Source organism: Mauremys reevesii, linkage group 1 (genome assembly GCF_016161935.1).
Source record: "Mauremys reevesii isolate NIE-2019 linkage group 1, ASM1616193v1, whole genome shotgun sequence".
NCBI classification, from domain to species: domain Eukaryota; kingdom Metazoa; phylum Chordata; order Testudines; family Geoemydidae; genus Mauremys; species Mauremys reevesii.
This window is the reverse complement of record NC_052623.1, coordinates 357278436-357349554: the sequence shown is the minus strand read 5'-3', so window position 1 is coordinate 357349554 and position 71119 is coordinate 357278436. Positions and strand designations below refer to the sequence as shown.

At 46.3% G+C, this 71119-nt stretch overlaps 4 protein-coding genes across 7 annotated transcripts; 3 read left to right on the top strand and 1 right to left on the bottom strand.

Annotated features, from left to right (window-relative positions):
- Positions 1–13351: 13351 nt before the first annotated feature.
- On the top strand, positions 13352–51864 carry LOC120390934 (claw keratin-like). Its single transcript, XM_039514453.1, has 2 exons — positions 13352–13777; positions 50953–51864. The coding sequence occupies exon 2, from the start codon at positions 50974–50976 to the stop codon at positions 51466–51468; it is 495 nt and encodes a 164-aa protein (XP_039370387.1). The 5' UTR covers positions 13352–13777; positions 50953–50973; the 3' UTR covers positions 51469–51864.
- Positions 28966–42707, bottom strand: LOC120388758 (claw keratin-like). Of its 4 annotated transcripts, XM_039511939.1 has the most exons (6): positions 42521–42707; positions 42265–42402; positions 42073–42151; positions 41304–41861; positions 40229–40273; positions 28966–29522 (listed from the first exon to the last, which is right to left on the bottom strand). In XM_039511939.1, the coding sequence occupies exon 6, from the start codon at positions 29512–29514 to the stop codon at positions 28966–28968; it is 549 nt and encodes a 182-aa protein (XP_039367873.1). In that variant the 5' UTR covers positions 29515–29522; positions 40229–40273; positions 41304–41861; positions 42073–42151; positions 42265–42402; positions 42521–42707. The 4 variants fall into 4 exon arrangements, with proteins under 4 accessions (XP_039367873.1, XP_039367098.1, XP_039368340.1 ...); XM_039511164.1 differs by having other exon boundaries at positions 41304–42151; XM_039512406.1 differs by lacking the exon at positions 42265–42402.
- A 12897-nt stretch (positions 51865–64761) lies between the features above and the next one.
- Positions 64762–65310, top strand: LOC120387468 (claw keratin-like). The gene has a single exon (XM_039508291.1). It carries the CDS (start codon positions 64762–64764, stop codon positions 65308–65310), a length of 549 nt encoding a protein of 182 aa, XP_039364225.1.
- A 4235-nt stretch (positions 65311–69545) lies between these two features.
- LOC120380578 (claw keratin-like) lies at positions 69546–70611 on the top strand. The gene has a single exon (XM_039498401.1). It carries the CDS (start codon positions 69555–69557, stop codon positions 70047–70049), a length of 495 nt encoding a protein of 164 aa, XP_039354335.1. The 5' UTR covers positions 69546–69554; the 3' UTR covers positions 70050–70611.
- Positions 70612–71119: the final 508 nt, after the last annotated feature.

The following is a 71119-nucleotide window of genomic DNA, read 5'->3' as shown; positions in this document are numbered from 1 at the left end:
AGGAAGACTGTCTGGGCTTCCGGCTTCCCTGGCCTTTTATAGGGGCCAGTTGAGGCCTGATTGGGGTGTGGCCCAGCTGCAGCCACTTCCTCAATCAGCCCAGCTTTTAGAGCCACCGCTCTGGAGCCCTGCCAGGCCGCTTTTAAACCCCTCACAGCAGGAGCAGGGTTTCACCCTGCTACAAGGGGCCATAAGGTGGATGTTGCTTACATCTACCCTGACTTGAGTGCCTCTTTCCCATGCCAGAGCACTGTCAAAAGGATTTAGTGTCAATGAGAATTCAGCCAGGAGATCTCCTATCCATGGATATGGACCATTTCTTTCTGCCTTTTAACTTTCTAACAGCAGCTGCATAAAGTTAATGCAAAGGAGGTATCAAGCAGACACACTGACTTTTGTTTTTGCCACTGGGTTCTTTTGAAGAGTTGCGTGTGTTTGGGGGAACAGGGGATGGGAAAGGGAAGGGGGGGCCAGGAACCACTATGGGTCAGGTCCACTTTTTATGTGGGCCCGACTCCCTGCCCCTCCTCTTACCCATGAGACTCTACCCTCATCTGGGCCAGAAGCAGGAGCAGGGTCAGAGTAAGAACCACACAGGCAGCTGCGGGGAGCCTTGGGCCCACCATCTGCCATGGATGGGGTGCAGGATCCGGGGCTACAGGCTGGGGTCTGCTCTCGAGCCCCCCAACTCTGGCAGATGGCAGGGATGGGCTCCCTGTTCTGGCTCCAGCTTCGGTTTGGCCAGGGGGGCGGGGCTTTGGGGAATAGGAGGGGTAGGATTGGGACCACAGAGGGGGTGGCTCCTCATGGCCCTCCCACTATTAGGAAGAATCTGTCACCGTTGGCCTACAGTTAAGTATGTGATCTTGTGGCCACTTTTCTTTTCCTTATGAAAACCTGCAAAGATTCTCATAGACTCTTAACACAAACCATATGATTGGTCTTCTTGAAACTAAAGGGAAAAACTACATGAAGAGAAAATCTGTCACTAAGTCTTTGCAGGAAAAGATTCTATCTACCCAGGGCTTTGAAAATTACAACTGGAGAAGTGCCAGCTACCCAAGGAGGAATTTCGTCGGAACCCAATTTTAAAGCAAGGAGGGAGGAACAAGGAGAACCAGAAGTCCGATATTATGATGCAGTAGAGTTTTTAATGCAAATGAAATTGGCAGTACACAGTTACAGGAAGAAATACTACAGAGCAGAAAGAATGTATTTCCAGTGTTTCAAGAAGAGTTGCGACCGATCACACGCCTCAGTGGGGCTCATTTCAGACATAATGTTCTGTTTGCTTTGTTGCAGCTGCAGAGGTTGACAAACAAGTCCCCTTTGTAACCACTGTAAGTTCTTTGTTTTATTCCAGTTGGTGGGAAATGAGACGAAGCAAAATAGAAGCAGAGACTAGGAAGCTTCTCCATTAGACATCTGCCCATAGCAAAGATCAAAGTGAGGCACTAAAAGTACAGACTGATGGAAAGGATAGAAAATGTGGTGCCTAAAAGGGACTTAAAGATTTAATAAACATAAATGCTGCCTATTTTAAGGCTGCTGTTCCCCACACACTGCAGGGTCAGTGTAAACAGCCTGCGTATAATTCAGAATGAGCCCACATGTGAATAAGAGAATCAGCACACGGGTGGGAAAGCATTGGCAGAAAGAGTCACAAAGCGTAACATTAGAAAGGCAGCATGGCTGTCAGCCCAAGGTGCTGAGCACACACAGCTCCACTGAGTTCAGCTGCAGCCCTGTTTGCCCAGCACTTTTGAAAGCCATGCCCAAAAGATCAGGGGTGAATCTGTATCTTATTATTCATTTCCTGGTTCTTCCTTCTTCTATGGGTGTTCCTGCTGGGTTTAACATGGCCCACAATATCCACCAAGATACCTACGGCCATATCCCCCGTATCCCCATAATCCCCCATAACCATAAAGGCCCGGGTAACCGCAGTGTCCCCCATAGCCCAATAATCCCCCATAACCGTAATGGCCTCCGTATCCACCTAATCTCCCTAAACCATACAATCCTCCGTAATGGCCTCCATAACCGTACAATCCCCCCAAACCGAATGAGCCTCCAAAACCGGCTCCAACCACAGGTGCTCCTACGGCTGCTACTTCGCTCTGCTGAGGGAAATTGCTGAGAATTGGTCCTGGAATGGTCACAACAACCGGTGAGGGTCTGATCACCACTTCGGAGTCAGGGCACTGCCTAACGCACGGCTCGTTGGCACTGCCAGTAACTGGACTAGGCCGGGCCACCCCGCATTCCGGATAGCACAGGCTGGAGAAAGTCATCTTTCTGGGATGGAGGTAAACCTGCAACACACAACAGGGACTAGATTAAAGAGAAGGTACAAGTGCTGGTGGAAGAAAGGCTTCAGAGCTCGGTTACAATTGTAGTGAGGTCAGCATAGGGCCCAAGAGAGAGAGGAGGAGTGGAGTTAGTCTCTTTGTATTTGTTCCTATTTGGTCTTTCTACGTCTCTTGTCCACTTGTCCAATTGCAGTAAGCTTCTCTCCCAACCGGTCCCTTTGAGCCCCTCTCAATGACTTTGTCTGTAAAACACAGACTGGAATAAGAGCGACATAAAATTACACCATCTGAGGAGAAGCACCTTCAATGGGTATTTCTGTTCAGGAGAACATAGGAATTACTCGACTGGAGCACACCAATTGTCAACTTCATCTATTCTCTTGTCTCCAGTACTGAGGAGTAACAGCTGCTACAGAATGAAGTAGAAGACCACCGAATTGGCCGTTTCTGGACTAACCTGGGAAAGTTTCTTCTTAATCCACCTAAGTGAAAAATGGCTAAGGGATTTTCTAAAGTTACTGAAAAGATTTCAATGCCCTAAATTTATTTCCAATTAATAGGAAATATGTTTCCCAATTGCATATGTTGCTCTTAAAGTCCCTCCTTTAGCTTTAGATCATGAATCCACCAGCGCCTGCAACTTAATAATGACACAAGATAGTTATGGAAGAATACCATGATCCCTGATAAAAATCACAGCGAGAACATGCAAGATTCTATCTTAAATGAAAAGAGGCCCTACTGTGATATTTCTGGGGTTAGAAAGAGATTGAGTGGAATTGGACTTACCCAGTTCACCGAGGAGATGAAGTCTGGAGAAGTGTTTAGAAGAGTACTGAGTCGTGAGCACTTTTATATGGTTCCTAGGACTGCCTGTAGGATCTGAGATGCTGTTTCTGGAGGAGGTCCTAATTAGTTCCCAAACAAATTTGATTGCCTTCATAAGTCCTCCTTTTGATGGAGCTGTTTTCCTCAGCGTTGGTGATTAGTGGGTTAATCTCAGCCTCAGAGGGTGTGACATGCACATTGCACTCTTCAGCTGTCTTTCATCTTAAAATTGTTTAGGCCAACTGCATTTCTTGTTTCATTCCACTGACTTTATTGGTGCTGCAATGAGAATGAATGTCAAGGTGATTCTGAGCAGCATCTATAGCACAAGTGGGTGTCATGAAGGAATCCAGTTTGGTCCTTTCAATTCATGCTACTAGTGATTCGGGGCATGAGGCAGTTCATTCTAAACTTGCTAGGAAGCAGGGAGCCATTCCTCTCCATTCTATATACCTCCGTTCCGAGCAGTTCAGATCCAGTTCCCTTTGATTCAATGAGAATCATTCCATTGCCTCCAGTATGTTTCCTGTCAGGACTTTAAGTATGAAATTTTCCCTTTGGCAGAGGGATAGTATGATGGCTATGAACAATGTTCGTCCCATTTTAAACTTTGAAACTCGGTCTTATTAGCAGGGACTTAAGCTCATACAGTTTTTTAAAAATACCAAATTCAAAACTACACATGAATAAAAATGAAATAGCCCCAAATTATGTGGCCTTAAATCATGACATGCGAGACCTTGGCCTCCATTTTGTGTAAAGTGACTTTATGCAGAGGCATCTAATCTCCACAACAAAATATTGATATTCTAAGAACACGACCCTTTGCATGTGTGAAACACCAGCGAGTGTTTGTGAGGGACTTTGAAATCTTGAATTCCGAGGACACTGAAGAACTTCCAGCCTTAACATCCTTACTCGGCCTGTTTGATAGGCCTAGAAAAAGAGGCACATTGAGGTGAAGGTCACATGGGGTCGGTTGCAGAAACAGAAACACAACCCAATACTGCTGACGCATCCTGCCACAGGCTGAGCTCTAGGTTGATCCCTGTTACACTGTGTTACAAGACAAGGTTAGTAATGTGTCTGGTTACAAAATGTTTGCATCCTTGGATCTAAGCATCAACAATAAAAAACTAGCTAATGTTTTGATCCACTTGAACTGTAGCTTCTTTACACCTGAGGCTAATACTGCTCCAAAGGAATTACAGGTCTGTCAATTTTCCAAGAGTGCAGTAGCCTTGTAAATAGAAAGTTGGAATTCAAGCTTTAAAAACTTGTTTTAAGTCATAGAGCCCACGGCAATGAAGTCACCAAGTGCACTGTGTGCGCTTTTTTTCTCTCTCCTTGGAATCACATCTCTTTATAGGGTCACAGTAACCCAATGGTAATGAATTCCTCCAGGTTTGTGAAACGAAGTACAGGGTAGGTTAGCACTGTAACATGGCCTTCTTTATACATGAGGATAATAAAGGTCCAAAGGAATTACAAGTGTGCACATTTCAAGCTTGTTCATGTGCAGTGTAGGAATAAAAATCTCAATATACAATTCAAGCTGGGACAAATTTTGGTACAAGAGAATTTAATTCTGCTCAAGTGTAAATACCCAGCACTGAGACAACAACTACAAAAAAGGGAGTTAAGGTGCATTGCAAGACTCTCAATGGTTGATCGTTGTTCACACTTAGATGAGAAGATGTTTCACCCAAAAGTTCCCCTCAAAATCATTAATACAAAATTTAAAAATGCCAGAATGAGCCTGTCTAAGAGTTACTTTCAGGTTAGTGACGTATCTGGGAGCATCCAATAGGGTTCAGGAGATACAGATTAGTGTTTGGCATGAGTGGTTCCAACTAATGGGGTTTATTGTCTGCAGGCTGGTGGTGCAGGGAGCCGATGAAGTACTTGGGGCTCCTGTACAGGAATGCCACGGAAGTTGGTCTGGGAGGGCTTGAGCTAAACCCAGCCAGCCTTATTGTCCAACAGGCCAGTGAGGCAGGAGGGACCATGGAGGAGCCCAGGCAGACAAAGAGGAGGTTGTTCTGCACGTTTACCCAGAGATCCAGATTGTGGATGAATGGAGAGACTGATGCCTTTGCAGGAACCATAACCACTGGCTGGTAAGTTACAACGGTGCCCAACCTCCCCACCAATATCCTCCTCTCTCTTTGTGTGGCTAAATTCCCAGTGTTAAGAACAAGAAGATTGCAGTAATGTGCACTTATTTTTCATTGATGGAGAATGTGCCATCCATTGCTCTCTGTCTGCTTGTGTGGTGCGCATTGCTGAACCCACACCACTGTGGTTCCTGTGCTCATACCGAACCCTTCCAATGTTCCTCCCATGTGTACAGACTCCTCTGCTGCACCCCGGAGTGGCCAGAGTTACAACTCAACGTTTTTATTGATGTCCGAGGAACCACATTGAAAGGGTCTGTGCCTGGGCTTCTAACGCAGATTTCTGAAACAGCAAAGTAAAAATCAGTCTGCTCCTATGTCTGTCCATTCCTCTGTCCCCTGCCAAGCAGCAGGGGTCCTGGGGCTGCGCAGCACAGGGGTGTGTGTGTGAGAGAGGATATCCTGGTTGGGGAAGGGGGGAACACATGTCCAGACAACTTACGTTGCTGTAAGGAAAAGGTAGTTTCAACATTGATTTTCTCCTCTGGAATCTTTGCAAAGTTAAAGTAGCTGTCTATGCCGTCTCCTCACAGAGAGCCAGGTGACAAGCCAGACTGAGTGGTGATTTTTCTAAGAGCTTTTGCATCAGACATCTTGACTTGAGATGTGAAAACTGCCATGATTACTTTATTCTAAGGCTATCTCTGCACTAATGATTGTCCGTGTACGGCTTTGTGCCTAAACCCCTGAAGCATTTGTCAATCGCTCCCTGTCTGACCTTCACCTCAATGTGCCTCCCTTTACCTCCATGGCAAACAGGTATAATTGTAACATTCAGGGTGGATTGCCTGAGGCTTCCTCCACTCTAAGCATTTCAAAGTGTTTCACAAACGCTCATCAAGTGTTATACAGCCAAAGAGATGAATTACTAAAGTAGTAATAACATTTTACTAGGATTAGATGTTCCAACACTGAAGATTAGATTCACTTTAAAAATGCATGTCAAGGTCTTAGATGTCACTCCAGTGCTCAGTTCATGATTCTTAGCCTTTGAAATTGGGGCTCTTTGATTTTCGTTCCATGTACCTTTGCATTTCCCTTTTCTATATATTTTGAAGTTTAAGGGTAGATATTGAACCAGGGTAAAAGGGAACAGTTCCATCAACTTGAAGGAATGCACTTTATCTAGCCTATCATAGAGTGTCTCTTTCTCCTTGGGGGCTCTGGGCATCACCTCTGGGGACATGTGTGACCGCTGCATTATTTGCTCTATGGGTCACTCCTACCTGGATGGGAAACCAGGAGCCTGGGACTCTGCAGGCAGCCAGTGAGTTCCCAACCCACCCTCCCCAGGACAGGCTCTCAGTGAAGAGCTCTGGGAGGTAAAGACAGAGAGAAGGGTTTGTCAAAGGCCACAAACAAATTATTGTTAGAATCCTTGAATCCTAATCCATAATTTGGAGACATCTAATCCTACAAAAAATCTGTTATTAAAATTATAGAACCCTCTGCACACACACAACTTTAATGAGCCTGCAGTGCTTTGAAGTCCTTTGATTTGAGGGAGTCTCTGATCATCGAGCATAATATCACTATGAGATCTGGTTTATGTGGAGGTGAACAAGCACATGGAGGTGAAGGTTATACCGGGAGAAAGTGGCAGAGTCAGCAATAAAATCAGTCATAGTGATTTACTCACCGCATGCTCATCACTGCTGCTGAACGGCATTGGACAGTTCCCATTCACGGCTTCCGAATATCCCACTGCAGCATCAGTAAAGTCAGGAGAATGATCCCAGGAATGTAGCTGGCCCATAACGTTTTCAGAGGAAAGAGAGCTGAAGGGTGTATTGTGCCCCTCACATCATGTGGAGTTAACGAGAAAATGATCCTCCAACAGACAGAGGGAAAAAAATCACATCAGTTTAAGGAGTTACTCAAAGTTTGATTTTTAACTAATTGGGCCTTCAGGAACAAAGGGTCTCTCAAGTCCTCCAGCAACCTACAAACACTCATGACTCGGGAGCCTTCTAACAGCTTTATCTAGTTCTCTGATGAGAACTTCAGAAGTCCTGTTGAACTCACTCTCTCCACAACCATTCAGACAATGTGCTAGGGACTGAATTTAATTTAATTTAGGACTGAATCTTGCACAAACACTCTGTGATTCATAACAACGGGAAGGGTTTGGGGTTTTTTCAATTATTTTTCTGTTATTGAGTTGCAGGTGTTGGTTTCTTCATAGTTTAGAAGTTAAGGCCTGGATTTTCAGACAAAGCCATGCAGTTGTGATACTAGAGCCTATTGATTTTAGTTGGATCTTGGGCATTCAAATCCCTTTAGGATTTTCGAAAAATCTCACCCCCAATTTTTGATAAACGATTTAGGAAGAAATTCCCTGTTTCCTCCATAAAGGGCTAATTCATTGTTCTTCTGTTTCTTTCTCTAGCAGCCAGTGAGTGATACTAATGAGACAAGGCACTGCATTAGATGGGCCACTTGTCACTTCCAGCATGGTAATTGGTACGTTCTCACGTTCAGAAGTGAATCTAGGTGCAGATCCTCAACTGGTCTAATTTAGTGTAGCTGCAGTGAAGCAAGTGGATCAGAGCAGATTTACACCAGGGGAGGAGGTGGGGGTTTGTGTTTTGTTTTGATTTAAAAACCCATTTTTTTATTAATCAGCAAGTGTTGGTGACTCGCTAAGGTTTACAAACCAAAGCACTCACCTTGTGATACTGGACTGAACTCGTTTGTCAGTAGATGTCAGGGTTCTGTTGGCCCCTTTCTAAAGCTCAGTGAGGGGGGTTTCATGGCCCTCTCCCAGTACCAAAAGAATGGTGAAGGGCCAATGAAAAATCAGGATCCTGCGACTGGCAGTCCCCAGGGGCAATGGCAAGAGTCCAACACTGCAGGTCAGCCTGATTGACAGGGCAGGCAGGCCAATGAGGGAGTCAGGAACCCGGAATCCCGTCCTCCACAAGTACACTCTGTGCACTACTTTTTCTGTCCTTGGAATCACATCTCTCTAATGGGTCACAGTAACACAATGATAATGAATTCTTCCAGGTTTGTGAAATGAGGTACAGAGTAGTATATCTCTTCAACATTGCCTTCTTTCTGAATGAGAATAATAAAGATCCAAAGGAATTACAAGTGTGTACATTTCAAGCTTCTTCATGTGTAATGTAGGATTAAAAATCTCATTATACAATTCAAGCTGGGGAATATTTTGATAGAAGAGAATCTAATTCTTCTCAAGTGTAAATGTTATGCTTATACAAATCACACAAGATCTTTTATAAGAGAGAAGGCATTTATTGAGAATACAGCAGTTAGTATATGCTTTTCAGTCACACACACACACCATGCACACAGTCCCGCCAGTCAATGTTATAGTTACCAGTCCAGAGCCTGGATCAATCTAGTGGCCAGCCAGATTGGTCACAGAGGGGAGCCAGGCTCTGTCGGTTGTGATCCGATTCTCCTGGAGTTGTTGGCAAGATGAACCCAAAGTTCCATGGCAAAGCACACTGTTCTTATAGTCCTTTCTTTTCATTGACGTCTATGGGTTTTGCTGTGTCATTTTCTGTCCAGTTACTCCTTAATTGGTGTTATCTTTTGATGGCTTCTTCCATTCTGAAACACCTCCGGGAGGGTCATCCTGACCTGGTTTAGATTTAATCAATTATCTTGTGTTTAAGGGTGCTAGCCTTCACCTCAGGGTCTCCAATCTGCCCTTCCTCAATCATGGATGAGCATTGATGGTTCTCTGGCATTGATAAGTCTCGTTAAGTCTCTTCACTCCCCCTCCTTTGACCATCTGGCTTCAACAATGGCCTTCACACCTTATATTTTCCTGATGCATGCATTCCTCATTCACCCAAACATTTCTTTGCAGAGACCTTCAAAAGGTAACAAATAGCAGTGTTTTATGTTGAACAAGAAAGGCATTGTAAATTAGTCATTACTAAATCTTGTAACTATTTTTTGTCACATGGGGGACTGGGCCTCCAAAATTTCTCTAATCTAATTAACATAGTCAGAGACACGATCCTGTCTGTTACTTACAAGGCACGAATAAAAAGAAAATGGCTAATATTAGTATCTACTATCCTATTCATTTATTCTAATAACTTAATTCTTACTATAAACCATACAATGTATACAACCAAAACATAATCAATTATAAAGCACAGTACCCACAGAACAACAGAAATATCCACCACTAAGCAAACAATTACAAATAGAGGGAGTAAAGTTGCATTGCAAGACTCTCGATGGTTGATCATTGTTCACACTTAGAAGAGAAGATGTTTCACCCAAAAGTTCACCCCAAAATCATCAAAACAAAATTAAAAAAATGCCAAAATGAGCCTCTCTAAGAGTTACTCTCAGGTTAGTGATGTATCTGGAAGTGTCCAGTAGGGTTCAGGTGATACAGGTTAGTGTTTGGCATGAGTGGTCCCAACTACTGGGGTTTATTTCTGACTCTGCCAATCGATCCCTGTCTGACTTTCACCTGAATGTGCCTCCCTTTACCTCCATGGCAAACAGGTATAATTATAACTTTCAGGGTGGATTGTCTGAGGCTTCCTCCTGTAGTAAGAGGAGGCCCTGAGATATAAACCTTGATATCAGAGGCCTGGTGTGAGGCCTGAGGCCTAAACTAAAGTAATGGTCAAGACTTTGCTAACATAAAGCAAAGTTAAGCTGTGAGCCAGAGGCAGGGCCTGCTCACAGAAGCTGGCAAGGAAAGGGCTGATGCTGCAAGAAGATACGTACCTAAAAGGTACTGAACACTAGATATCAGAATATTCACATACTTGCACATTCCATACAGATAATTAAGAACAGGCTGGCCCATCCCAATGACGGGGCAAAAGGGTAATATGATGGATAGAGTTGTTTTGTTCAAACCAACATGTACAAGGTGAGAGGCGGCACCTTACTACGTAGAGGGGTTGTACCTTGCTGTGTAGAGGGGTTGCACCTCAATACATCAGGTGTGATGTGTAACTTGTTTGTATCTGTGTATAAGAATGCATCCCTGGGGCGGTGTCTTTGTCCGGCCGAGGGGGCAGTGGAAAGTCCCACCACTGACTGAGCCGGGTCCATTGCCAAGAGGCACTTTCTCGTAGTATGCCCAGTAGACTAAGTAATCTACGGGGAATTGCCATTGTGTCTGAGGTCGCAATAAACCTAGTCGATGTGACTTTGCATCTTACTAGACTCTGTGGTTATTGGGGGTTCTCGTCGGGTCTGCTGTGTCAGCTATCTGCGCAGAGCTGGGGCAGCACACAGAGGGAACACATGCACGCAGCCGAGTGATATCAACATTGGAAAAAGCAGAGCACCACACAGGTAACGCTCTGACAACACCTCCGATCTAAGTATTTCAAAGTGCTTCACAAACACTCATCAAGTGTTATACAGCCAAAGAGATGAATTACTAAAGTAGTAATAACATTTTACTAAGATTAGATGTTCCAACACTGAAGATTTTGTCTGTAAAATGTCACTGCAGTGCTCAGTTTGTGATTCCCAGCCTTTGAAATTGTGGCTCTTTGATTTTTGTTTAACCAGCGTAAAAGGGAACAGTTCCATCAACTTCAAATTGAAGGACTTTATCTAGCCTGGTGGAGAGAAATTTTGTTGGGAATGTCTCTCTCTCTGCATACTCGGCACCTCTACCCACTGCTGCTCAGATCCAACATATAGTGAAACCAATGGGAAACATCAGGTACTGCATCTCCACCCATGAGCAGCCAAGAGAAGTGGGTCTTGTGAGAGACTTCAGCTAATAAAGCAAAGATAGAAGCACAACACTGGCAGTTAAGGATTCCTTCTTCAACGATCAGAGAGCTGTGGGATGATGCTGGATTAATTGGAAGTCTGACCAACCTAGTGCATCCTGCAAGAACCTCTTTCACACAAAGCTTTTCCGCCAGAATTAGAATAATTTTTTAAAGTGGAAAATACACCCCCACCAGGATTTCATCTAACCCGAGCAGCATTAAATGCCTTCCCTCAGTTGTAAGGCACAGAACGCCATTGAAGTCTGGGGAACTCTACTGATGTCCACTGGTTCTGTATCTGCGTCTTGAGCTTTTTAAAGGAATGTTTACTAAAGAAATGGAAATTCAAAGCTTTGTTGAATGAAAATCAAACAACCCCAAATTCGGAGCCTGGGAATCATCCCCTGACTATTGGCATGACATCAGAAACCTTAACATGGATTTGTAATGTTTATTTAATCCAGTGTTTCTCTAATGAGGTCACCAGAGGATTTTTTTACAGCTACGTCAGCCTCAAAAAACAGGGACCCTGGGACCCTGCAGTCAGCTGGTGAGTTCCCAACCCACCCTCCACAGGACAGGCTCTCAGTGAAGAGCTCTGGGAGAAAGGGACAGAGAGACGGGTTTCTCAAAGGCCACCAAAAAAATTGTGTGAGAACCCTTGAATCTTAATCCATAATTTGGGGGCATCTAAACCCACAAAAAAAATCTGCTATTAAAATAATAGAACCCTGTGCACACACACAACTTTAATGAGCCTGCAGTGCTTTGAAGTCCTTTGATTTGAGGAAGCCTCTGATCATTGAGCATAATATCACTCTGAGATCTGGTTTATGTGGAGGTGAACAAGCACATTGAGGTGAAGGTTACACAGGTTGCAACTCGCAGAGTCAGTAATAAAACCTAGTCATAGTGATTACTCATCCCCATGCTCATCACTGCTGCTGAACGGCATTGGACAGTTCCCATTCAAGGCTTCTGAATATCCCACTGCAGCATAAGTGAAGTCAGTAGAATGATCCCAGGAATGTAGCTGGCCTGTAATGTTTTCAGAGGAAAGGGAGCTGAAGGGTGTAATGTGCCTCTCACATCATGTGAAGTTAGTGAGAAAATGATCCTCAAAATGACAAAGGAAAAAAATCACATCCGTTTAAGGAGTTACTCAAAGTTAGATTTTTAACTAATTGGGCCTTCAGGAACAAAGGATCTCTCAAGTCCTCCAGCAACCTAAAAAACTGTCTAAAAAAACTCAGGACTCAGGGATCTTCTAATCCCTTTAATTTATTCTTCTCTGTGAACTAGAGAACCCTATTCAAGTCGCTCTCTCCATAACCATTGAGATGATGTGCTAGGGATCCTTTTAATTTAGGACTGAATCTTGCACAGACACTCTGTGATTCTTAACCATGGGAAGGGTTTGGGTTTTTTCAATTTTTTTCTCTTATTGAGTTGCAGGCGTTGGTTTCTTCATGGTTTATAAGTTAAGCCCTGGATTTTCAGAGAAAGACATGTACAGTATTTGGCACACTAGGGTCTGTTGATTTTAGTTGGAACTTGGGCATTCAAATCCCTTAGCGATCTCCAAAAAATCTCACTCCCAATTTTTGATTTACGGTTTAGGAAGAAATTCCCTAAGTTTCCTCCATAAAGGGCTAATTCATTGTTCTTCTGCTTTCTTCTGAAGCAGCCGGTGAGTGATACTCATTGAGACAACATACTTCATTAGATGAGCCATTTGTCTCTTCCAGCATGGGAATTGCAACAGTCTCACTTTCAGAAGTGAATCTAGGTGCAGATCCTCATCAGGTTTAATTTAGTGTAGCTCCAGTGAAGCTAGTGGATCAGAGCAGATTTACACCAGGGGAGGAGCTGGGGGTTTGTGTTTTGTTTTGATTTAAAAACCCATTTTTCTTTATTCATCAGCAAGTGTTGGTGACTCGCTGAGGTTTACAAACCAAAGCATTGTCTTGCGATACTGGACTGAACTCGTGTGTCTGTCAGTAGATGTCAGAGGACTGTTGGCTACTTACTAAAGCTCAGTGGAGTTTTTTTCGTGGCCCTCTCCCAATACCAAAAGGAAGGTGAAGGGCCAATGAGAAATCAGGGATCTTGAGACTGACAGTCCCCAGGGGCAATGGCAAGAGCCCAACACTGCAGGTCAGCCTGATTGACAGGGCAGGCAGGCCAATGAGGGAGTCAGGAATGCGGGGTCCCGTCCTCCGTGTGAGCTGGAGCTGACTGAGCCAGCGGGGGGCCCAGCTACGGCGAGAGCAGCGGCCAGAGCTGAGCTGAGCAGAGCCGCAGCAGCCTGACGGGCCAGAGGAGCAGCCCAGAGAGCAGAGCTGAGCTGGAGGCCGAGCCGCAGCCAGGCTGGGGCAGAGTGGAGCTGGGGCTGGAGCTGGGGCTGGGGCTGGAGCCGCCCAGAGCCGGGTGCAGTGACCAGCTGGGGAGAGTGTGGGGGACCCTGGGCAGAGGGTCCAGCACAAGGAGATGCCACCAGCCAAGACAGGGATCAGGACCCTGATGAGGGCCTGACGCTATGAAGAAGGATCCTACCACCTGGAGCCTGAGGGTGTGTGGGAACCGCCAGAGCAAGTGTCCAACCCGCAGCGTCCCTGCAGCACAGCCAGGGACTGGGCAGAAGAAACAGATTGTGAACTATCCTTACACTCGAGGGATGACTGTTTGTGATGTCCCTGAGCCCATGGAGTGAAGTAACAAGGTATTGGAAAATTTTTGAAGGAGAGGGTAGTTAAGGACATTGAGGTCAATGGTAATTGGGACAAAATACAACATGGTTTCACAAAAGGTAGATCGTGCCAAACCAACCTGATCTCCTTCTTTGAGAAAGTAACAGATTTTTTAGACAAAGGAAATGCAGTGGATCTAATTTACCTCAATTTCAGTAAGGCATTTGACACGGTTCCACATGGGGAATTAGTAGTTAAATTGGAAAAGATGGGGATAAATATGAAAATTGAAAGGTGGATAAGGAACTGGTTAAAGGGGAGACTACAATGGGTTATACTGAAAGGTGAACTGTCAGGCTGGAAGGATGTTACTAGTGGAGTTCCTCAGGGATCAGTTTTGGGACCAATTTTATTTAACCTTTTTATTACTGACCTTGGCACAAAAAGCGGGAATGTGCTAATAAAGTTTGCGGATGACACAAAGCTGGGAGGTATTGCTAACACAGAGAAGGACCAGGATATCATACAGGAAGATCTGGATATCCTTGTAAACTGGAGTAATAGTAATAGAATGAAATTTAATAGTGAAAAGTGCAAGGTCATGCATTTAGGGATTAATAACAAGAATTTTAGTTATAAATTGGGGACGCATCAGTTGGAAGTGACGGAGGAGGAGAAGGACCTCGGAGTATTGGTTGATCACAGGATGACTATGAGCTGCCAATGTGATATGGCCGTAAAAAAAGCTAATGCAGTTTTAGGATGCATCAGGCGAGGTATTTCCAGCAAAGATAAGGAGGTGTTAGTACCGTTATATAAGGCACTGGTGAGACCTCATCTGGAATACTGTGTGCAGTTCTGGTCTCCCATATTTAAGAAGGATGAATTCAAACTGGAACAGGTTCAGAGACGGGCTACTAGGATGATCTGAGGAATGGAAAATCTGTCTTATGAAAGGAGATTGAAAGAGCTTGGCTTGTTTAGCCTAACCAAAAGAAGGTTGGGGGGGGGGATATGATTGCTCTTTATAAATATATCAGAGGGATTAATATTAGGGAGGGAGAGGAATTATTTAAGCTTAGTAACAATGTGGACACAAGAACAAATGGATATAAACTGGACACTAGGAAGTTTAGACTTGAAATTAGACAAAGGTTTCTAACCGTTAGAGGAGTGAAGTTCTGGAACAGCCTTCCAAGGGGAGTAGTGGGGGCAAAAGACATATCTGGCTTTAAGACTAAGCTTGATAAATTTATGGAGGGGATGGTATGATGGGATAGCCTAATTTTGGCAATTAATTTGGCAATTGATCTTTGATTATCAGCAGGTAAGTATGCCCAGTGGTCTGTGATGGGATGCTAGATGGGTTGGCATCTGAGTTACTACAGAGAATTCTTTCCTGGGTGCTGGCTGGTGAGTCTTGCCCACATGCTCAGGGTTTAACTGATTGCCATATTTGGGGTCGGGAAGGAATTTTCCTCCAGGGCAGATTGGCAGAGGCCCTGGAGGTTTTTCGCCTTCCTCTGCAGCATGGGGCACGGGTCACTTTCTGGAGGATTCTCTGCAGCTTGAGGTCTTCAAACCGCAATTTGGGGACTTCGATAACTCAGATATAGGCTAGGGGTTTGTTATAGAAGTGGATGGGTGGGATTCTGTGGCCTGCATTGTGCATCATAATGGTCCCTTCTGACCTTAAAGTCTATGAGTCTATGAGTCTAACTTGTTCCTTTAACCTTTCCCATTTTTTCCTCATTTATTTATTAGTTGCTGTTTAATAAATTGTTTTTGCTTTGAACTGTATGCAGTGCTCACTGGGTCTGGGAAGCATCCGGTGTGAAGAGAGTGCCAGGTGTGGGGACACCCTACCCCTGTCCTAAGTGACCATGACAAGACTGGGTGTCGATAGTGGGACCATCCCCCCCACACATAGAGGTTACATCCTAACAAGGAAACTGGCATTACTAATGCTATCCCAGCCATATTCTGTGGGATATTTTTTTAATGGACTGGAAATCCCAAGTATTAACAATAGAAATTTTATATATTTATTCTTCTTAGAGACAAGATAATTTTTGAGACAAAGAGAGTCACGAGGATTCAAAAGAGCTCATTAGGTCCTTGTTTCTTTTTCTTTCTTTCTTTCTTTCTTTCTTTCTTTCTTTCTTTCTTTCTTTCTTTCTTCACAAACATGTGGAGTAACATTCCTCAAAGCATACACAACAGCTGCAACAAGCCAGACATAAGGCAGTGCCCTGACTCCACAGAGCTGATTCAACCACCACCGGCTGTCATGACCTTCCCAGGAGCAATTCTCAGATCTTTCCCTCAGGAAAGCAGAGCGGAATCCTTGGGTGCAGCTGACATTGGAGGTGGTGATGGGGGCACATGTGCTGATAGAGGTTTATAATGTTATGGAGGATTATATTGTAACTGGTGTCCCAGTGGTTATGGGAGATTATACTGTTATGGAGGCCAATACGGTTAGGACGGGCTCCATAGTCACAGAGGCCCATATGGTTGTTGGGGACAACAGGGTTAGGGGGGATTGTGATGGGGTCATCGGGACCTAAATGGAAACTGTAAACCAGGTTACACCCAGCAGGCATATCCATGGGAACAGGAAGAAGCAGGAAATGAATAGCAAGATTCACATTCACGTCTGAGCGCATAGGCCTGGCTTTGAGAAGGGTTGAGTACACAGACCTTTGTGTGAAATAATGAGAGAGCTGCATTTCATTGGCACCTCTGCAAACATTCCTCATGTTTGCCATGTTACCCTTGATCGGTTTTGTCTAATGCCTTCCTGGTTATGGGTTTCCTCTGTTATCACCCCAGTGGGTCTGATTCTCAACTACACAATGGGTATTATGCCATGCTGCAAAGTGGAAATGAAGCAGGGGCCGTAAGGTGAATGTTACTTACATCTACCCTGACTTGAGTGCCTCTTTCCCATGCCAGAGTACTGTCAAAAGGATTTAGTGTCAATGAGAATTCGGCCAGGTGATCTCCTATCCATGGATATGGCTCGTTTCTTTCTGCCTTTTAGCTTTCTAACAGCAGCTGCATAACGGAGAAGCTAATTGAAATTCTGCTTTTTTGTGTTTTGTTTTAGTTGAAACTGACCAGGGTGAAACAAGTAATTTAAAAAGGTTGCAAACAGACTTGATTGTCAAACTCTACATCTGCAATAAAGAAGTAAGAGAACTGTGTGCGAAATACAGCACTTTGGAGCTGGGGATAGGATATAGCCCTTCATGAAACCACGGAAATGTAGTCTTGCTACTCTCCTTTCTTTTCTTACTCATTTTTTTTGGGGGACAATTTTCGACTCCACTTTATTTCAACTTCAAATATATTCTACCTCATACTCTTGGTCTTTTGGTTTAATTGCTCTTCCATTCATTATCTCTTCATATCACCAAAGGCTTCCACATCTCTTGGCCAAAATTGTCCTCCAGATTTGTATACCCCCAATGTGATACACAACTCAGGAAACCTTGTGCCCATTATCAAGAAATGATGAGCATGAACAGCTCCAGTTTGCTTCAATGGGAGTTTTGAGTCCTCAGTACTTTAAAAGAATGGGCCTGTAGCCTCTCTTATCAGGCATCTAAAATCAATGGCTCCTTTGGAAAGAGGTTGGCTTAGCTACTTCCAAAAGCAAGATCATTGGAGTAGCTGCTGATTTAGCCCAGCCCCTGTTCTGTTAAGTCTTCAGTCTTCCATGAGATGCTCTCACTGGAATTCCATGGATCAGAGTTCCCAGGCCTTCCAAACAAAAGAAAAGAAAAGAAAAGAAAAAAGAACTAAGTAGATATTTTACAGAGGAACCTGGGCGATATTCAGGCATTTTTTCTCAATGAAGCTTGTGATCTAGCTGTGAAAGGCTCATTGCTTAATGGCAAGAAGTTTATTCCTCTGCAGTTTAGGTCTTTAATGCTGCAGCTTTAAATTCATTATTGATCCTGGTGTATCTGAAAGAGGAGGGAGGAGTTGACACATGTCACACACACAGAATGGTGCTTGCAGCACTCTGGAGCAAATGGACCTGAGATGGATTTACTGCATTTCTTCAAGTTTGGCAAGGGTATACACTCTTATGCTTCAGGGTATCATCCAATACTGGAGACAGATGTGATTGAGAGGGGACAGAGGAAAAGTTCCTCTATGGGCAGGTGATCCCAGAACAACTGTGTTCTGCTGGGTTTCTTGCATCTCCCTGTGAAGCATTTACACAAACCCATAGCCAGATGGCTAAATCTTCTGTCCCCACCTGTATATTGTATCATATCCTTAAAGAGGCAGGATGGTCTGGATAAATTTTTACTTTTGTGTTGTCAAATCAAAAATTACATTACAGGAAAATGTTCATCTTCTGGGAACTGAGAGCTACAAAAATGTTGAAGAAAAATGAAGTGGGAAATGTAATCTTTGTATCTGCAGTTCCTGCAATATCCAATCACGCATCCAGGGGATTTTATACAAGACTGGTAATATGGAGTGCAGTGAGTCACAGTTACCTCAAAAACCAAGAGATTCTTGTATGAAATGAATGGTCTGGGCATGAATCTCATACCACACAATCTTCATATCACACATGAGATTCCTGACTCCTGCAGATGACATTGGTGTAGTATAATTTGTCTATATGGACAGAATGGACTCAGTTAACTGTGTTGGCAACATCCTTGTGAAATCAACTTTTGGTCATTTCATTTGACCAAGGAGTGGACATTGCTGCTGACCAGCTGATAAACACATAAGGGCAAAGAATGAGAAGATTAATTTAACTGAGCTTTATTGGTGCAATGACATCCAAAATCTCAGTATAAAGCTGAACTATTTCTGCCCCATTGCCCTAGATTTAGTCAGCTCATCTCCAGCATTGCAAAGTTGATGCAAAGGTGGTGTCAAATATAGGCACTAACTTTTCTTTTTGCCAGTGGGTTCTTTTGAACGGGAGCGGGGGGCAATTTTGGGAGTAGGCTATTTTTCAGCATATTTATACATTTCTTTCATATTCTAATTATTGAATATGTGTCCATCATTGGTATCTTTACTATTTTAATAATGATTACATTGTTATGAACTACATAATTACATTATGATGAATTGCAGTATATTAAAATCATTGCAATCACCTACAAGCTTTCTTCACTAACATCTCAATTTAAAGACATTTCGTCTCACTGTAGTTTTCTGGATGAAACTGTCAGCAATCTTATTTACATCTAGTTCCCGGGTATGATCTTGATGCACGTTAAGGACAGCTACTTACTCTGAATCTGTCCCATTGATGACTGGAGATAATTTGTAAGTTCTGAAGCTGGAGAATGAGTGATCTGCACTTCAGGATAATACAGGCACGGTGAGAAGGATTCCTATAAATTTACAGTACTCTGGAAGCACTGCAAATGACTCCAAGATCTCTTTTTTGATGAGTAACAGATAATTTTAGAGCCCATCATTTTGTGGGTACAGTTGGGATTATATTTTGCCATGTGCATTACTTTGCATTTAACATTGAAAGTCATCTGCCATTTCGTTACCAAGCCACCCAGTTTTGTGACAGTTCTCTGCAGTCAGCTTTGGATTTAACTATTTTGAGTAATTGTGTATCATCGGCAAATTATGCCACCTCACTATTTACCCTTTTTTCTAGATCATTTATGAATGTATTTGTCCTTGTAAAGCCCCTCAGAGTACAGCACTTTTTACTTCTCTCCATTGCTAAAATGGACCATTTATTCCAACATTTGGTTTCCTATCTTTTTACTGGATTGCCTGGCAATGCTTTCAGAATCATATAACGATCCTTTATTTAATTTAAGGACAAACATTTTATTATCGTAAGCATCCTGCCTCTGTTTATAAACAAACTCCCTGCCCCAAGGGCAGAAGCTGAGAGCAGGACAGAACTTATCACAGTCCACACTCAATCTCTGTCTAGGGCTAGGGCCTGCGATGTGATCAGACTCATGGTACAAAATACGGTGGTGAGGGGGAACGGGAAGGGAGGCCAGGAACCACTATGGGTCAGGTCCACTTTTTATGTGGGCCCGACTCCCTGCCCCTCCTCTTACCCATGAGACTCTACCCTCCTCTTGGCCAGAAGCAGGAGCAGGGTCAGAGTAAGAACCACACAGGCAGCTGCGAGGAACCTTGGCCCCTCCATGTGCCATGGCTTGGGGGTGTGGGATCCGGGGATACAGGCTGGGGTCTGCTCGCGAGCCTACCAACTCTGGCAGATGGGATTGCCGGGCTCCCCGTCCAAGCTCCAGCTTCGGTTTGGCCATGGGGGCGGTGCCTTGGGGGAAGAGGAGAGGCAGGAGTGGGCCCATGGAGGGGGTGGGGCCTCGTGGTTCTCTCACTATTAGGAAGAATCCATCTCCCTTGGCTTAGGCCTGGTCTACACTAGGCATTTAAACCGGTTTTAGGAGCGTAAAACCGATTTAACGCCACACCCGTCCACACTGAGAGGCCCTTTATATCGGTATAAAGGGCTCTTTAAACCGGTTTCTGTACTCCTCCCTAACGAGAGGAGTAGCCCTAGTATCGGAATTACCATATCGGATTAGGGTTAGTGTGGCCGCAGATCGACGGTATTGGCCTCCGGACGGTATCCCACAGTGCACCACTGACCGCTCTGGACAGCAATCTGAACTCGGATGCAGTGGCCAGGTAGACAGGAAAAGCCCCGCGAACTTTTGAATATTTCCTGTTTGCCTAGCGTGGAGCTCAGATCAGCACGTGTGGCGATGCAGTTAAAAATCAAAATAAAGAAAGAGCTCCCGCATGGACTATGCGGATGTGATCGCTGTAAGGGCAGGCAAATCTGTTCTATCAGCGCTCCGTTACAGAAGACGAAATTCAAAATCATTTTTAAAAAATCTCCAGACAGACGCCATAGCAGGGGCTCAGCGCACTGCTGCGTGACAAGCATAACGGAAAGCCAAAGAATCAAATGGACGCTCATGGACTGGAGGACTCAAGCTATCCCACAGTTCCTGCAGTCTCCGAAAAGTATTTGCATTCTTGGCTGAGCTCCAAATGCTTCTAGGGTCAAACACAGTGTCCGCGGTGGGTCAGGGCATAGCTCGGCAATTTACGCACCCCCCCCACCCACCCCCAGAAGTGCTTTCCCAGAGGAAGGAGTGACTGACGACATTTACGACATTACTCATTTCCACCCGCGACAATGATTTTTGCCCCATCAGGCACTGGGATCTCAACCCGGAAATTCCAAGGGGCAGGGGAGGCTGCGGGAACTATGGGATAGCTACGGAATAGCTACCCACAGTGCAACGCTCCAGAAGTCGATGCTAGCCTCGGACCGTGGACGCACACCACCGATTTAATGTGTTTAGTGTGGCCGCGCGCACTCGATTTTATACAATCTGTTTTACAAAACCGGTTTATGCAAATTCGGAATAGTCCCGTAGTGTAGACGTACCCTTACAGTTAACATTGCATTAAGTATGTGATCTGGTGGTCACATTTCTTTTCCTTATGAAAACCTGGGTCGCTGTCCTGCAAACACTCCAAAGACTCAATGCAAACTTTATGACTGATCTTCTTGAAACTAATGGGAAAATGTACATTAACAGAAAATCTGTCTCTAAGGGCTTGGCTATACTTGAGAGTTACAGCGCTGGTGGTGGCTTTACAGCATTGTAACTTACTCCCCGTCCACACTGGCAAGGCACATACAGCGCTGCATCTCCCTGGCTACAGCGCTGGCTGTACTCCACCTTGGCCTGGGGAATAACGACTATAGCGCTGCTCTTGCAGCACTGGGGTGCCAGTGTAAACACTGATTAATCTTACTACGCTGTAACTGACCTCCGGAACCTTCCCATAATGCTTTTTAAGTAAAGATAACACTCTTTGTTTTGTTGTGAACTCGGGGCTCCCGGAGCTACTTATCTAAAAAACAAACACGGCTACTGTTTGCTCAAGCAGAGGGAGATGAATGTCTACAGCTAGTGTTTGCTTGAGGAGAGAAGCAGCCTGGAGTGGGGGACGGGGGGGTCCGTTTTGAAGCAGCTGCTTATCTGGTCTGAAGGCTATTTACATTTAGTGAATGAGGGAGGGGTGGGGGAAGGGGTCAAAACTTTTAAAATGATTGAAGGTTGGTGCTGTGTATCTTCAAATCCTTAGAACTTGCAAGGCAGGGAGCTGACACAGTGTCAGCTCCAAAAATCCACTCTCTCTGTCTCCCCCGCACTCTCTGTCACACTCCACCCCACCAGGGCCGTCCTTAGGATTTATGGTGCCCTAGGCGAGATTATTAAACTGGTGCCACTGAGCCTAATCTGCTCTTAGCAACACAAATATAAGCATACAGTATTGGAAAACTTGCCACGTTCACGTTATTAAAACCAGTTTAACTTAATTAAGCACACTGTAATGCTGATGCACTAGCACTAAAGAAGTAGCCCTATAGAAAAAATTCTGATTTGACAGAATGATGCAAATAATATCATTTTTTTAATTTGTCAAAATTTTATTGGAAATTTATATGAAGAGGTATTGAAACAAAGATTTGTTTTTAATTAAAAGCAATCTTTCTGGCTTTTTTGGCTGCAAAATCAGTTTAATAAGCTGGGTTTCCAAACAGTGGGAAAATATAACCCTAGTTTTACTGCTAGGTAAAGCACAAAGTGACCAAAATGAAGTCAGCACAGAATCATCTCATCTAGATAAAAGCCTGGTCTACACTACGCATTTAAACCGGTTTTAGGAGCCTAAAACCGATTTAACGCCACAACCGTCCACACTAAGAGGCCCTTTATATTGGTATAAAGGGCTCTTTAAACCGGTTTCTGTACTCCTCCCTAACGAGAGGAGTAGGGCTAATATCGGTATTAACATATCGGATTGGGGTTAGTGTGGCCGCAGATCGACGGTATTGGCCTCCGGGCGGTATCCCACAGTGCACCATTGACCGCTCTGGACAGCAATCTGAACTCGGATGCAGTGGCCAGGTAGACAGGAAAAGCCCCGCGAACTTTTGAATATTTCCTGTTTGCCCAGCGTGGAGCTCCGATCAGCACGGGTGGTGATGCAGTTAAAAATCAAAATAAAGAAAGAGCTCCAGCATGGACGATGCGGACGTGATCACTGTAAGGGCAGGCAAATCTGTTCTATCAGCGAAAATCATTTTTTAAATATCTCCAGACAGATGCCATAGCAGGGACTCAGCGCACTGCTGCGTGGCAAGCGTAACGGAAAGCCAAAGAATCAAATGGACGCTCATGGACTGGAGGACTCAAGCTATCCCACAGTTCCTGCAGTCTCTGAAAAGCATTTGCATTCTTGGCTGAGCTCCAAATGCTTCTAGGGTCAAAAACAGTGTCCGCGGTGGGTCAGGGCATAGCTAGGCAATTTACGCACCCCACCCACCCCCAGAAGTGAAAGGGAAAACAATCCTGTCTTGACTCTTTTACATGTCACCCTATCTTTACTGAATGCTGCAGATAGACGCGATGGTGCAGCACTCAACACCAACATTCTTGCTCCCCCCCCCGCCATGGGTGGCTGATGGTGCAATATGACTGATACCCATTGTCATCATCAGCCTATTGGCACATGGGGCAGTGCAAAAGGCCTGGTAACCATGCGTACTAGCATCGGTCAGGTCGATCAAGGGCGTCTGGCCCTAATTTTTCCTGGTAGATGGTACAATATGGCTGATAACCATCATCATCGTAGCAACAGGGGGCTGAGCTTCATCAGCCCCCACCCTTCATGTGTAAAGAAAAGATTCAATTGCCCCTGGACTAGCAGCAGGATGCTGGGCTCCTCTCCTCCACACTCCTTAATGTCCTATGTGGACTATCATAGCAACTGGAGGCTGCCTTCCACTCATTTCTCACTAACAAGTATTCCTGCATTCTTTATTACTTCATCACACAAGTGGGGGGACAATGCTATGGTAGCCCAGGAAGGCTGGGGAAGAACGGAATGAACAGGTGGGGTTGTTGCAGGAGCACCCCCTGTGAATAGCAAACAGCTCATAATCTATGCAGGATCTGACACAGAGCAGCTGTGCTCTCTGGTTCTCTGATACAGTGGTTCTCTAGTACACTTGCCCATATTCTAGGCAGGACTGATTCTATTTTTAGATACCAAAAGGAGGGATTGACTCAGGAGTCATTCCCAATTTTACTTTTGCGCCCTGGCTAAGAGCAGCCAGGGCACTTATGACAGCAGCAAATGGAACAGTGCAAAAGGACTGGTAGCCATGCCCATCTTATTACCAATTTATGGTATGGTAGATGGTACAATATGGCTGATAACCATCTCTGCTATCATGCAAAAGCAAAAGCATGCAGCTGTGTAGCACTGCTGAATCGCCTCTGTGAGCGGCATCTAGTACACATACGGTGACAGTCACAAAAGGCGAAACAGGCTCCATGATTGCCATGCTATGGCATCTTCCAGGGCAATCCAGGGAAAAAAAGGCATGAAATGCTTGTCTGCCGTTGCTTTCCCAGCGGAAGGAGTGACTGACGACATTTACCCAGAACCACCCGCGACAATGATTTTTGCCGCATCAGGCACTGGGATCTCAACCCGGAAATGCCAAGGGGCGGGGGAGGCTGCGGGAACTATGGGATAGCTACGGGATAGCTACCCACAGTGCAACGCTCCAGAAATCGACGCTAGCCTCGGACCATGGACGCACACCACCGATTTAATGTGTTTAGTGTGGCCGCGCGCACTCGATTTTATAAAATCTGTTTTACAAAACCGGTTTATGCAAATTCGGAATAGTCCCGTAGTGTAGACGTACCGTAAGGTAGCACAGAAATGTTACAGAAGTCCTATTGTGCCTTATTTTTGTTTGGAAAGACATTGGCACTAGCAGCACATTCACATGATAAAATACATGATAAATCACTGTCTCTAAAGTTCCATCAAAAACTGACATTTTCACAGCTCTAGCATGATCTGCTATACAGATTCTTCACAAGGAAGTGTCCCTGGCCTTTTTAACTCATATTAACTATGTATTTACTTTATGAAAGTTGGAGAAAACATTGTGAAAATGTAAAACATTGGCTGCCCAACTTCTGGGCTGGCAAAAGCTATACTGACTCACAGGAAAAAAAAAAAACAGGAGAATCTTAGTACAACATATGGTCAGTCTATAGCAGGGGTCGGCAACCTTTCAGAAGTGGTGTGCCAAGTTCACTGTAATTTAAGGTTTCTCGTGCCAGTAATACATTTTAATGTTTGTAAAAGGTCTCTCTCTATGTCTATATTATATAAATAAACTATTGTTATTATCTGAGGTCCTGCTCAGGCCACTACCAGCTGAGTAAATGAAACCCCGAACCGGCAGCGGGCTGAGCGGGACTGGTGACTGGAACCCTAGACAAGGATCCCTGGCCCTGCTCAGCCCGCTGCTGGTCTGGGGTTCTGACTACCAACTCCTGCCACCCAGGATCCCGGCCGCCAACCCCCCTCAGCCTGCTACCAGCCTGGGATTCTGCTCACCCAGGCTGGCAGGAGGCAGAGTGGGGCCGGCGGCTGGGCTCCTGATTGGCAAGGGGCTGGCAGCCAGAACCCCAGAGTAGCAGTAGGCTGAGTGCTGCCGGCACCCCAGACTGGCAGCAGACTGAGCCACTCAACCCCCCAGCCCGCTGCCGGCTGAATGAATGGAACCCCAGGCTGACAGCAGGTTGAGTGGTTCAGCTGGCCTGCTCAGCCCTCTGCCAGTCTGGGGTTCCTTGGGGGTCCCCAGGCCAGCAGCAGGTGCTGAGTGGGGCCGGCGGCTGGTATCCCAGCTGGCAATAGGGCAGCAGCCGGAACCCCAGAGCAGTGATGGGCTGAGCCGCTCAGCCTGCCGCTGCGTGCCATCAAAAATCAGCTCACCTGCCACCTTTTGCACATGTGCCGTAGGTTGCCGACCCCTGCTTTATACACTAGTAAGGAGATGAGCATATTACAGTTGTTGGAGGGCTCTTATCAGGAGTAACAGGCTATAGGAAAGTCAGTCAACATTTTTTGTTTCTCTGATGAAAACTGGCCCACTCCCTGCCTCAAACCAAACCTGTCACTAATAATTGTCAACAACTTAATTTTCTGTTTTTGGCTAAGATATTAATTTTTTAAAAAAAAAATATTGAAATTGGATTCAGGATTGTTAGCAAGAATTTTTGGCAAACAAAGTTGTTAAATGACAATCTAAATGGCAACACAGCACTGCTTTCATGCTTGGCTCACCCCCCAGCCTGCTGGTCCAACAGCTGCAGTAGACCCCAAAATCCACCTCTTGGGGTGCAGAGTGGCAACAGCAGCAGCAAACCCTCAGGTCCAATCACACGCCAATGGGCACCACCACCAGCCTTACGGACCATGGTGAAGTTAGCACAGCATCTGATCTCAGGGACGGGGCACCCATGGAGCCACAGCAGCTAATCCTGCCCAGTGCAGCTCCCCCCGGATGAGATGGATCGCTGGCAGCTGCCAGCCCAGGGGAGAGGTGCTCCCCAGATAGGGTGCCCAGATCCAGATGTCCTGATTTTATAGGGCCAGTCCCGATATTTGGTGCTTTGTCTTATATAGGCACCAATTACCCCCACCTAGAGTGACCAGACAGCAAGTGTGAAAAATCAGGACAGGGGGTGGGGGGTAAAAGGAGCCTATATAAGAAAAAGACCCCAAAATTGGGACTGGCCCTATAAAACAGGGACATCTGGTCACCCTACCCCAATCCCCTGTCCTGATTTTTCACACATCTGGCTAACCCCAGCCCAGCCCTGTGTGACATTCCAATCCTGGCCGAGGAAGTGAGTTACTTTCACTTTCATTCCTCAGCAGGCAGCCAACCAGCCTCCTCCCCCCACCTACCCCCCAGCACCTCACCCAACCCAGCCCTGACGGAGGGGAGGGAGGAGAGAGAGAGAGAGGGATGCTCCTGGGGAGGAGGGAGAAAGGAGGGGGTGCTCCATGGGGCATGGGGGAGAAGAATGGATGTTATGGGGGACAAGGATACTGGTTCCAGAGCCACAGAGCCTGCCTCACCTCATTTCAGCCAGGGGGAAAGAGTCACACTCACAGGTGAGCTCCTTCCCCAACCCCTATCCCCTCCCCTTCCCAGAGACCCCAGCAGCCAATCCCCTCCCTCAGACTGTGCTGCATTCAGCTCTCTCTAGGACCCAGCAGCCTGCTCTTACATGCTCCACTGCTTCCCGTCTGTCCCGGCTCCCGGCAGAGTGGTGCCCCCAGACCTAGTGGTGCCCTAGGCGGCTGCCTATTCTGCCTATGCTTAAGGACGGCCCTGCACCCCATCCCCCTTTTTTGAAAAGCACGTTGCAGCCACTTGAACGCTGGGATAGCTGCCCATAATGCACCACTCCCAACACCGCTGCAAATGCTGCAAATGTGGCCACACTGCAGCGCTGGTAGCTGTGAGTGTGGCCACACTGCAGCGCTTTTCCTACACAGCTGTACGAAGACAGCTGTAACTCCCAGCGCTGTACACCTGCAAGTGTAGCCAAACCCTAAGGGCTTGGCTACACTGGAGAGTTGCAGCGCTGGTGGTGGGTTTACAGCGCTGCAACTTACACACCGTCCACACTTGCAAGGCACATACAGTGCTGCATCTCCCTGGCTGCAGCGCTGGCTGTACTCCTGCTCTGCCTCGGGTATAACTATTGCAGCGCTGGTGATGCAGCGCTGCTCCGCCAGTGTGGCCACCAAAAGTGCTGTAATTGGCCTCCAGCAGAATTTTTCCATAATGTTTTTAACTAAAGAACTCTTTGTTTTGTTGTGAACTCGGGCTCCCGGAGCTGCTTATCTGAAAAACAAACACAGCTCCTGTTTGCTGTGAATGAGGCAGGCAGGGGGATGAATGTCTACAGCTAGTGTTTGCTTTAGGAGAGAAACAGCACGGTGGGGAGGGGTGGGGGAAGGGAGTCCGTCGGAGCAGCTGCTTATCTGGTCTGCAGGCTGTTTGCATTTAAGAGTGAATGAGGGTTCAGGGAAATGGTCAGAATTTGCAAGGCAGGGAGCTGACACAGTGTCGGCTCCAAAAATCCACTCTCTCTCTCTCTCTCTCTCTCTCTCTCTCTTTCTCTCTCTCTCTCTCTCCCCCAGGTTCCCTGTCACACTCCACCCCACCCCCGTCTTTTGAAAAGCACGTTGCAGCCACTTGAATGCTGGGATAGCTGCCCATAATGCACCACTCCCAACACCGTTGCAAATGCTGCAAAAGTGGCCACACTGCAGCGCTGGTAGCTGTCAGTGTGGCCATACTGCAGCGCTTTCCCTACACAGCTGTACGAAGACAGCTGTAACTCCCAGCGCTGCACATCTGCAAGTGTAGCCAAGCACTAAGTCTTTGCAGGAAAAGATTCTATTTACTAAGGTTGTATTTACAACTGCAGAAGTGCCCAGTGCTGCCAGCTCCACAGGGAGGAATTTTGTCCAACGCGATTTTAAGCAAGCAGGGAGGAACAAGGAGAACCAGAAGACCGATATTATGATGCAGCAGAGTTTTTAATGCAGATGAAATTGGCAGTACACAGTTACAGGAAGAAATACTACAGAGCAGAAAGAATGTATTTCCAGTGTTTCAAGAAGAGTTGCGACCGATCACACGCCTCAGTGGGGCTCATTTCAGACACGATGTCCTGTTTGCTTTGTTGCTGCTGCAGAGGTTGACAAACAAGTCCCCTTTTTAACCATTATAAGTTCTTTGTTTTAACCCAGTTGGTAGAAAATGAGACAAAGCAAAATCGAAGCAGGGGACTACGCAGCTTCTCCATTAGACATCTGCCCACAGCAAACATCAAAGTGAGGCATTAAAGGTACAGACTGATGGAAAGGATAGAACATATAGATCCTAACTTTAAAGGGACTTAAGTGATAATAAACATAAATGATGCCTATCTTAAGGCCCCTGTTTCCTTCACACTGAGGGGTCAGTGTAAACAGCCTGCATGAAATTCAGAATGAGTCCACATGTGAAAAAGAGAATCAGCACATAGCTGGGAAAGCATTAGCAGAAAGAGTCACAAAGTGTAACATTAGAAAGGCAGCATGGCTGTCAGCACAAGGTGCTGAGCACACACAGCTCCCACTGAGTTCAGCTGGAGCCCTGTTTGCCCAGCACTTCTGAAAGCCATGCCCAAAAGATCAGGGGTGAATCTGTATCTTGCTGTTCATTTCCTGGTTTTCCTTTCATTCACGGATGTTCCTGCTGGGTTTAACATGGTCCACAATATCCACCAAGATATCTACGGCCATATCCCCCGTATCCCCATAATCCCCTGTAACCATAAAGGCCCGGGTAACCGCAGTATCCCCCATGGCCCAATAATCCCCCATAACCATAAAGGCCTGGGTAACCGCAGTATCCCCCATGGCCTAATAATCCCCCATAACCATAAAGGCCCGGGTAACCGTAGTATCCCCCATGGCCCAATAATCCCCCATAACCGTAATGGCCCCCGTAACCACCTAATCTCCCTAAACCATACAATCCTCCGTAATGGCCTCCATAACCGTACAATCCTCCCAAACCAAATGAGCCTCCAAAACCGGCTCCGACCACAGGTGCTCCTACGGCTGCCACTTCACTTTGCTGTGGGAAATTGCTGAGAATTGGTCCGGGGAGGGTCACAACAACCGGTGAGGGTCTGATCACCACTTCGGAGTCAGGGCACTGCCTAACGCACGGCTCGTTGGCACTGCCAGTAACTGGACTGGGTCGGGCCACCCCACATTCTGGATAGCACAGGCTGGAGAAAGTCATCTTTCTGGGATGGAGGTAAACCTGCAACACAAAACAGGGACTACTGTAAGAGTGTTGGTGGAAGAAAGGTTTCAAAGCTCAGTTACAATTATACTGAGGTCTACATGGGACCCAAGAGATAGAGGAGGATTGGACTTCATCTCTACATGTGTGGCCATGTATTTGTTCCTATTTTCTCTTTCTACGCCTCTTCTCCAGTCGCAGTAAACTTTTCTCCCAACTGGCCCTTTTGAACCCCTCTCAATGACTTTGCCTGAAAAACAGCGACTGGAATAAGTGTAATTATTTCTATGCTGGACACATGGGATTCTGGGTCCATTTTAAACATTTCTCAAAGAGAATGCGGCTGGAATCATGGTAAATCGCATCCTTTCCTTTGAGGATTTAACCTTTGCATGCAAATCAGTTCAGTCTGGTATCACAGTGTGACTCTTTGGTTTTTCAAACCTTGGGAGTCACCAATACTTGCTGACACAAGAAACAGAAACTTTTCTTTTCTCCAAACAAACCACTACAGACAAACTCCTCAGATGGGGTAAAATGGGTTCGGGTCCACTAACTTCCATGGAGTGACACTAAATTACACCATCTGAGGAGAAGCACCTTCAATGGGTATTTCTGAGAAGAACATATGAATTGCTAGACTGGGTCACACCAGTTGTCAGCTTAATACAGTCTCGTGTCTCCAATAGTGAGGACTAACAGCTACTTCAGAGTAAGGTAGAAGAACACCGAATGGGCCCTTTCTGGACTAACCTGAGAAAATTTCTTCCTAATCCAGCTAAGTGAAATATGGTTATGGGACCTTCTAAAGTTACTGAACAGATTTAAATGCCCTAAGTCTTTGTCCAGTTATTAGGAAAGATGTTTCCTAATTGCGCCATTTGCTCTTAAAGTCCCAGTTTTAGCTTCAGATCATGATTCCACCATCTCCTGCAACTGAATAACGACAGAATATACTTTGGAAGAACACCCTGATCACTGATAAAAATCACAGTGAGTACATGCAAGATTCCACCTTAAATGAAAAGAGGCCCTACTGTGACATGTCGGGGGTTAGAAAGAGATTGAGTTGAATTGGACTTACCCAGTTCACCGAGGAGATGAAGTCCAGAGAAGTGTTTAGAAGAGATCTGAGTTGTGAGCACTTATATACAGTTCCTAGGACTTCCTGGAGGATCTGCGATGCCGTTTTGGGAGGAGGTCCTAATTAGTTATATTGTTTTCCTCAGCGTTGGTGATTATTCGGCTAATCTCAGCCTCAGAGGGTGTGACATGCACGTTGCACTGTTCAGTTGTCTTTCATCTTAAAATTGTTTAGGCCAACTACAGTTCTTGTGTCATTCCACTGACTTCATTGGTGCTGCAATGAGAATGAATGTCAAGGCAACTCTGAGCAGCATCAATAGCACAAGTGGGTATCATGAAAAGAATCCAGTTTGGTCCTTTCAATTCATGCTAGTAGTGATTCGGGGCATGGGGCAGTTCATTCTAAACATGCTAGGAAGCAGGGAGCCCTTTTTATCCATTCTCACCACCTCCATTCCCAACAGGTCAGATCCAATCCCCTTTGAAATCAATGGGAATAACTCCATTTCCTCCAGTATGTTTCCTGTCAGGCGTTTAAGTTTGAAATTCACCCTTTGGCAGGGGGACAGTACAATGCCTATGAACAATGTTAGTCCCATCTTAAACTTTCAAACTGAGTCTTAGCAGGGACTTAAGTGGAGCATGAGCCTTTGTGATGGTCCTCTGCCCAGGGGTGAATCTTACCCTATGGTGAGTAAAACATTGGACCGTCACTTGGGTCACCAATTCTGTCTCAAAGGGCTACCTAGAGCAGATTTGCTGATGGGTCAAGGGGAGGGATGGCGGAGAGGGAAAGGAAGCAGTGCTCTTTTACAGAAAGATTTTGAGTTAAGTCTTGGAACCTCTACACTACCAGAAACCATCTCTCCATCCTTGAACAGCCAAGGAACTGAGGTCTTGTAAGACAATGGAGCTGAGTGAGCCCAGCAAGAAACCCAGGAGAGAGGAAAATGACACATCTTGGTGAAGGAGGAGATGGCTGTGGGATGAGATTCAACATAAAGTCTGATCAGCCAAAGGGCATTGTAGTAAGATGAGGCCCTGAAACATGAACCCTTATCAGAGGCCCGATATGAGGCCTGAGGCCTGAACTAAAATAATGGTCAAGACTTGGGTAACATAAAGCAAAGTGAAGCTGTGAGCCAGAGGCAGGCCCTGCTCACAGAAGCTGGCAAGAAAAGGGCTGAGGCTGCAAAAAGAGACATACCTAAAGGTACTGGACACCAGATATCAGAACATTCACATACTTGCACATTCCATACAGATAACATGGAACAGGCTGACCCATCCTAAAGACAGGGTCAAAAGGGTAATATGGTGGCTTGAGTTGTTTTGTTTGAACCAACATGTACAAGGTGAGAGGTGGCACCTTACCATGTGGGAGGGGGTTGCACCTTAATACGTCAGGAGTGATGTGTAACTTGGTTGTACCTGTGTGTAAGAATGCATCCCTGGGGTGGTGTGTCTGTCTGGCCTAGGGGGCAGTGGAGAGTCCCACCACTGACTGAGCCGGTCCATTCTCAGGGGGCACAAATTCGTAGTATGTCCTGTAGAGTCTGCGGGAAACTATTATTGTGCTTCGTTTGACAATAAACCCGGTCAGGTGCCTTCATACCTTATCAGAGTCATTGGGGGTTCTCTCGGGGTCTGCTGTGCCAGTGATCTGTGCAGAGCCAGGGCAGCACACAGAGGGAACACACACACGCAGCCGACTGTTATCATCATTGAACTAGAGTAGAGCACCACATCGGTAGCATCTGACGACAGGCATGTTGCAGAAAACATTCCCCCAGAACCAGAATGTTGTTTAACATATGAAAAATATCCCCAAGAATGGGTTTCATATCCATGGAGGAGGGCAGAAGTGTCTTGCTTTGATTTTAAGGTCCTCCGTCTCTTTGAAGGTGAAGCAACCATACTGATTTACCTCAAGAGAGCACCTTCATTTTCCAATAAAAAATCCCTCCAAAAGTGAAAGAGCCCCCAAAACCAGCTCTGACCACAGGGGCTCCTCTGGTCCCACTTGGCTCTTCTGAGGGAAATTACAGAGAATTGGTCCTGAGAGGGTCAAAAGAACTGGTGAGAGTCTGATCACCTCTTCAGAGTCAGGGCACTGCCCTCCTACCCCTCAGAGATTTAAAAAAATACTAAATTCAAAACTACATTAGAATGAAAATAAAATAACCCCAAATTGTGTGGCTCTAAATCACGACCTGATTAAGGGAATGACACAAGAGACCTTGACCTCCATTTTCTTTAAAGTGACTGTATGACTCAGTACAGAGGCATCTAACCCCAACAACAATTGAAAGAGAAATACAACCCAATACTTCTGACTCCTCCTAGCACAAGCCGAGCTCTAGATTGATCCCTGTTACACTGTGTTACAAGACAAGGTTAGTAACATCTCTGGTTATGAAATGTTTGCATTCTTGGATCTAAACATCAACAATAAAAAACTAGCTAATGTTGTGATCCACTTTAACTGTGGCTTCCTTATAGCCGAGGTTAATACTGCTCCGAAGGAATTACAAGTCTGTCAATTTTCCAAGAGTGCGGTAGCCTTGTAAATATAAAGCTGGAATTCAAGCTTTAAAAATTTGCTTTAACTCATAGCACCCACGGCAATGAAGTCACCAAGTACATTCTGTGCACTATTTTTTCTGTCCTTGGAAATACACAATGGCAATGAATTCCTCTAGGTTCGTGAAACGACGCACAGGAGAGGTTATCTCTGTAACATTGCCTTCTTTAGACTTGAGGATTTTATAGGTCCAAAGGAATTACAAGTGTGTACATTTCAAGGTTGTTCATGTGCAGTGTAGAAATAAAAATCTCAATATACAATTCAAGCTGGGACAAATTTTGGTAAAAGAGAATTTAATTTATCTCAAGGGTAAATACCCACCACAGAGACAATAACTACAAATAAAGGGAGTTAAGGCGCATTGCAAGACTCTCAATGGTTGATCGTTGTTCACACTTAGATGAGAAGATGTTTCACCGAAAAGTTCCCCTCAAAATCATCAAAACAAAATTTTAAAATTCCACAATGAGCCTCTCTAAGAGTTACTCTCAGGTTAGTGATGTATCGTATCTGGAAGCCATGAATGGTAGTATCCAGTAGGGTTCAGGGGACGGGTTAGTGTTTGGCATGAGCAGACCCAACTACTGGGGTTTATTTCTGACTCTGCCAGTCGCTCCCTGTCTGACCTTCACCTGAATGTGCCTCCTTTTACCTCCATGGCAAACAGGTATAATTGTAACTTTCAGAGTGGATGGTCTGAGGCTTCCTCTGATCTCAGCATTTCAAAGCACTTCACAAACACTCATCAAGTGTAATACAGCCCAAGAGATGAATTACTAAAGTAGTAAAAACTTTTTCCTGGGATTAGATCTTCCAAAACTGAAGATTAGATTCACTTTAGAAATGTATGTCAAGGTCTCAGGTGTCACTCCCGTGCTCAGTTTGTGATTCCTAGTCTTTGAAATTGGGGTTCTTTGATTTTCGTTCCATGTACCTTTGCAATTTCCTTTTATATATATTTTGACGTTTAAGGGTAGATACTGAACCAGTGTAAAATTCCATCAACTTCAAATTGAAGGAACGCACTTTATCTAGCCCGGCTTAGAGAAACCTTGTTGTGAATGTCTCTCTCTCTGCATACTCGGCACCTCTACCCACTGCTGCTCAGATCCAACATATAGTGAAACCAATGGGAAACATCAGGTACTGCATCTCCACCCATGAGCAGCCAAGAGAAGTGGGTCTTGTGAGAGACTTCAGCTAATAAAGCAAAGGAAGAAGCACAACACTGACAGTTAAGGATTCCTTCTTCAACGATCAGAGAGCTGTGGGATGAGACTGGATTAATTGGAAGTCTGACCAACCTAGTGCATCCTGCAAGAACCATCTCTCACACAAAGCTTTTCCGCCAGAATTAGAATAATTTTTAAAGTGGAAAATTAAACCCCACCAGGATTTCTTCTAACCCGAGCAGCATTAAATGCCTTCCTTCAGTTGTAAGGCACAGAATGTCACTGAAGTCAAGGGAATTCTACTGACATCCAGTGTCTCAGTATCTGCCTCAAATTCGGAGCCTGGGAATCATCCACTGACTATTGGCATGACATCAGAAACCTTACATGGATTTGTAAAATTAATTTAATCCAGCATTTCCCAAATGAGGCCACCGACAGATATTTTTGCAGCTACGTCAGCCTCAAAATCATGGACAGGGATTGTGGGGGTTCAAAGCAGCAGCCCCTTCTGGCAGCGCCCCCCTGTTGCTGCTGAGTAGCTGTTACCAAAGGCTGTGAGATGCGCCGCATTGATGTTTGCAGTGGCATCGCCAGCAGGGATCGGGGCCATGCACCATGCAACCTCCTCGGGGGCTCTGGGCAGTGCCTCTGGAGACATGTGGGAGGAGGTGGGGGTTTGTGTTTTGTTTTGATTTAAAAACCAGTTTTTGTTTATTCAGCAGCAAGTGTCCTCCAGGTTTGTATACCCCCAATGTGATGCACAACTCAGGAAACCTTGTGGCCTATTAGCAAGAAATGTTGAGCATGAAGAGCTCCAATTTGCTTCAAAGGGAGAGTTGAGTCCTCAGTACTTCAGAAAAATGGGCCTGTAGGCTCTCTGTAGCGGGGAGATTACCCAGCTCCTGCCCGGAGGGGTTAAAAACAGCCCTGTGAGATGGCTGGGGTGGGAGACCAGCAAGCCTGGGCTGATTGGGGAAGCAGCCACAGCTGGGGCCATACCCCCATTAGGGCCCAGCTGGCCTTTATAAGAGGGCAGTGGGCCAGGAGCTAAACAGTCTCTCTCTAGCTTGCTGAGGGGGAAGGGCCTGGCTGCTGGGGAGCTGAACAGAGTACTGAGAATGGAGCAGGGCTGGGGAAGGGCCAGAGGAGCCGGGGAGCTCCAGCCTGGAAAGCCCCAGGCTGCAGGCCTTGCTAAAGGCCCAAAAGGTATTGGGGTTGCAAAGGGGAAGCCAAGGGTAGACAGAGACAGCAGGTCCAACCCCTCCTTGCCTGTGATGAGTGCCTTTTGCACTGCAGTGAGCCCCAGTGAGCGGGGGCTAGATGATGACTGGCAGTAGCGAGGTGGGTATAGGGGGTTGGGGGTTCCCCGAGGAGGGGAGACCCTGAGAGCTGAAGGGGTACTGCCAGAGGGCAGCACCTGGAGGAAAGGGACACTGGAGTCCAGGTCCATAGGCATGGTCTGATATTGAAGACTAGAGCTGTATTGCTTTTATACAAAACACATAGCCAGACAGCTAAATCTTCCCTCCCCGCCTGAGTATTGTATCATTACCCAAAGAGGTAGGATGGTCTGGATAAATTTTAACTTTTGTATTGTAAAATCAAAAATTTCATTAGTGGAAAATGTTCATCTTCTGGGAACTAAGAGCCACAAAAATGTTGACGAAAAATGAAGTGGGAAATGTAATGTAATTTTTTTCTCTGCAATTCTTGCAATATCAAGTCATGGTACATCCAGGGGATTTTATACAAGACTTATAATATGGAGCACAGCGAGTCACAGTTACGTAAAAAACCATGAGATTCTTGTATGGAATGAATGGTCTGGGGATGAATCTCTTCATATCACACATTAAATTCCTGACTTCTGCACATAACATTGGAGCAGTGGTGAGCTGGAGCCGGTTCCCACAGGTTCCCAAGAACCAGTAGCTAAAATTAGACCTCCGTGGAGAACCGGTTGTTAAAGGGCCAGGGAGTGGGCAAAGAACTCTGGTCCGTGGGCTGGACCATCCTGTTGCTCCCAGGATTCCCAGCTGGGGAGGCTGATGCTCCCCCGGCCCTTCCCCCACTTCCCCCCAGCTGCAGCGGGGCCAGCCGCCGGCACCAGATGGGCAGCTCAGCTGAGCTCCTGAGTTGTCCTGCAGCTTTGAGCTGCCGGCAAGGTAAGAGGGGAGGGGGCTGCAAGCTCTAGGGTTGCTGGGGGGGCAAGTGGGGCACATTGCCCCAGGCCCTGCAGGGGCCCCTGGCCCCATGGGTATGTCTCCCCCGCACCCCCCCCCCTTAAATCAGAACTTTTTATTGGGAACCGGTTGTTAAGATTTTGGGAGCTCATCACTGCATTGGAGTAGTGTAATTTGTCTGTATGGCAGAACGGACTCAGTCAAGTGTGTTGGCAACATCCTTGTGAAATCAACTTTTGGTCATGTCATTTGACCAAGGAATGAACATTGCTGCTGACCATTGATAAACACATGAGAGTATAGTATGAGAAGGGAGGGATAGCTCAGTGGTTTGAGCATTGGCCTGCTAAACCCAGGCTTGTGAGTTCAATCCTTGAGAGAACCACTTAGGGATCAGGGGCAAAAATTGGTCCTGCTAGTGAAGGTAGGGGGCTGGACTCAATGACCTGTCAAGGTCCCTTCCAGCTGCTGACTAGTTGATAAACACATGAGAGCAAAGAACAAGAAGATTAATTTAACTGAGTTTTATTGGTGCAATGAAATCCAAAATCTCAGTATAAAGCTGAACTATTTCTGCCCCATTGCCCTAGATTTTGTCAACTCATCTCCAACATTGCAAAGTTGATGCAAAAGTGGTGTCAAATATAGGCACTGACTTTTCTTTTCGCCAGTGGGTTCTTTTGTACAGGTGGTGGTAGGGAATTTTGGGGATAGGCTATTTTCAGGATATTTATAGACTTCTTTCATATTCTAATTATTGAATATGTGTCTATCATTGATATCTTTACTATTTTAATAATGATTACATTGTTATGAACTACATAATTACATTATCATGAATTGCCGTATGTTAAAATCATTGCCATCAGCTAGAATCTGTCTTCACTAACATCCCAGTTTAAGACATTACGTCTCACTGTAGCTTTCTGGATGAAACTGTCAGCAATCTTATTTACATCTAGTTCCCTGGTATGGTCTTGATGCACGTTAAGGACAGCTGCATTGCTTAGTTGCATCTGTCCCGTTAATGACGAGATAATTTGTAAGTCTTCTGAAGCTGTTCAGGATGATACAGGCATGGTGAGAAGGATTCCTATAAATGTGCAGTGCTCTGGAAGCATAGTGCTTCCAGTGTACTGCAAATGACTCCAAGATCTCTTTCTTGATGTGTAACAGCTAATTTAGACCCCATCATTTTCTGTGTATAGTTGGGATTATATTTTGCCATGTGTGTTACTTTGCATTTAACATTGAATTTCATCTGCCATTTTGTTGCCAAGTCACCCAGTTTTGTGAGCATCCTCTGTGGTCAACTTTGGATTTAACTATCTTGAGTAATAATGTGTCATCTGAAAATTATGCCACCTCAGTGTTTACCCCTTTTTCTAGATCATTTCTGAATATGTTGAACATTAGCAGGTCCCAGTACAGGCCCCTGGGAGACATCACTATTTACTTCTCTCCACTCTGAAAATGGACCATTTATCATAACCTTTGGCTTTCTTTTAACTGGGTTGCCTGGCAATGCTTTCAGGATCATCCTTAATTTAATTTACTGGCAAGCCTTTTGTTATCTTAATCACCCTGCCTCCATTTATAGACAAACTCCCTGCCCCAAAGGCAGAAGTTGGGAGCAGGACAGAACTTATCACACTCCACACTCAAGCAGTGTCTAGGGCTAGGGCCTGCAAAGTGAGAAGACCTCTGGTACAAAACTTGGGAGGGGCAGGAACCACTTTGGGTTGTGGTCCACTTTTGGCCCGACCTGGTTCCCTGACCCTCCTCTTACCCACAAGACTCCACCCTCAGTCTAGACTGGAAGTGGGAGCTGCTTCCAGTATGGGAAGCTGTGGTTAACCGTGGACCGTCCACCTTCCATATGTAGAGGGCCCAGGAGCCAGGGATATGGGCCGGGCTGCTCCGGAGATCCCTCTTCCCAGGATATGGAGGGGCCCGGGCTCCCCGGCCTGGCTCTAGCATTGGCTTGGCCAGGGAGGCGGGGCCTCGGGTGAAGAGGAGGTGCAGGAATAGGCCCCTAGAGGGGGAGGGGCATTGTGGCCCCCTACCATTGGGAAGAATCCCCTGGTGTAGCGATAACATTGCATTAACTATGTGGTCTGGTGGCCACTTTTCTTTTCCTTACGAAAACCTGGGTTGCTGTCCTGCAAAGATTCTCACTGACTTTTATTGTGAACCATATGATGATTGGCCTTCTTGAAATCAAAGGAAAAACTTATATTCTTAAATTGAAAAACTGTCTAAGTCTTTGCAAGAAAAGATTCTTTGCTAAAACAGGTTATGCAAGGAGGAACCCCACCCTGGTACTCAGGGCCTGCAGACTGCTATCAACCACTCCAAGGGCTGGATTCTCCTGTTACTGCAGGGCTTTGAAAATTACAACTGGAGAAGTGCACGGTGGTGCCAGATCCACAGTGAGGAATTTCACCCTACGCGATTTTTAAACAAGTATGAGGAGCAAGGAGACCCAGAAGACTGATATTATGATGCAGCAGAGTTTTAATGCAAATTAAATTGGCAATACACAGTTACAGAAAGAAATACTACAGAGCAGAAAGAATGAATTTCCAGTGTTTCAAAAAGGGCTCTGACAAATCGCAGACCTCAGTGGGGTGTATTTCAGATGTTCTTTTGGCTGCAGCTGCAGAGATTGACAAACAAGTCCCCATTGTAAGTATTTTAAATTCCTTGTTTTACCCCAGTTGGTGGGAAATGAGACAAAGGAAAATAGAAGCAGAGGACTACGCAGCTTCTTTATTAGACATCTGCCACGCAAAGGTCAAAGTGAGGCGTTAAAGGTACATATTGATGGAAAGGACAGAACATGTGGTGCCTAAAAGGGCTTAAAGTGATAATAAATATAAATTATGCCTATCTTAAGGCCCTTGTTTCCTTCACACTGCAGGGTTAGTGTAAACAGCCTGCGTGTAATTCAGAATGAGTCCACATGTAAATAAAAGAATCAGCATATGGATGGGAAAGCATTTGCAGAAAGAGTCATAAAGTGTAACATTAGAAATGCAGCATGGCTGTCAGCCCAAGGTGCTGAGCACACACAGCTCCCACTGAGTTCAGCTGGAGCCCTGTTTGCCCAGCACCTGTGAAAGCCCTGCGCAAAAGGTAAGGGGTGAATCTGTATCTTGCTGGTCATTTCCTGTTTTTTCCTTCTTCCATGGATGTTCCTGCTGGGTTTAACATGGCCCCCAGTTTCCACCAAGATACCTACGGCCATATCCTCCGTATCCCCATAATCCCCCATAACCATAAAGGCCTGGGTAACCGCAGTGTCCCCCATAGCCCAATAATCCCCCATAACCATAAAGACCCGGGTAACCGCAGTGTCCCCCATAGCCCAATAATCCCCCATAACCGTAATGGCCCCCGTAACCACCTAATCTCCCTAAACCATACAATCCTCCGTAATGGCCTCCATAGCCATACAATCCCCCCAAACCGAATGAGCCTCCGAAACCAGCTCCGACCACAGGTGCTCCTACGGCTGCCACTTCACTCTGCTGAGGGAAATTGCTGAGAATTGGTCCGGGGAGGGTCACGACAACCGGTGAGGGTCTGATCACCACTTCAGAGTCAGGGCACTGCCTAACGCACGGCTCGTTGGCACTGCCAGTAACTGGACTGGGTCGGGCCACCCCACATTCTGGATAGCACAGGCTGGAGAAAGTCATCTTTCTGGGGTGGAGGTAAACCTGCAACACACAAAAGGGATTAGAGTAAAGAGAAGGTAGAAGTGCTGGTGGAAGAAAGGCTTCAAAGCTCGGTTACAATTGTAGTGAGGTTTGCATGGGGCCCAAGAGAGAGAGGAGGAGTGGATTTAATCTGCATGTGTGTGGTCATGTATTTGTTCCTATATCCTTTTTCTATACCTCCTGTCCACTCACAGTAAACTTCCCAGCCAACTCGCCCCTTTGAGCCCCTCTCAATGACTTTGTCTGAAAAACACTGACTGGAATAAGTTTAACTATTTCTTTGATGGACACCTGGCATTCTGGATCTATTTTAGATATTTATCAAAGAGAACATTTCTAGTATCATGGTAATCACATCCTTTCCTTTTAGGATTTAACCTCTGCATGCAAAGCAGTTGAGTCCAGTGTCAGAGTGTGGCTCTTTGAGTTTCCAAATCTTGGGAGTCACCAAAACTTGCTGATGAAGAAACAGAGACTTTGCTTTTCTCCCAACAAATCACTAAGGACAATCTCCTCAGCTGGGGTAAAATGGGTTCAGGTCCTCTGACCTGCAGCTACACTAAATTACACCATCTGAGGAGAAGCACCTTCAATGGGTATTTCTGCTCAGGCAAACATAGGAATTGCTAGATTGGAGCACACCACTTGAGAACTTTATCCATTCTCTGTCTCCAATAGTGAGGACTAACAGCTGCTTCAGAGTAAAGTAGAAGACCACCGAATTGGCCCTTTCCGGACTAACCTGGGAAAGTTTCTTCCTAATCCAGCTAAGTGAAAAATGGCTAAGGGACTTTCTAAAGTTTCTGAAAAGATTTAAATGTCCTAATTCTTTATCCAGTTAATAGGAAATATGTTTCCCATGAATCCACCAGCACTTGAAACTGAATAATTACACAGGATAGTTAAGGAAAAATACCCTGATCCCTGATAAAAATCACAGTGAGTATATGCAAGATTCCATCTTAAATTGAAAGAAGCCCTACAGTGATATCTGTGTGGTTAGAAAGAAATTGAGTCAAGTTGGACTTACCCGAATCACCGAGGAGATGAAGTCCGGAGAAATGTTTAGAAGAGTGCTGAGTCGTGAGCACTTTTATACAGTTCCTAGGACTGCCTGGAGGATCTGAGATGCTGTTTGTGGGAGAGGTCCTAATTAGTTACCAAACAAACTTGATTGCCTTTGTAAGTCCTCCTTTGGATGAATTTCAGTCTCACAGGGTGTGATATGCGTGTTGCACTCTTCAGTTGTCTTTCATCTTAACATTGCGTGAGCCAACTGGTGATTATGGGTGGCATCAGTAGCACATGTGGCTGTCATCAAAGGATTGTCAAAGGACTGCCTAGAGCAGATTTGCTGATAGGTTAAGGAGAGGGGTGGCGGAGAGGGAAAGGAAGCAGTGCTGTTTTGTACAAAGGGTTTGAGTTAAGTCTTGGAACCTGTACGCTGTCAGAAACCACCTCTCCATCCATGAGCAGACAAGAAAGGGAGGTCTTGTAAGACAATGCAGCTGAGTGAGCCCAGCAAGAAGCCCAGCAGAGATGAAAAAGGCGAATTCTTGGTGAAGGATGAGATGGCTGTGGGATGAACCTTTGGTAACATGAAAAGATAACGAATGGAAGAACAATTAAACCAGAAGACCAATAGTATGAAGTAGTACATATTTGAATATGACATAAAGGGGAGTAGAAAATTGTCAGAATAAAGAATAAATAAAGAAAGCAGGGTAGGAAGACTAGATTTCCATCGTTTCATGGAGAGCCGTATCCTATTCCCAGCTCCAAAGTGGCATCTTTCTCACAGTTCTCTGAGTTCTTTCTTGCAGCTGTAGAGTTTGGCACTCCAGTCCGTCTGCCACCATTTTGAAGTACTTGTCTCAACTGAAAGAAAGCACAATAAAAGCAGAAGTTCGAAAAGCTTCTCCATTATCCAGCTGCTGTTAGAAAGTTAAAAGGCAGAAAGAAACAGTGCATATTCATGGATAGGAGATCACCTAGCCCAGGGGTCGGCAACCTTCGGGTCGTGGCCCATCAGGGTAATCCGCTGGTGGACCAGGAGACATTTTGTTTACGTTGACCATTGTGTAGTTGAGAATCAGGCCCATTGTGTTGATAACAGAAGAAACCTATAGCTAGGGAAGCAATAGAGGAAACCCATCAAGTTTAACATGGGAAACATGAGGAATGTTTGCAGAGGTGCTGATGAAATGCAGCTCTCTCATTATTTCACACTGAGTTCAGTGTACTCACCACTTCTCCAAGTTTGGCCTATGAGCTCAGATGTGAATCTGTATCATGCCATTCATTTCCTGGTTCTTCCTGTTCCCATGGATATACCTGCTGTGTTTAACATAGCCCACAGCTTCCATTGACATAACAATGGCCCCAATGCTAGGATGACCAGATGTCCCATTTTTAAAGTGACAGTACTGTTTTTTGGGACTTTTTCTTATATAGGCGCCTATTATCCCCCCGCACCCCCACCCCATCCCGTTTTTTCACAGTTGCTATCTGGTAATCCTACCCATCGCCATCCCCCTAAACCTGTAATCCCCCACAACCATACGGACCCCATGACCATAGAGTCCCTCCTAACTGTATGGGCCCCCATAACTGTATAATCTCCCACAATCACAGGAACCCCCGTAACCATATAATCCTCCATAATGTTATGAGCCTCTATCATCACATGTGCCCCCATCACCACGTCCGATGTCAGCTACTCCTGAGGATCCCACTCTGCTTTTCTGAGGGAAAGAGCTAAGAATCGCTCCTGGGAAGGTGGTGGTTGGATCAGAACTGTGGAAGCAGGGAACTGGCTTACATCTGGCATGTTGTAGCTTATTGTAGCTTCACACATTTGTGAAGCAAGACATCTTTCTGCCATGGTGATAAACCTGAAACACACAGCAGGCAAGACAATAAACTTAAGGTACATTGGAAAGTGGAATAAAAATTTTAATGATTAGCTCCTATTGCAACTGAGGTCATGTAGAGACCTAAAGAGAGAAAAGCAAAGAGAGAGAGAGATGCAGAGAGAGCCAAAGACAAAGAAAGAAAGAAAGAAAGAAAGAAAGAGGGACCTAACCAGCTCTTTTGAATCCTTGTTACTCTCTTTGTCCTAAAAATATCCTGTCTCTAAGAGATATAAATATATAAAATTTCTATCATTAATGCTTGGAATGTCCAGTCCTTTAAAAAAATATTGCAAAGAACATGGCTGGAATAGCATTAATAATGCTAGATTCCTTGTTAGGATGTAACCTATATGTTAGTAGGGGATGGTCCCACCCGTGTGGGGAACTTTACTAGATTATATGCTATCCCAGTTGAATTTACTAATGAATGAATCTGAGTCCTATCTCCCACTCTGTTTTCCCAGAGGCCTGCCTGACCTCAAGGACTCCTCTTCCATTGTCCTTGTAACCCTGACAAGGCTCGGCCCAGGAATCCTGGTGGGGCTCCACCCCCAATCTTGTCATGGTCACTTAGGTCAGGGGCTCGGCTGTCCCCACTCTGGGGTATTCTCTTCACACCAGATGCTTCCACCCCCCATGACTGCAGCCCCAATTCATCTGTGGCTGGATTCCATAACATCTTCAGGTTACGGACCATTTCAGAGTTACAGACAACCGCCACTCCCGAGGTGTCTGTAACGCTGCGGTTCTACTGTACATGTACTTCAGAGCAAATAGGATTTATTAAACAGCAACTAATAAATAAATAAGGAAAAATGGGAAAAGATAAAGGAACAAGTCACCCCACCCTGTGGGCTGAGGGACACCACACACAGCCGTCTCTGGAGTGTAAGGGCAGTTCACAGTCTGTTCCTCACATGCCCAGGCCCCCTGTGCTGCAGGGACGCTGCGGGTCGGACACTTGCTCTGGCAATTCCCAAACGCCCTCAGGCTCTAGGTGGCAGGACCCTTCTTCAGGGTTCTGATCCCCCTCGGTCTGGCCTGCGGGACCTCTTGGCTGGTGGCGTCACCCTGTGCTGGACCCTCTGCTCAGAGTCCCCCCCCCCACTCTCCCCAGCTGGTCACTGCACCCGGCTTCGGACGGCTCCATCCCCATCCCCAGCCCCAGCTCCACTCTGCCCCAGCATGGCTGCGGCTCTGCCTCCAGCTCAGCTCTGCTCTCTGGGCTGCTCCTCTGGCTCGTCAGGCTGCTGCGGCTCTGCTCAGCTCAGCTCTGGCTTCTGCTCTCGCCTTAGCTGGGCCCCCCGCTGGCTCAGTCAGCTCCAGCTCACACGGAGGATGGGACCCCGCATTCCTGACTCCCTCATTGGCCTGCCTGCCCTGTCAATCAGGTTGACCTGCAGCATTAGGCTCTCCCCATTGCCCCTGGGGACTGCCAGTCTCAGGATCCTGATTTCTGATTGGCCCTTCTCCTTTCTTTTGGTACTGGGAGAGGGCCATGAACCCCCCCCCCCCTACACACACTAAGTTTAAGTAAGGGGCCAACAGTCCCCTGACATCTACTGACAAATGAGTTCAGTCCAGCATGACAAGGCGGAGCTTTGGTTTGTAAACCTTAGTGAGTCAACAACATTTCCTGATGAATAAATAAAAGTAGTTTTATAAATCAAAACAAAATACAAACCCCCATCTCCTCCCGTGGTGTAAATCTGCTCTGATCCCCTGGCTTCAGTGCAGCTACACTAAATTAGACCAGACGAGGATCTGCATCTAGAATGACATCTGCACATGTGAATTTAGCAGTTGCCAGGCTGGAAGAAACGAGTGGCCCATCTAATGCAGTATCCTGTCTCAATGAGTGTCACTCACCAGCCACTACAGAAGTAAGCAGAAGAACAGTGAATTAGTTCTTTATGGAGGAAACTTAGAGAGTTTCATCATAAACCCTAAATCAAAAATTGGGGGTGAGATTTTTCGGAGATCCCTAAGGGATATGAATGCCCAAGTTCCTACTAAAATCAATAGGATGTAGTATCCCAAATACATATCTTGCTCTGAAAATCCAGGTCTTCACTTCTAGACCATGAAGAAACCAACACCTGCAACTTGATAACAGAAAAATAACTGAAAAAACCCTTCCCACTGTTCAGAATCACAGAGCGTCTGTGCAAGATTCAGTCCTAAATTAAAAGGATCCCTAGCACCTCATCTGAATGGTTATGGAGGGAGCCACTTGAATAGGACTTCTCTAGTTCACAGAGGAGAATAAATTAAATGGATTTGAAGAGCCCTGTGTCACTAGTATATTTAGACAGTTTTCTTACACCACCAGAGAATTTGAGAGGCCCTTTGTTCCTGAAGGCCTAATTAGTTAAAAATCAAACTTTGAGTAACTGCATCAACTGGTGTAATTTTTTTCCTGTGTGTTTTTGATGATTAGTTTCTTCCTAACTCCACATGGGGTGAGGGGCACATTACCCCCTGCCAGGGGTGGCTCCAGGCCCCAGCACGCCAAGTGCGTGCTTGGGGCAGCATGCCGCGGGGGACACTCTGCTGGTCGCTGGGAGGGCGGAAGGCAGGCAGCCTTCGGCAACGTGCCTGTGGAGGGTCCACTGGTCCCGCGGCTCCGGTGGACCTCCTGCAGACGTGCCTGCGGAGGGTCCACTGGTCCCGCGGCTTAGGTGGAGCCGCAGGACCAGCGGACCGTCCGCAGGCATGCCTGCGGGAGGTCTACCGGAGACGCGGGACCGGCAGAGCGCCCCCTGTGGCATGCTGCCGTCCTTGGGGCGGCGAAATGTATAGAGCCGTCCCTGCCCCCTGCAGTTCTCTTTCCTCTGAAAATGTTATGGGCCAGCTACATTCCTGGGATCATTCTACTGACTTCACTGATGCTGCAGTGGGATATTTGGAAGCCTTGAAGGGGAAATGTCCAATGCAGTTCAGGAGCAGTGGTGAGCATGGGGGTGAGTAATCACCGTGACTGGTTTTATTGCTGACTCTGACAGTTGCTCCCTGTGTAACCTTCACCTCAATGTGCTTGTTCACCTCCACATAAACCAGATCTCATAGTGATATTATGCTCGATGATCAGAGGCGTCCTCAAATCAAAGGACTTCAAAGCACTGTGGGCTCATTAAAGCTCTGTGTGTGCACAGGGTTCTATTATTTTAATAGAAGATTTTTTTGGTGGGATTAGATGCCACCAAATTATGGATTAGGATTCAAGGGTTTTCACAATAAGTTTTTGGGGGGCCTTTAACAAACACATCTTTCTGTTCCTGCCTCCCAGAGCCCTTCACCGGTAGGTTGGGAACTGACTAGCTGCCTGCGGAGTCCCAGGTTCCCCATGTCCCATCCAGGTGGGAGCAGGCGAGCGGCCTGGCAACCAAATGTCGCAGCTGCCTTCATTGACAGGAGCTGCCTAATGTGCCACGTACAGGGGCCCCTCATGTCTCCAGAGGCACTGCCCAGAGCCCCCGAGGAGGTTGCATGGTGCATGGCGCCGACCTCTTCTGGCAATGTCACTGCAAACACCAATGCGGCGAATCTCGCTGCCTTTGGTAACAGCTACTCAGCAGCAACAGTTGGGCAGTGCCAGAAGGGGTTACTGCTTTGTACCCCCACAATCCCGCCCATGCTTTGGAGGCTGACATAGCTGCAAAAAAAATGCGCTGGTAGCCTCATTTGAGAAAAACTGGATTAAATTTAGGTTACAAATCCATATTAAGTTTTCTGATGTTATGTCAATAGTCAGTGGAAGATTCATAGCTTCTGAATTTAGGGCTCTTTGATTTTCATTCAAAAAAGCTTTGCCTTTCCCTTTCTTTGGCAAAGATTCCTTTACAAAGCTCAAGAGGCAGATTCTGAGCCACTGGACAGTACAGCTCCATAGACTTCAGTGATGTTCTGAGGGAAGGCATTTAATGCTGCTCGGGTTAGAAGAAATCCTGATGGGGGTGTATTTTCCACTTCAAAAATTGTTCTAATTCTGGCTGCAAAGCTTTGTGTGGGAGACAAGTCTTGCAGAATGACCTAGGTTGGTTAGATTAGCAATTAACCCCATCTCATCCCACATCAATCTGACTGTTGAAGAAGTTCTCCTTAACACTGTCAATCTTGTGCTTCTTCCTTTTCTTTATTAGCTAAAGTCTCTCACAAGACCCAGTTCTCTTGACTGCTCATGGGTGGAGATGCAGTACCTGATGTTTCCCATTGGCTTCCCTATACGTTGGATCAGAGCACCAGGTGCCGAGAATGCACAGAGAGATATAATCCCAACAAGGTTTCTCCAACCTGGGCTAGCTAATGTGCATTCTTTCAATTTGAAGTTGATGGAACTGTTACCTTTTACACTGGTTCAGTATCTACCCTGAAACGTTAAAATATATAGAAAAGTGAAATGCAAAGGTACATGGAACGAAAATCAAAGATCCCCAATTTCAAAGTCTAGGAATCACAAACTGAGCACTGGAGTGACATCTGTGACCTTGACTTGAAGGTTTTTAAAGTGAATCTAATCTTCAGTGTTGGAACATCTAATCCCAGTAAAAAGGTATTACTACTTTAGTAATTCATCTCTTTGGCTGTATAAAACTTGTTTGTGAAGGGCTTTGAAATGTTTATATCGGAGGAAGCCTCAGACAATCCACCCTGAAAGTTACAATTATACCTCAAGTATCAGAGGGGTAAGCGTGTTAGTCTGGATCTGTAAAAAGCAACGAAGAGTTGGGTGGCACTTTAAAGACTAACAGATGTATTGGCACAGAAGCTTGTAACCAGACATGTTACTAAGCTTTTCTTGTAACACAGTGTAACAGGGATCAACCTAGAGCTCAGCTTGTGCTAGGAGGAGTCAGAAGTATTGGGTTGTATTTATGTTTCTGCAACTGACCCCCGTGTGTGACCTTCACCTCAAGTTGCTTCAAGTTGCTTCTAAGCTTGAATTCCAACTTGATAGTCTCAATGCTACCGCACTCTTGGCAAATTGACAGACCTGTAATTCCTTTGGAGAAGCATTATCCTCAGATATAAAGAAGCCACAGTTATAGTGGATCAGAACATTAGCCAGTTTTTTATGGTTGACGCTTAGATCCAAGGATGCAAACATTTTGTAACCAGATATGTTACTAACCTTGTCCTGTAACACAGCATAACAGGGATCAACCTAGAGCTCAGCCTGTGCTAGGAGGAGTCAGAAGTATTGGGTTGTATTTATGTTTCTGCAACTGACCCCTGTGTGTGACCTTCACCTGAAGTTGCTTCTTTTTCTAGGCCTATCAACCACAGAGAGTAAGGGTGTTAAGACTGGACTTTCTTCAGCGTGCTTTGAAATCAATATTTCAAAGTACCTCACAAATAATTGCTGGTGTTTCACACATGCAAAGGGCTGTATTCACTGAATATTAATAAATTGTTGTTGGGGTTAGACGCCTCTGCATTGAGTCATACAGTCACTTTAAACAAAATGGAGGACAAGACGTCTCGTGTCATACCCTTAATCTGGTCATGATTTAAGGCCACACAACTTGGGGCTGTTTCATATTCATTCAAATGTAGTTTTGAATTTGGTATTTTTTAAAAACCATGCGGAGTAGAATAGCCCAGTCCAATTGCTATAAACTTCAATGAGCCGTTCATTGGGTAGTGCCCTGACTCTGAAGTGGTGATCAGACCCTCACCCATTCTTGTGACCCTCCCAGGACCAATTCTCCACAATTTCCCTCAGCAGAGCCAAGTGGGACCATAGGAACAAAAGTGGTGAGAGCAGGTTTTGGGTTCTCATTTGCTTTTTGGAGCTGCATTGTTTTACAAGGCCTCAGTTCCGTGGCTGCTCATAGATGGAGGGATGGTTTCTGGTAGAGTAGAGGTTCCAAGACTTAACTCAAAACCTTTCTGAAAAAGAGCACTGCTTCCTTTCCCTCTCCGCCACCCCTGCCCTCTTGGCCCATGAGCAAATCTGCTCTAGGTAGCCCTTTGAAATGGCATTGGTGACCCACGTGGCATTGGTGACCCAATGTTAGGCCAGTTTTACTCACAATAGTGTAAGATTCACCTCTGGGCAGACAGCCACCACAAAGGCCGAGGCTCCACTTCAGTCCCTGCTGAGACCCAGTTTGAAAGTTTCAATCTGAACTAAAGTTTTTCATAGGCATCATACTGTCTCCCTGCCGAAATGTGAATTTCAAGATTGAAGGCCTGACAGGAAACATACTGGAGACAATGGAATGATTCCCATTGATTTGAAAGGGAATTGGATTTGTCCTGCTAGGAATGGAGGTGGTCAGAATGGAGAAAAATGTATTCCTTCATGACATCCACTTGTGCTACTGATCCTGCTCAGGATCACCTTGACATTCATTCTCATTGCAACACCTATAAAGTCAGTGAAATGAAATGAGAAATGCAGTTGACCTGTACAATTTTAAGATGAAAGACAGCTAAAAAGTGCAACATGGATGTCACACCCTCTGAGGCTGAGATTAGCCCAATAATCACCAACGCTGGGGAAAACAGCTCCATACAAAGGAGGATTTAACAAGGCAATCAAGTTTGTTCGGTAACTAATTAGGACCTCCTCCACAAACAGCATCGCAGATCCTCCAGGCAGTCCTAGGAACTGTATAAAAGCATTCACCACTCAGAGCTCTTCTAAGCATTTCTCCAGACTTCATCTCCTCGGTGAACAGGGTAAGTCCAATTTGAGTCTCTCTCTTTCTAACCCCGGTGATATTACTGTTGGGCATCTTTCATTTAAGGTGGAATCTTGCATGTACTTGCTGTGATTTTTCTCAGGGATCAGGGTGTTCTTCCATAATTATCTGGGGTGGTTATTTAGTTGCAAACACTGGTGGATTCATGATCTGAAGCTAAAGGAGGGACGTGAAGAGCAAAATGTACAATTGGGAAACATATTTCCTATTAACTGGAAAAAGAATTAGGGCACTTAAATCTTTTCAGTAACTTTAGAAAGTCCCTTAGCCATTTTTCACTTAGCTGGATTAGGAAATTTTTTTCCAGGTTAGTCCAGAAAGGGCCCATATGCTGGTTTTCTACTTTACTATGAAGTAGCTGTTACTTCTCACTATTGGAGACACAAGAATGGATGAATCTGAGAAGTTGTGTGCTCCAGTTGAGCATTTCCTATGTTCTTCTGAGCAGAAATACCCATTGAAGGTGCTTCTCCACAGATGGTATTATTTCATGTCGTTTCCTGGAAGTCAGTGGACCTGGGCTCATTTTACCCCAGCTGAGGAGTTTGTCTTTAGTGATTTGTTAGGAGAAAAGCAAAGTTTCTGTTTCTTCATCAGCAAGTATTGGTGACTCCCAAGGTTGGGAAACTGAAAGAGCCACACTCTGACACTGGACTCAACTGGTGTCCATACAGAGGTTAAATCCTCAAAGGAAAGGATGTGATTATCATGATCCAGGCCATGTTCTCTTTGAGAAATGTCTAAAATGGACCCAGAATCCCAGGTGTCTGGCATAGAAATAGTTACACTTATTGCAGTTGGTGTTTTACAGACAAAGTCATTGAGAGGGGCTCAAAGGGTCCAGTTGGGAGGGAAGTTTACTGTTAGCAGAGAAGAGGCGTAGAAAGAGAAACTAGGAACAAATACATGACCACACACATAGAGACTAAGTCCAATCCTCCTCTCTGTCTTGGGCCCAATGCAGACCTCAGTACAATTGTAACCGAGCTTTGAAGCCTTTCTTGCACTGGCAATTGAACCTTCTTTTTATTCTAGTCCCTGTTGTGTGTTGCAGGTTTACCTCCGTCCCAGAAAGATGACTTTCTCCAGCCTGTGCTATCCAGAATGTGGGGTGGCCCGACCCAGTCCAGTTACTGGCAGTGCCAACGAGCCGTGCGTTAGGCAGTGCCCTGACTCCGAAGTGGTGATCAGACCCTCACCGGTTGTTGTGACCATTCCAGGACCAATTCTCAGCAATTTCCCTCAGCAGAGTGAAGTAGCAGCCGTAGGAGCACCTGTGGTCGGAGCCGGTTTTGGAGGCTCATTTGGTTTGGGAGGATTGTACGGCTATGGAGGCCATTACGGAGGATTGTATGGTTTAGGGAGATTAGGTGGTTATGGGGGCCATTACGGTTATGGGGGATTATTGGGCTATGGGGGACACTGCGGTTACCCAGGTCTTTACGGTTACAGGGGATTATTGGGCCATGGGGGATACTGTGGTTACCCGGGCCTTTATGGTTATGGGGGATTATGTGGTTCCGGGGTATCTTGCCATAGGTACCTCAGTGGAAGCTTTGGGCCATGTTAAACCTGCCAGGAATATTCGTGGAAGAAGGAAGAATCAGGAATTGAACAGCAAGATACAGATTCACCCCTGACCTTTTGGGCATGGCTTTCAGAAGTGCTGTGCAAACAGGGCTCCAGCTGAACTCAGTGGAGCTGTGTGTGCTCAGCACCTTGGGCTGACAGCCATGCTGCATTTCTAATGTTATGCTTTATGACTCTTTCTGCCAAGGCTTTCCCACCCGTGTGCTGATTCTCACTTTCACATGTGGACTCAATCTGAATTACACACAGGTTGTTCCACCAAAGCAAACAGAACATGAAATGCGCCCCACTGAGGCGTGTAACCAGTCGTAGCCCTTTCTGAAACACTGGAAATACATTCTTTCTGCTCTGTAGTATTTCTTTCTGTAACTGTGTACTGCCAATTTCATTTGCATTAAAAACTCTGCTGCATCATAATATCAGTCTTCCGGTTCTCCTTGTTCCTCCCTGCTTGCTTAAAAATTGCGTTGGATGAAATTGCTTCCTGCAGAGCCGGAAGCAACGGACACTTCTCCAGTTGCAAAGCCCTAGAGTGATAGGAGAATATGGCCCTTGGAGAGGCTGATAGCATTGTGCCAGCTGTGAGTACCAGGGTGGAGTTCCTCCTCGCATAACCTGTTTTAGCAAAGAGTCTTTTCCTGCAAAGACTTAAACAGATTATCACTTTAAGAATATAAGATTTCCTTTGATTTCAAGAAGACCAATCATCACATGGTTTGCGGTAAAAGTCAGCGTGAATCTTTGCAGGACAGTGACTCAGGTCTTCCTAGGTTTTTGTAAGGAAAATAAAAGTGGCCACCAGATCACATAGTTAATGCCCTGCCCCATTTGGGGCCTTATTCGAGCACCTCCTCTTCACCTGAGGCCCTGCCCCAAAAGGTTTGTCATTAAATTCAATTAAGGATCATTAGATGATCCTGAAGGCATTGCCAGACAATCCAGTAGAAAGACAGGAAACCAAAGGTTGGAATAAATGGTCCATTTTCAGAATGGAGAGAAGTAAATAGTGGTGTCTCCTGGGAGCATGTATTGGGACCAGCATTTTTCAAGATATTCATAAATGATCTAGAAAAAAGGATAAACACTTAGGTGGCATAATTTGCAGATGATACAAAATTACTCAAGATGGTTAAATCCAAAGCTGATTGCAGAGGATGCTCACAAAACTGGGTGACTTGGCAACAAAATGGCAGATGAAATACAATGTTAAATGCAAATGTAATCCCAAGTATACACAGAAAATGATGGGGTCTAAATTAGCTGTTACCCATCAAGAAAGAGACCTTGGAGTCATTTGCAGTACTCTGGATGCACTATGCTTCCAGAGTACTGCAAATTTATAGGAATCCTTCTCACTGTGTCAATATCATCCTGAACTGCGGAACCCTCATTCCCCGGCTTCAGAAGACTTACAAATTATCTCCAGTTATCAATGGGAGAAACGCACCTGAGCAATGCAGCTGTCCTTAACGTGCATTAAGACCATACCAGGGAACTACATGTAAAGAAGATGGCTGACAGTTTCATCCAGAAAGCTACAGTGTGACATAATGTGTTTAAACTGGGTTGTTAGTGAAGACAGTCTGTAAGTGATTGCAATGATTTTAATATACTGCAATATATATATTCAATAATTAGAATATGAACGAAGCGTATAAATATACTTTTTGCGATAAGAGTCTGCAAACGTCTTTGCAGGACATCGCCCCGGCGTGGAGGGACACTGGAGCAGCCCCCGGCCCATGTTCCTGGCTCCTTGGCCCCCTACACATGGCTGGTGGACCCTCCGCGGTTCCCCACAGCTGCCCGTGTGGCTCTTACCCTGAAGCGACTCTGGCTTCCAGTCTAGACTGAGGGCGGAATCTTGTGGGTGAGAGGAGGGGCTGCTTCCCCTGCCTCCCCCCCACTCCCTGAGTTTTGTACCAGAGGTCTTCTCATATCGCAAGCCCTAGCCCCAGACAGAGCTGGAGGGTGGCAAGTGAGAAGTTCTGTGCTGCTCCCAGCTTCTGCCCTTGGGACAGGGAGTTTGTTTATAAACAGAGGCAGAATGATTAATATAACAAAAGGCTTGTCATTAAATTAAACTAAGGATCATTATATCAGAGGTGTAGCGGTGTTAGTCTGTATCCACAAAAATGATGAGGAGTCTGGTGGCACCTTAAAGACTAACAGATTTATTTGGGCATAAGGTTTCTTGGGTCAAAGCTCACTCCTTCAGATGCATGGTGTGAAAATTACAGATTCAGGCATAAATATATATTGGCACATGAAGAGAAGGGAGTAACCTTACAAGGGGAGAACCAGTGCTGAAGCCCAATTTAGTCAGGGTGGATGTGATCCACTCCCAATAATTGATGAGGAGGTGTCAAAACCAAGAGAGGGAAAATTGCTTTTGTAGTGAGCCAGCCACTCCCAGTCCCTATTCAAGACCAGACTGATGGTGTTAAGTTTTCAAATGAATTGTAGCTCAGTAGTTTCTCTTTGAAGTCTGTTTTTGAAGTTTTGTTGTTGAAGAATAGTTACCTTTAAGTCTGTTATTGAGAGTCCAGAAAGATTGAAGTGTTCTCCTACTGGCTTTTGTATGTTACCATTCCTGATGTCTGATTTGTGTCCCTTTATCCTTTTACATACAGGGACTACACTAGTTTCCTTGTTAGGATGTAACCTCTATGCAGGGCCGGCTCCAGGCACCATCTTATCAAGTAGGTGCTTGGGGCGGCAACTCGGGAGTGGGGCGTCACTTTCAGGGATTCGGCGGCAATTCCGCGGAGGGCCCCTCACTCCCGCTCGGAGCGAAGGACCTCCCGCTGAATTGCCGCAGAACGCGATCGCGGCTTTTTTTTTATTTTATTTTTTTGGCTGCTTGGGGCGGCAAAGCCCCTGGAGCCAGCCCTGCCTCTATGTGAGTGGGGGATGGTGCCACTATTGTGAGGAACTTTCCTGGCTTATACACTCCCACAGTGGAATTGGCTAGCCAAGAATCTGAGTCCTCAATCCCACTCCCTTTACCCAGAGGCTGCCCGACATCGAGGGCTCCCCTTCCACTCTCCTGTGTGGCAGTGTCCTCCTAATCCCGACAAGGCTGGGCCCAGGATTCCTGGAGGACTCGACCCGCAGTCTTGTCATGGACACTTAGGACAGGGGTAGGGTGTCCTCACAGCTGGTGCTCTCTTCACACCGGATACTTTGCTGACCTACTGATCATTGCATAGAGTTCAAAGCAAAAACAATTTATTAAACAGCAGCTAATAAATAAATAAGGAATAAAACAGACAAGTTAAAGGAACAAGTTACCCCACCCTGTGGGCTGAGGGACACCACACACAGCCGTCTCTGGAGTGTAAGGGCAGTTCACAGTCTGTTCCTCACATGTGCCAGGCCTCCTGCCCAGTCCCTGGCTGTGCTGCAGGGACGCTGCGGGTCGGACACTTGCTCTGTTGGTTCCCACACGCCCTCAGGCTCTAGGTGGCAGGACCCTTCCTCCCAGCATCAGGCTGCTGCCAGGGTTCTGATCCCCCTCGGTCTGGCCTGCAGGACCTCTTGGCTGGTGGCGTCTCCCTGTGCTGCACCCTCTGCCCAGGGTCCCCCCCACTCTCCCCAGCTGGTCACTGCACCCGGCTCCAGACGGCTCCAGCCCCAGCCCCAGCTCCACTCTGCCTCAGCATGGCTGCAGCTCTGCCTCCAGCTCAGCTCTGGCTGCTGCTCTCACCTTATCTGGGCCTCCTGCTCAGGCAGCTCCAGCTCACACGGAGGACGGTACCCTGCGTTCCTGACTCTCTCATTGGGCTGTCTGCCCTGTCAGTCAGGCTGACCTTCAGTGTTGCGCTCTCGCCTTTGCCCCTGGGGACGGTCAGTCTCAAGATCCTGATTTCTCATTGGCCCTTCTCCTTTCTTTTGATATTTGTAGAGAGCCACGAAAAAAACCCACGGAACTTTAGTAAGGGGCCAACAGTCCCCTGACATCTACTGACAGACACACGAGTTCAGTCCAGTATCGCAAGACGATGCTTTGGTTTGTAAACCTCAGCGAGTCGCCAACACTTGCTGATGAATAAAGAAAAATGGGTTTTTAAATCAAAACAAAACACAAACCCTCAGCTCCTCCCCTGGTGTAAATCTGCTCTGATCCACTGGCTTCACTGCAGCTACAGTAAATTATACCAGATGAGGATCTGCACCTAGATTTACTTTTGAACGTGAGAATGTAGCAATTCCCATGCTGGAAGAGACAAGTGGCCCATCGAATTCAGTATCCTGTCTCAATGAGTGTCACTCACCGGCTGCTTTAGAAGAAAGCAGAAGAACAATGAATTAGCCCTGGATGGAGGAAACTTAGGGAATTTCTTCCTAAACCCTAAATCAAAAATTAGGGGTGAGTTTTTTTGGAGATCACTGTCATAGGTTTATTCCCCACTTTGAACTTTAGCGTTCACAAGATGGGGACTTGCATGGACTCCTCTAAACTAAAATCCTAGTTTAGATCTGGTTCTTGCTGCCACCAGTCAAGTTTTAAGTGTCTGACACACTCCCTGTTCCCCCAAAACTCTCCCTGGGTGACACAGATTCAAACTTGAATCTCAACACAAAGGGAAACAACCCATTTCCCCCCTCCCCTCTCCTAGTGCTTAGGAGAGATACCTGGATTCAAATTCCTTGAATCAAACAAAGAGGGATTTCCTATCCCCCTTCCCTTCCCATAGTCCTTGGGAAAAATACCTTGATTCAAACTCCTTGAATCAAACAAAGAGGGATTCACTTTTCCCCCCTCCCCTTCCCCTGAAAATCCAAACAAGGGAAGAAATCAATCAAGTTCTAAAAAGAAAAGATTTTATTAAAAAGAAAGAAAGAAAGTACCCTATCTCTGTAATACCAGGATGGAAAAATACAGGGTCTAACTTATAAACCTGGAGGGGCTCTCCCCCCACCCTCCTTTCTCAGAATAATCAAAGTAACTTTTCTAACCCAAAATTCAGAAATCAATATTTTAAACATAGAACACATTTTTAATTAGGCAACATTTATATACCAGTACTATGATATTATGCATCACACTTAGCTTTAAGCAAATCACTTTATTCAGCCTCTATTGCATCACTGCTTCTTCTTCATCACTATTAGTTTCAAACATATCAGTTTCTTCAACTTCTATTGCATCACTGCTGTCTACTGAGTCACTGTCTATATATATGAGATCATCCTCAGTTCCATCCATGGCATTGCTGATTCCACATTTCTTGAAGGACTTCACAATCACCTTTTGTCTGACGCCATACCATGAGTTTAGAACCCAATTGCTAACCTCAGTAATGGTTGGTTTGAATCCATCTACTCCATTCTTCTCTCATCAGGGCTTTAAATGGCTTGTTGATTGAAACATCTAGTGGCTGTAGCTGACCTGTAAGTCCACCAGGAATAACGTCTTTTCTGTTAAATGTGCTCGAACTGATCAAAGACAAGTAGAGCTGGCTTCTTTAAAAGCCCTCCAGGTCTTCTGGCCCAAACCTTTGCAAACCAAATGGCCATAATGTCTTCATTCATCCATCCTAAGCATAGGAGGCAGTTTAGTACCATCTGCACAGCATGAAAGCACAGCAGTATAGTGTGTCTTTTCATGGCCACTTGTTTTGATTGCCACTGTTTTGATTCCTTTCACATCAACAGTTCTGTTGGAAGGCACATCAAAATTGAGGAGCACCTCATCCATGTTTCCAATCTGACTTGGGTTCAAAATCATTTTTTTCGAAGTTGTATGACATAGGAGTGAACTGTTGGATTTTATCCTCATAAACTGGTGGCATTTTCTGTGCTAACTTTGTTCGTGCTGCATGGCCAACCCTTCTCTCCTCATGAAATTGAAGCACCATTTTGCCTTTCCTGTAAAATCAACAATCTTCATTTCACTTGCAAACAGTCTTGCCTGATATTGAATGTTGTTCTTCCTGTTTTCTCCACTGTCTGATCATACACTCAGTGGGAGGAGGTCCAAACTGTCTCTCTGCAGCTCTATTTCCATGCTCTTTTGCATAACTGATTACATTCAGTTTGAATTTTGTAGAGTAAGACATTCGCTTCTTTTTTTTTATTTTCCAACATCTTAATGAGATGTGTTCTAATTGGTTTGTTCAGCATAGCTACCCTCAGTACATAAGGGCTCCTGATTGGAGGCCTGTTTGCTTGAGACAACAAGCAGTTTTTTCCCTGATTGGAGGTTAGTGATTGGCAGGGGCCAGCTCCAGGCACCAGCTGAGCAAGCTGGTGCTGGGGTGGCATTCCCCCCGCCCTAAGGCAGGCAATTTTTTTTTTTTTTTTTTTGCCACTCAGGCAGTGCTGGCAGGTGTCCCCGACTTTGCGCTCAGGCCCAGGAAGAGGACGCCAAGGTAGGGGAGCCAGCCCGACCGCTGCACAGCTGCTCGCCGGGCCCGCCCCGGCCCCGGCCGCCCGGCCCCCGCCCGGCCGCCCGCCCGCAGCCCCTCCCCGCCCCGCCCGCCCAACGCCGCGCTGCCCGCCCGCGGCGCCCCCCCCGCCTCCTCCCCCAGCTCCGCGCCCCGCCCCCGTCCCGGCGCCCGGCCCGTCCCCCCGCCGCCCGCCGGCCGCCCCCGCCCGCCGCGCGCCGCCGCCGGCGCCGCCGCCGCCGCCCGCCCCCTCCCGGCCGCCGCCCGGCCGCCCGCGGCCCCGCCCGCCGGCGCCTGCAGCCCGCCGCCGCCCGCCGCGCCGGCCGGCCGCCCCCCGCCGCCCGCCGGCCCCCGGCCAGCCGCCCGGCCGCGCCGCCCGGCCCCCCGCGCGCGGGCCGGCTGCGCCGCCCCGGCCCGCAGCGCGCGGCGCAGCGGCGCGCGCCGCCCGCCCGGCCCCGGCGCCAGCCGCCCGCGGCCGCCCCGCGCGCGGCGCGCGGCCCGCGCCCGCCCCGCCCGGCCGCCGCGCCCGCGCCGCCGCCGCCCGGCCCGCCGCGCCGCCCGCCCGGCCGCGGCCGCCGCCCCCGGCGCCGCCCCGCTGCCCCCCGCCGCCGGCCGCCCGCCGCCCTTGCCCGCCGCCGCCCGCCGCGGCCGCCCGGCCGCCCGCGGCCAGCCCGCCCGCCAGCCGCCCGGCCCCGCCCGCTGGCCCCCGCCCGCCCGCCCGCCCGCCCGCCCCGCCCCCCGCCCCCCCCCCCCGCCCGCCCCGCCCGCCCGGCCCGCCCGCGCCGCCGCCGCCGCCCGCCGCCCCGCCCCCCCCGGCCGCCGCCGGCCCGCCGCCCGCCCCGCGCCCGCCCCCGCCCGCTGGCCCGGGCCCGCCGGCCCCCCCCGCCCCCGGGCGGCCCTCCCGCCCGCCCCCGATCCAGCCCCCCAGCGGGCCGCAGGGGGGGGGGGGGGGGAGGGGAGAGAGAGGGAGGAGAGGGGAGGGGGTGGGGGGGGTGGGTAGGGTGGGGGGGGAAGGCAGGAACAAGGGACTAGCTTCGTGGTGTATAAGACTACCCTCTATTTTTAGTCTAAGGATTTTAGAAAAAAGTGTAGTCTTATACACGGAAAAATACGGTAACAGCAAACAGAAATAAAGATATTTCTTCAGCAAACACACAACTGCAAATGTAGAAATCAAATTATAAGAGTAGTCCGCCTTTCTAATACTCACTAGACTGAATAGAAGAAAATACTTCAGGAAACTTGGAGAACTTGAAGAATATGTCTGGCCTCTCTTAGATCCAAAAAGAGAACGACAATCCAAACAAAGGACACAAACAATGCCTTCCCTCCACAGAGATTGAAATTATCTTCTCCCTTGATTGGTCCTCTGGTCAGGTGTTCATCAGGTTACTGATCTTGTTAACCCTTTACAGGTAAAAGAGACCGTAACCCTTACTATCTGTTTATGACAATCACTAACGGATTTGATTGCCCAAGTTCCAACCAAAATCAACAGGCTGTAGTGTGCCAGTTACTGTACATGTCTTGCTCTGAAAATCCAGGCCTTAACTTCTAAGCCATGAAGAAACCAATGCCTGCAACTAAATAAGAGAAAAAAATTGAAAAAACCCTAAACCCTTCCCGTTGTTATGAATCACAGAGTGTCTGTGCAAGATTCGGTCCTAAATTAAAAGGTTCACTAGCGCATTGTCTGAATACTTAGGGAGAGAGCAACTTGACCAGGACTTCTCAAGTTCACATTGGAGAACTAGATAAAGCTGTTTGAAGACCCCTGAGTCACGAGTGTTTTTAGACAGTTTTTTAGGCTGCTGGAGGACTTGAGAGGCCCTTTGTTCCTGAAGGCCCAATTAGTAAAAAATCTAACTTTGAGTAACTCCTTAAACTGATGTGATTTTTCCCTCTCTCTTTTTGAGGATCATTTTCTTTCTAACTGCAGGTGGTATGAGGAATACATTACACCCTTCATCTCCCTTTCCTCTGAAAATGTTATGGACCAGCTACATTCATGGGATCATTCTACTGACTTCATTTCTCTTGGGTGCTCATGGGTGGAGATGCAGTGCCTGATGTTTCCCATTGGTTTCACTATATGTTGGATCTGAGCACCAGGGGGTAGAGGAGCTGAGTATGCAGAGAGAGAGACATTCACAACAAGGTTTCTCTAAGCTGGGCTAGATAAAGTGCATTCCTTCAATTTGAAGTTGATGGAACTGTTCCCTTATACACTGTTTCAGTATCTACCCTTAAACGCCAAAATATATATAAAAGGGAATTGCAAAGGTACATGGAACGAAAATCAAAGAGCCCCAATTTCAAAGGCTAGGAATCACAAATTTAACACTGGAGTGACACCTGAGACCTTGACATATATTTCTAAAGGAATCTAATCTTCAGTGTTGGAACATGTAATCCCAGGAAAAAGTGTTTATTACTTTAGTAATTCATCTCTTGGGCTGTATTACACTTGATGAGTGTTTGTGAAGTGCTTTGAAATGCTGAGATCAGAGGAAGCCTCAGACAATCCACTCTGAAAGTTACAATTATACCTGTTTGCCACGGAGGTAAAGGGAGGCACATTCAGGTGAAGGTCAGACAGGGAGCGACTGGCAGAATCAGAAATAAACCCCAGTAGTTGGGTCTGATCATGCCAAACACTAACCTCTTCCCTGAACCCTACTGGGTATTTACCATTCACGGCTTCCAGATACATCACTAACCTGAGAGTAACTCTTAGAGAGGCTCATTGTGGAATTTTTAAATTTTGTTTTGATGATTTTGAGGGGAACTTTTGGGTGAAACATCTTCTCATCTAAGTGTGAACAACGATCAACCATTGAGAGTCTTACAATGCGCCTTTACTCCCTTTATTTGTAGTTGTTGTCTCAGTGGTGGGTATTTACCCTTGAGAAAAATTAAATTCTCTTGTACCAAAATTTGTGCCAGCTTGAAATGTATATTGAGATTTTTATTTCCACACTGCACATGAACAAGCTTGAAATGTACACACTTGTACTCCTTTGGACCTATATAATCCTCAATTCTAAAGAAGGCAATGTTACAGAGCTAACCTCTCCTGTGCGTTGTTTCACAAACCTGGAAGAATTCATTACCATTGTGTCAAGTATCAGAGGGGTGGCCGAGTTAGTCTGGATCTGTAAAATCAGCAAAGAATCCTGGGGCACCTTATAGACTAACAGACGTTTGGGAGCATGAGCTTTCGTGGGTGACGTCTGTTAGTCTATAAGGTGCCACAGGATTCATTACCATTGTGTGTTTTCAAGGAGAGAAAAAGTAGTGCACTTGGTGACTTCATTGCCGTGGGTGCTATGAGTTGAAGCAAGTTTTTAAAGCTTGAATTCCAGCTTTATATTTACAAGGCTACCACACCCATGGAAAATTGACAGACTTTTAATTCCTTCGGAGCAGTATTAACCTCAGCTATAAGGAAGCCACAGTTAAAGTGGATCACAACATTAGCTAGTGTTTTATTGTTGATGCTAAGATCCAAGGATGCATACAGTCACTTTAAAGAAAATGGAGGTCAAGGTCTCTTGTGTCATTCCCTTAATCAGGTCGTGATTTAGAGCCACACAATTTGGGGTTATTATATTTTCATTCTAATGTATTTTTGAATTTAGTATTTTTTTAAATCTGTGAGGGGTAGGAGGGCAGTGCCTTGACTCTGAAGAGTTGATCAGACTCTCACCAGTTCTTTTGACCCTCTCAGGACCAATTCTCTGTAATTTCCCTCAGAAGAGCCAAGTGGAACCAGAGGAGCCCCTGTGGTCAGAGCTGGTTTTGGGGGCTCATTCACTTTTGGAGGGATTTTTTTATTGGAAAATGAAGGGGCTCTTTTGAGGTAAATCAGTATGGTTGCTTCACCTTCAAAAAGGCGGATGACCTTAAAATCAAAGCAAGACACTTCTGCCCTCTTCTATGTACGTGAAACTCATTCTTGGGGATATTTTTTATATGTTAAACAACATTCTGGTTCTGGGGGAATGTTTTCTGCAACATGCCTGTCGTCAGACACTACCGATGTGGTGCTCTACTCTAGTTCAATGATGATAACAGTCGGCTGCATGTGTGTGTTCCCTCTGTGTGCTGCCCCGGCTCTGCACAGATCACTGGCACAGACCCCGAGAGACCTCCAATAACCACAGATTCCGCTAAGGTACGAAGGCACCCGGCCGGGTTTATTGTCAAACGAAGCACAATAATAGTTTCCCGCAGACTCTACAGGACATACTACGAATTTGTGCCCCCTGAGAATGGACCGGCTCAGTCAGTGGTGGGACTCTCCACTGCCCCCTAAGCCAGACAAACACACCGCCCCAGGGATGCATTCTTACACACAGGTACAACCAAGTTACACATCACTCCTGACGTATTAAGGTGCAACCCCCTCCCACATGGTAAGGTGCCACCTCTCACCTTGTACATGTTGATTTGAACAAAACAACTCGAGCCACCATATTACCCTTTTGACCCTGTCTTTAGGATGGGTCAGCCTGTTCCTTGTTATCTGTATGGAATGTGCAAGTATGTGAATGTTCTGATATCTGGTGTCCAGTACCTTTAGGTATGTCTCTTTTTGCAGCCTCAGCCCTTTTCTTGCCAGCTACTGTGAGCAGGGCCTGCCTCTGGCTCACAGCTTCACTTTGCTTTATGTTACCCATGTCTTGACCATTATTTTAGTTCAGGCCTCAGGCCTCATATCGGGCCTCTGATAAGGGTTCATGTTTCAGGGCCTCATCTTACTACAATGCCCTTTGGCTGATCAGACTTTATGTTGAATCTCATCCCACAGCCATCTCCTCCTTCACCAAGATGTGTCATTTTCCTCTCTCCTGGGTTTCTTGCTGGGCTCACTCAGCTCCATTGTCTCACAAGACCTCAGTTCCTTGGCTGTTCAAGGATGGAGAGATGGTTTCTGGTAGCGCAGAGGTTCCAAGGCTTAACTCAAAATCTTTCTGTAAAAGAGCACTGCTTCCTTTCCCTCTCCGCCATCCCTCCCCTTGACCCATCAGCAAATCTGCTCTAGGTAGCCCTTTGAGACAGAATTGGTGACCCAAGTGACGGTCCAATGTTTTACTCACCATAGGGTAAGATTCACCCCTGGGCAGAGGACCATCACAAAGGCTCATGCTCCACTTAAGTCCCTGCTAAGACTCAGTTTGAAAGTTTAAGATGGGACTAACATTGTTCATAGGCATTGTACTGTCCCCCTGCCAAAGGGTGAATTTCAAACTTAAACGCCTGACAGGAAACATACTGGAGGAAATGGAGTTATTCCCATTGATTTCAAAGGGGATTGGATCTGACCTGTTGGGAATGGAGGTGGTGAGAATGGATAAAAAGGGCTCCCTGCTTCCTAGCATGTTTAGAATGAACTGCCCCATGCCCCGAATCACTACTAGCATGAATTGAAAGGACCAAACTGGATTCTTTTCATGATACCCACTTGTGCTATTGATGCTGCTCAGAGTCGCCTTGACATTCATTCTCATTGCAGCACCAATGAAGTCAGTGGAATGACACAAGAACTGTAGTTGGCCTAAACAATTTTAAGATGAAAGACAACTGAACAGTGCAACGTGCATGTCACACCCTCTGAGGCTGAGATTAGCCGAATAATCACCAACGCTGAGGAAAACAATATAACTAATTAGGACCTCCTCCCAAAACGGCATCGCAGATCCTCCAGGAAGTCCTAGGAACTGTATATAAGTGCTCACAACTCAGATCTCTTCTAAACACTTCTCTGGACTTCATCTCCTCGGTGAACTGGGTAAGTCCAATTCAACTCAATCTCTTTCTAACCCCCGACATGTCACAGTAGGGCCTCTTTTCATTTAAGGTGGAATCTTGCATGTACTCACTGTGATTTTTATCAGTGATCAGGGTGTTCTTCCAAAGTATATTCTGTCGTTATTCAGTTGCAGGAGATGGTGGAATCATGATCTGAAGCTAAAACTGGGACTTTAAGAGCAAATGGCGCAATTAGGAAACATCTTTCCTAATAACTGGACAAAGACTTAGGGCATTTAAATCTGTTCAGTAACTTTAGAAGGTCCCATAACCATATTTCACTTAGCTGGATTAGGAAGAAATTTTCTCAGGTTAGTCCAGAAAGGGCCCATTCGGTGTTCTTCTACCTTACTCTGAAGTAGCTGTTAGTCCTCACTATTGGAGACACGAGACTGTATTAAGCTGACAACTGGTGTGACCCAGTCTAGCAATTCATATGTTCTTCTCAGAAATACCCATTGAAGGTGCTTCTCCTCAGATGGTGTAATTTAGTGTCACTCCATGGAAGTTAGTGGACCCGAACCCATTTTACCCCATCTGAGGAGTTTGTCTGTAGTGGTTTGTTTGGAGAAAAGAAAAGTTTCTGTTTCTTGTGTCAGCAAGTATTGGTGACTCCCAAGGTTTGAAAAACCAAAGAGTCACACTGTGATACCAGACTGAACTGATTTGCATGCAGAGGTTAAATCCTCAAAGGAAAGGATGCGATTTACCATGATTCCAGCCGCATTCTCTTTGAGAAATGTTTAAAATGGACCCAGAATCCCATGTGTCCAGCATAGAAATAATTACACTTATTCCAGTCGCTGTTTTTCAGGCAAAGTCATTGAGAGGGGTTCAAAAGGGCCAGTTGGGAGAAAAGTTTACTGCGACTGGAGAAGAGGCGTAGAAAGAGAAAATAGGAACAAATACATGGCCACACATGTAGAGATGAAGTCCAATCCTCCTCTATCTCTTGGGTCCCATGTAGACCTCAGTATAATTGTAACTGAGCTTTGAAGCCTTTCTTCCACCAACACTCTTACAGTAGTCCCTGTTTTGTGTTGCAGGTTTACCTCCATCCCAGAAAGATGACTTTCTCCAGCCTGTGCTATCCAGAATGTGGGGTGGCCCGACCCAGTCCAGTTACTGGCAGTGCCAACGAGCCGTGCGTTAGGCAGTGCCCTGACTCCGAAGTGGTGATCAGACCCTCACCGGTTGTTGTGACCCTCCCCGGACCAATTCTCAGCAATTTCCCACAGCAAAGTGAAGTGGCAGCCGTAGGAGCACCTGTGGTCGGAGCCGGTTTTGGAGGCTCATTTGGTTTGGGAGGATTGTACGGTTATGGAGGCCATTACGGAGGATTGTATGGTTTAGGGAGATTAGGTGGTTACGGGGGCCATTACGGTTATGGGGGATTATTGGGCCATGGGGGATACTACGGTTACCCGGGCCTTTATGGTTATGGGGGATTATTAGGCCATGGGGGATACTGCGGTTACCCAGGCCTTTATGGTTATGGGGGATTATTGGGCCATGGGGGATACTGCGGTTACCCGGGCCTTTATGGTTACAGGGGATTATGGGGATACGGGGGATATGGCCGTAGATATCTTGGTGGATATTGTGGACCATGTTAAACCCAGCAGGAACATCCGTGGATGAAAGGAAAACCAGGAAATGAACAGCAAGATACAGATTCACCCCTGATCTTTTGGGCATGGCTTTCAGAAGTGCTGGGCAAACAGGGCTCCAGCTGAACTCAGTGGGAGCTGTGTGTGCTCAGCACCTTGTGCTGACAGCCATGCTGCCTTTCTAATGTTACACTTTGTGACTCTTTCTGCTAACGCTTTCCCAGCTATGTGCTGATTCTCTTTTTCACATGTGGACTCATTCTGAATTTCATGCAGGCTGTTTACACTGACCCCTCAGTGTGAAGGAAACAGGGGCCTTAAGATAGGCATCATTTATGTTTATTATCACTTAAGTCCCTTTAGAGTTAGGATCTATATGTTCTATCCTTTCCATCAGTCTGTACCTTTAATGCCTCACTTTGATGTTTGCTGTGGGCAGATATCTAATGGAGAAGCTGCGTAGTCCCCTGCTTCGATTTTGCTTTGTCTCATTTTCTACCAACTGGGGTAAAACAAAGAACTTATAATGGTTAAAAAGGGGACTTGTTTGTCAACCTCTGCAGCAGCAACAAAGCAAACAGAACATCGTGTCTGAAATGAGCCCCACTGAGGCGTGTGATCGGTCGCAACTCTTCTTGAAACACTGGAAATACATTCTTTCTGCTCTGTAGTATTTCTTCCTGTAACTGTGTACTGCCAATTTCATCTGCATTAAAAACTCTGCTGCATCATAATATCGGTCTTCTGGTTCTCCTTGTTCCTCCCTGCTTGCTTAAAATCGCGTTGGACAAAATTCCTCCCTGTGGAGCTGGCAGCACTGGGCACTTCTGCAGTTGTAAATACAACCTTAGTAAATAGAGTCTTTTCCTGCAAAGACTTAGTGCTTGGCTACACTTGCAGATGTGCAGCGCTGGGAGTTACAGCTGTCTTCGTACAGCTGTGTAGGGAAAGCGCTGCAGTATGGCCACACTGACAGCTACCAGCGCTGCAGTGTGGCCACTTTTGCAGCATTTGCAACGGTGTTGGGAGTGGTGCATTATGGGCAGCTATCCCAGCATTCAAGTGGCTGCAACGTGCTTTTCAAAAGACGGGGGTGGGGTGGAGTGTGACAGGGAACCTGGGGGAGAGAGAGAGAGAGAGAGAGTGGATTTTTGGAGCCGACACTGTGTCAGCTCCCTGCCTTGCAAATTCTGACCATTTCCCTGAACCCTCATTCACTCTTAAATACAAACAGCCTGCAGACCAGATAAGCAGCTGCTCCGACGGACTCCCTTCCCCCACCCCTCCCCACCGTGCTGTTTCTCTCCTAAAGCAAACACTAGCTGTAGACATTCATCCCCCTGCCTGCCTCATTCACAGCAAACAGGAGCTGTGTTTGTTTTTCAGATAAGCAGCTCCGGGAGCCTGAGTTCACAACAAAAAACAGAGTTCTTTAGTTAAAAACATTATGGAAAAATTCTGCTGGAGGCCAATTACAGCACTTTTGGTGGCCACACTGGCGGAGCAGCGCTGCATCACCAGCGCTGCAATAGTTATACCCGAGGCAGAGCAGGAGTACAGCCGGAGATGCAGCACTGTATGTGCCTTGCAAGTGTGGACGGTGTGTAAGTTGCAGCACTGTAAACCCACCACCAGCGCTGCAACTCTCCAGTGTAGCCAAGCCCTTAGGGTTTGGCTACACTTGCAGGTGTACAGCGCTGGGAGTTACAGCTGTCTTCGTACAGCTGTGTAGGGAAAGTGCTGCAGTGTGGCCACACTCACAGCTACCAGCGCTGCAGTGTGGCCACATTTGCAGCATTTGCAGCGGTGTTGGGAGTGGTGCATTATGGGCAGCTATCCCAGCGTTCCAGTGGCTGCAACGTGCTTTTCAAAAGAGGGGGATGGGGTGCAGGGCCGTCCTTAAGCATAGGCAGAATAGGCAGCCGCCTAGGGCACCACTAGGTCTGGGGGCACCACTCTGCCGGGAGCCGGGACAGACGGGAAGCAGTGGAGCATGTAAGAGCAGGCTGCTGGGTCCTAGAGAGAGCTGAATGCAGCACAGTCTGAGGGAGGGGATTGGCTGCTGGGGTCTCTGGGAAGGGGAGGGGGTAGGGGTTGGGGAAGGAGCTCACCTGTGAGTGTGACTCTTTCCCCCTGGCTGAAATGAGGTGAGGCAGGCTCTGTGGCTCTGGAACCAGTATCCTTGTCCCCCATAACATATGTGTCATTTTCCTCTCTCCTGGATTTCTTGCTGGGCTCACTCAGCTGCATTGTCTTACAAGACCCCAGTTCCTTGGCTGTTCAAGGATGGAGAGATGATTTCTGGTAGTGCAGAGGTTCCAAGGCTTAACTCAAAATCTTTCTGTAAAAGAGCACTGCTTCCTTTCCCTCTCCGCCATCCCTCCCCTTGACCCATCAGCAAATCGGCTCTAGGTAGCCCTTTGAGACAGAATTGGTGACCCAAGTGACGGTCCAATGTTTTACTCACCATAGGGTAAGATTCACCCCTGGGCAGAGGACCATCACAAAGGCCCATGCTCCACTTAAGTCCCTGCTAAGACCCAGTTTGAAAGTTTAAGATGGGACTAACATTGTTCATAGGCATTGTACTGTCCCCCTGCCAAAGGGTGAATTTCAGACTTAAAGGCCTGACAGGAAACATACTGGAGGAAATGGAATGATTCCCATTGATTTCAAAGGGGATTGGATCAGACCTGTTGGGAATGGAGGTGGTGAGAATGGAGAAAAATGGCTCCCTGCTTCCTACCATATTTAGAATGAACTGCCCCATGCCCCGAATCACTACTAGCATGAATTGAAAGGACCAAACTGGATTCCTTTCATCATACCCACTTGTGCTATTGATGCTGCTCAGAGTCACCTTGACATTCATTCTCATTACAGCACCAATAAAGTCAGTGGAATGACACAAGAAATGCAGTTGGCCTAAACAATTTTAAGATGAAAGACAAATGAAGAATGCAACATGGATGTCACACCCTCTGAGGCTGAGATTAGCCCAATAATCACCAACACTGAGGAAAACAATATAACTAATTAGGACCTCCTCCCAAAACAGCATTGCAGATCCTCCAGGAAGTCCTAGGAACTGTATATAAGTGCTCACAACTCAGAGCTCTTCTAAACACTTCTCCGGACTTCATCTCCTCGGTGAACTGGGTAAGTCCAATTCAACTCAATCTCTTTTTAACCCCAGAGATATCACAGTAGGGCCTCTTTTCATTTAAGGTGGAATCTTGCATGTACTCACTGTGATTTTTATCAGTGATCAGGGTGTTCTTCCATAAGTATCTTGTGTCATTATTCAGTTGCAGGAGATGGTGGAATCATGATCTGAAGCTAAAAGTGGAACTTTAAGAGCAAATTGTGCAATTGGGAAACATATTATCTAATAACTGGACAAAGAATAAGGGCATTTAAATATTTTCAGTAACTTTAGAAAGTACTGTAGCCATATTTCACTTAGCTGGATTAGGAAGAAATTTTCTCAGGTTAGTCCAGAAAGGGCCCATTTTGTGTTCTTCTACTTTACTCTGAAGCAGCTGTAGGTCCTTACTATTGGAGACATGAGACTGTATTAAACTGACAAGTGGTGTGACCCAGTCTAGGAATTCCTATGTTCTTCTCCGGAGAAATACCCATTGAAGGTGCTTCTCATCAAATGGTGTAATTTAGTGTCACTCCATGGAAGTCAGTGGACCTGAACCCATTTTACCCCACCTGAGGAGTTTGTCTGTTGTGGTTTGTTTGGAGAAAAGAAAAGTTTCTGTTTCTTGTGTCAGCAAGTATTGGTGACTCCCAAGGTTTGGAAAACCAAAGAGTCACACTGTGATACCAAACTGAACTAATTTGCATGCAGAGGTTAAATCCTCAAGGGGAAGGATGCGATTACCCTGATCCCAGCCGCATTCTCTTTGAGAAATGTTTAAAATGGACTCAGAATCCCATGTGTCCAGCATAGAAATAATTACACTTATTCCAGTCGCTGTTTTTCAGACAAAGTCATTGAGAGGGGTTCAAAGGGGCCAGTTGGGAGGGAAGTTTACTGCGATTGGAGAAGAGGCGTAGAAAGAGAAAATAGGAACAAATACCTGGTCACATACATAGAGTCTAAGTCCAATCCTCCTCTCTGTCTTGGGGCCAATGCAGACCTCACTACAATTGTAACTGAGCTTTTAAGCCTTTCTTCCACCAACACTCTTTACTGTAGTCCCTGTTGTGCGTTTCAGGTTTACCTCCATCCCAGAAAGATGACTTTCTCCAGCCTGTACTATCCAGAATGCGGGGTGGCCCGACCAAGTCCAGTCACTGGCAGCGCCAACGAGCCGTGCGTTAGGCAGTGCCCTGACTCCGAAGTGGTGATCAGCCCCTCACCGGTTGTCGTGACCCTCCCTGGACCAATTCTCAGCAATTTCCCTCAGCAGAGTGAAGTGGCAGCCGTAGGAGCACCTGTGGTTGGAGCTGGTTTGGGAGGCTCATTTGGTTTGGGAGGATTGTACGGCTATGGAGGCCGTTATGGAGGATTGTATGGTTTAGGGAGATTAGGTGGATATGGGGGCCTTTATGGTTATGGGGGATTATTGGGCCATGGAGGATACTGCAGTTACCCGGGTCTTTATGGTTATGGAGGATTATTGGGCTATGGGGGACACTGCGGTTACCCGGGCCTTTATGGTTACGGAGGATTATGGGGATATGGGGGATATGGCCGTAGGTATCTTGGTGGATATTGTGGGCCATACTAAACCCAGCAGGAACATCTGTGGATGAAAGGAAATGAACAGCCAGATATAGATTCACCCCTGACCTTTTGGGCATGGCTTTCAGAAGTGCTGGGCAAACATGGCTCCAGCTGAACTCAGTGGGAGCTGTGTGTGCTCAGCACCTTGGGCTGATAACCATGCTGCCTTTCTAATGTTACGCTTTGTGACTCTTTCTGCTAATGCTTTCCCACCCGTGTGCTGATTCTCTTTTTCACATATAGACTCATTCTGAATCACACGCAGGCTGTTTACACTGACCCTACAGTATGAAGGAAACAGGGGTCTTAAGATAGGCCTCATTTACGTTTATTATCACTTAAGTCCCCTTAGAATGGGAAAAAGAGAATTAGGGTCTATATATTTCCATCAGTATGTACCTTTAGTGCCTCACTTTGATGTTTGCTGTGGGCAGATGTCTAATGGAGAAGCTGTGTAGTCCTCTGCTTCTATTTTGTTTTGTGTCATTTTCAACTGACTGGGGTAAAACGAAGAACTTACAATGGTTACAAAGGGGACTTGTTTGTCAACCTCTGCAACTGCAACAAAGCAACCAGAATAGCTTGTCTGAAATGTGACCCACTGAGGCGTGTGATTGGTCGCAACTCTTCTTGAAACAGTGGAAATACATTCTTTCTCCTATGTAGTATTTCTTCCTGTAACTGTGTACTGCCTATTTCATTTGCATTAAAAACTCTGCTGCATCATAATATCAGTCTTCTGGTTCTCCTTGTTCCTCCCTGCTTGCTTAAAAATCGTGTTGGACAAAATTCCTCCTTGTGGAGCTGGCAGCATCGGGCACTTCTCCAGTTGTAATTTTGGGAGCTCTTGGTATTTAGAGTCTTTTTCTGCAAAGATTTAGAGACAGATTTTCTGTTAATGTACATTTTCCCTTTAGTTTGAAGATGATCAGTCATGCAGTTTACATTAAGAGTCTTTGGAGTTTTTGCAGGACAGCAACCCAGGTTTTCATTTAGGAAAAGAAATGTGGCCACCAGATCACATACTTCATGCAATGTTAAGTGTAGGCCAAGGGAGATGGATTCTTCCTAATA

Coding starts and splice junctions, on each gene's coding strand:
- LOC120388758 (XM_039511164.1), bottom strand. CDS start 29,514: ATGACTTTCTCCAGCCTGTGCTATCCAGAATGTGGGGTGGCCCGACCC.
- LOC120390934 (XM_039514453.1), top strand. CDS start 50,974: ATGACTTTCTCCAGCCTGTGCTATCCAGAATGTGGGGTGGCCCGACCC.
- LOC120387468 (XM_039508291.1), top strand. CDS start 64,762: ATGACTTTCTCCAGCCTGTGCTATCCAGAATGTGGGGTGGCCCGACCC.
- LOC120380578 (XM_039498401.1), top strand. CDS start 69,555: ATGACTTTCTCCAGCCTGTACTATCCAGAATGCGGGGTGGCCCGACCA.